This window comes from Apis laboriosa, unplaced genomic scaffold (genome assembly GCF_014066325.1).
Source record: "Apis laboriosa isolate Shangri-la unplaced genomic scaffold, ASM1406632v1 scaffold39_cov144, whole genome shotgun sequence".
In the NCBI taxonomy this organism is placed as follows: domain Eukaryota; kingdom Metazoa; phylum Arthropoda; class Insecta; order Hymenoptera; family Apidae; genus Apis; species Apis laboriosa.
Window position 1 is genome coordinate 505,017 of NW_025223140.1, and position 72,089 is coordinate 577,105.

The 72,089-nt window shown below is 18.9% G+C and overlaps 4 protein-coding genes and 1 long non-coding RNA gene across 10 annotated transcripts in view; 3 read left to right on the forward strand and 2 right to left on the reverse strand.

Annotated features, from left to right (window-relative positions):
- Positions 1-3,689: 3,689 nt before the first annotated feature.
- LOC122715628 lies at positions 3,690-33,847 on the forward strand. Its single transcript, XM_043937949.1, has 2 exons — positions 3,690-3,962; positions 33,555-33,847. Exons 1-2 carry the CDS (start codon positions 3,941-3,943, stop codon positions 33,845-33,847), a joined length of 315 nt encoding a protein of 104 aa, XP_043793884.1. The 5' UTR covers positions 3,690-3,940.
- LOC122715627 (max-like protein X) lies at positions 33,635-35,884 on the reverse strand. Of its 3 annotated transcripts, none has more exons than XR_006346873.1 (6): positions 35,561-35,884; positions 35,215-35,364; positions 34,709-35,088; positions 34,502-34,615; positions 34,309-34,426; positions 33,635-33,764 (listed from the first exon to the last, which is right to left on the reverse strand). XR_006346873.1 is itself a non-coding variant. In XM_043937948.1 (5 exons), the coding sequence occupies exons 1-5, from the start codon at positions 35,595-35,597 to the stop codon at positions 34,370-34,372; spliced, it is 738 nt and encodes a 245-aa protein (XP_043793883.1). In that variant the 5' UTR covers positions 35,598-35,884; the 3' UTR covers positions 34,019-34,369. The 3 variants fall into 3 exon arrangements, 1 of the variants encoding a protein (XP_043793883.1); XR_006346872.1 differs by having other exon boundaries at positions 33,716-33,833; XM_043937948.1 differs by lacking the exon at positions 33,635-33,764 and having other exon boundaries at positions 34,019-34,426.
- Positions 35,885-37,797: 1,913 nt separating this feature from the next.
- On the reverse strand, positions 37,798-43,264 carry LOC122715657 (F-box only protein 28). 3 transcript variants are annotated; one of them, XM_043938004.1, is made up of 7 exons: positions 43,135-43,149; positions 42,491-42,695; positions 40,961-41,237; positions 40,621-40,869; positions 40,341-40,536; positions 39,873-40,246; positions 37,798-39,677 (listed from the first exon to the last, which is right to left on the reverse strand). In XM_043938004.1, the coding sequence occupies exons 3-7, from the start codon at positions 41,198-41,200 to the stop codon at positions 39,261-39,263; spliced, it is 1,476 nt and encodes a 491-aa protein (XP_043793939.1). In that variant the 5' UTR covers positions 41,201-41,237; positions 42,491-42,695; positions 43,135-43,149; the 3' UTR covers positions 37,798-39,260. The 3 variants fall into 3 exon arrangements, with proteins under 3 accessions (XP_043793939.1, XP_043793938.1, XP_043793940.1); XM_043938003.1 differs by having other exon boundaries at positions 42,491-43,264; XM_043938005.1 differs by having other exon boundaries at positions 39,885-40,246; positions 42,491-43,262.
- A 5,199-nt stretch (positions 43,265-48,463) lies between these two features.
- The window catches only part of LOC122715624 (carbonic anhydrase 2-like), a 34,356-nt gene continuing 10,730 nt past the window's right edge, over positions 48,464-72,089 (forward strand). Inside the window, exons 1-3 of one of the 2 annotated variants that reach the window (XM_043937944.1) lie at positions 48,464-48,675; positions 65,798-65,836; positions 68,141-68,302. In XM_043937944.1, coding sequence (XP_043793879.1) covers positions 48,636-48,675; positions 65,798-65,836; positions 68,141-68,302 — 241 coding nt within the window. In that variant the 5' untranslated portion in view covers positions 48,464-48,635. Of the gene's footprint in view, positions 48,676-62,168; positions 62,515-65,797; positions 65,837-68,140; positions 68,303-72,089 lie in introns of those variants that run through there. The other variant, XM_043937945.1, reaches the window with a different exon arrangement.
- Positions 58,973-60,965, forward strand: LOC122715625. Its single transcript, XR_006346871.1, has 3 exons — positions 58,973-59,323; positions 60,800-60,848; positions 60,917-60,965. It is a non-coding gene; the product is annotated as an uncharacterized LOC122715625 (long non-coding RNA).

Consider the following 72,089-nt stretch of genomic DNA (forward strand, 5'->3'; position numbering starts at 1 on the left):
AATATTAAAAATAAAAAAAAAATTATATCTCAAATAATATAATAATATTTATATTTCAAATAATAATAAAAAATAAGAAAGAAAAGAAAGATAAGAAAAAGATAAGAATATAAATTAATATTCCATTTTCTTGATGAGAAACAAAAAAAAAAAAATAATCATAAAATATTTTATTGAAAGGAAATAAAAACGAAATTTATATTTTATATTTTTATATTTACAGTTATTTATAGTTATATTTTTATATTTATATATTTTATATTTATAATTATATATAATTAATTAAAAAATATCTTTTGTTTATATATATATGTATATACATAATTATATATATATAATATATATATTTTATATATATATATACATAATATTTATATGTGTATATTTTTTATACATTATTTTATATTATTTGTTTTAAATAATTTAGATCTAAAAGAATGTATTTACATTACTATACAAAATATTCCAAATATCAATTATCAAAATTCAGAAGTCATTCTTCCAAATTCTTTAGAAGAATTTTTTTTAAATTACTTTTCAAAATTATTATATAATTAATCTTTTTTTCTCTAATCAAATAATTTTTATTTTTTATTTACTATTTGATTTTAATGAAAATAATCAATTTTTTTAATATATAACAAAATGTTTATTTTATTATTGTTTATCTAGTAATTATTATATACTTATAATTATTATTAAAATGTATTGTTTAATGCTTATTTTGAATAATTTAGAAAGAAATTTTCGGCAAATGAAACTGAGTTATTTGAGAAAATAACTAAATTAATTAATTAATTTTTCGAAATATTCATTTTGCCAATTCTTTCAGTTGATCAAATAAAAAATATTCAAAAATATTTAATTAATCAAATAATCTCAATTGAAACATATTATTTATAAAATAATAAATTGTATTATTTGAAATAATTATTTTTAAATTATTATTTGAAATCAATTTCATTCAAATCTAAATAAAATATATGAATATGAATATGAAATATCCATTTTATTTTTTTGTATAGAATTGCAAAATAAAAAAATAAAATAAAGAAGTTCAAAAAATTATGCTATATAAACATAAGAGGATTATGAACTTCTGCAGAATTTTTGATTTTTTTGATTTTTCAAAATCGAATAAATTCGATTCAGAATAATGAGATAGTGTTACTTTTGAAAGAAATAATTTATGAAACTCTATTAAGTTATTATTATTAATAATAGAAAAATTTTATTGATATAGACATAATAGGAAACGTTAATTATAATAAAACAATTATAATTAAATTAACAATTTATTTTGTTTTTCAATAATCGCATATGTAAATTTTTAAATCCTCAATCATAATTCCTGTAATTGACCTTATAGACACTATTTATATATTTATATATAATTTATATATAATTATATATATATATAATTTATTTATATAATTTATTTATAAAATCTTTAGAAAATTTTAATTATACTACGAAAAATTCTAATAATAAAATTAAATATTTCGATTAAATATTTCTATCAATTTCTGTCATTTCTCTTTCATTTATTATATCATAATTAAATACAATTAAATATTTCAAATCTTAATTAATATAATAAAACTACAAAAAAAATTAAAATAAATTTCACTTTAATAAATACTCATAGAAATTTTTCATTATAAACACAAAAGTAATATAAAAATATATGGTCATTAAAAAAAATAATTATCAATGATTGCTATGTGAGAATGCTTTACATAAGATAGTGCTTTATAAAGATGCTTTATAAAGATAGTCATCATAAAATTATCAACACTATATCTATCTCATATCAAAATCTATCTCATATTTTTATTTTATCTCATTCATACTGTCTTATTCATACTGTCAAATCATCTTTTCAGAAATTTTTATTCTACTTATAGTACCAGATCTTTTTTCTATATTCTTGCTTACCAATTTCTTAAATTATTTTTTAAATAATTTTCTCAAAGGTTCATTAATATAACACTAATTTTTTCAATATTTACGTGTCTTGGTCTTTTTTTAATAAATATTTTTCTATAAATTTCTTTTTTTGCAAGTGCATTTTATTCCAAATTTTTTTCATAAAAAAACATTAATGAAATATTTTAATTTGAATTTCCATTCTGTATATCTTAAAAATTTACAGTGGATTCAAAAAGTATTGGCATATTCTTTAAAACATAAGATATAACATTTTTAAAATTAAAATGAACTCAATGTTTTAAATTGTTTTAATAAATTAAATATTAATTTTAATAAATTAAATATTAATTTATTAAATTAAATATTAATTTATTAAATGAAGAAAATGTAATGTAAGAAAAATTTTGAAAAAATTTTGAAAATTTAAAAATCCTAAAAAAATAGCGAATGTTATTTTTTTCAATTTTTTTATTTTAACTTTTATATTTTAGCTTTTAAAATTTTAAAAATATTATATTAGATATACATTTTATTTTATAGAAGCCAATTATATACATATAAACTGAAAATTTCATTGAAAATAATTAACATTATTATGGATTACAATTTATTACATTACAAAGATAATGAAATTTTTTATTTTCGTTTAAAATCTTTTTTTGTAAAAAGATTTTTATATCTTTCGACGTTTGTTGTTTGTTTTTTCATCATTTGATTTCAATAAAATTTTCAGATAAAAATTTAGATTAAAAAAATTATAAAAAATAATATTCGTTATTTTTTTCGCAATTTCACAAACAAATTGCAAATTTTTCGAGATTTTTTTACATTTTATTTAATAAATTAATCTCTGATTTCTCAAAATAATTAAGTCCAATTTTTAAAAAATTACTTTTTTTTATTGTCTTTTTTGAATCATTGTAAGTTTATAATCAACCTTGTAATTACAAAAATGAAACTAAACAAATTTTAATCAAAAGCAATTTGTTTCGAATGATTCGAAGATAGTATGATCTACATTTTGCAAAAATTCTAAATTTATAATCAAACTTGTAATTATAAAATTTTAATCAAAACTAATCTGTTTCGAGTGATTCGACAATGTACTTTTTCCTTTGTTTACAAATATTCTAAGTTTACAATCAAATTTATAATTAAAAACTAAAATCAATCTGCTTCAAATAATTCAACGATAATATTCTTTTCTCTGTACTTATAAAAATCCTAATTATAATTACAAGAACAAAATAAAAAAACTTTAATCAAACTCACTTTCGAAGTAATTCAATGACAATACGCTTTCTTTTATTTTAGTTTGTAAAAATCTTGTTTACAATCAAATTTGTAATCACAAAAATTAAATTAAATAAATTTTAATAAAAATCAATTCGTTTCGACTGATTTGACAGTATTCTTTTTAATTTGCAAAAATCCTAAGTTTATAATGACAAAAAACAAAAATAAAAAAATTTTAATCAAAATTAATCTATTTCGAATGATAATACTTTTTCTTCTATATTTGCAAAAATCTTAAGTACAATAAAAACGTAAAGAAATTTTAATCAAAATCAATCCATTTCGAGTGATTTGACGACACCATCCTTTCCCCTATATTTTGATAATGTCTAATTCACGTTCCAGGTCGCAGAGAGGGTGTCGTAGGCCGCGAGGATGCGCAAAATGAACCAACCGGTCCTAGCCGCAGTCCTCGCGCGACTTTCGTTCCGAATGTATCGTCTATTTGCGTTCCTCTCGAAAAACGCTACGATCTTTGTCTTTCCGTGATTTACCACGGCGAATGTCTCGAGTGACTTTCATTTAACGAGACATATATATTGTATAGAATTATAATAATAACTTTCGATATTGTAATTTTCTTAAATGAGGAAGATGATGAAGAAACTTGATTTACGAAGAATTTTATTCATGGAAATTTTATATGAGGGAGTGAAAAGTGAAGAAAAAGTGCAGGAAGAGTTTAAAATACGCACATGTGATATAAATACGTATGACAGAATCAATTGAACGAGGTAACAGATTAGATAAAGAGTATTATGTTTTCCATTTCAATTATTGGACAATCAATTCTATAAAGACTATTATGTTTTCCATTTCAATTATTGGACAATCAATTCTTAATTTTCTTAAAATTTTGAAAGGAAACGTGAAGTATTTAAATTTAATGAATTTAATCGTGTGATTATAATTTAATAATAATTTAATTTAAAGAAGAATATTTTTGGAATGAAGTTTTTATTTGTCTATATAAATATTTGTTATGAATAAATATCATTGCAAAGAATTGGTCTTTTTTTCCTTAAAATATGCAAAATAATTATTGAGAATATTATTCGAAATTTATTTTACTAAATAATTTATTTATTTTTATTATAGTTGTCTTATATTTGTATATAAAATGAATATGAGATTAATAAAATAAAGATTTCATTGCATTAATTAAATTGCGGCGTTAAAAATAACAACTGCTATAAAATATTAATATTAATAATTATAAAATATTAATTTTTTATTATTATAAAAAATTAGAAATAGATAAATAAAATAATAATTATTGTTGAAATCCGATAAAAATGTTCTTTTATGTCTTAATTAATATTTTTTAAATTTTAATAATATAAAGAAAAAAATATAAAAGAACAATTAATAACAAATTTTTTATAAATTTTTATAAAAATCGTGCAAAAATGCAAAAAAAAAAGTATTCTCAAATTATAAAAAATCTTTCACTAAATTTTTGTTAAATGAATTTACTCTAGATCGTAAAAAAATTCGTATATATATATTTAACAATGTTTAAATGATTTTTCTATCGTAATCAAATTGATATGTTAATATCATTTGATCATTTGATTATTGGATTTTTATGAAAAATAAAATAAAAGTGTGTTCAAAACGAATATGAATTAAATAAAATAGTTCTATTAAAGGAATTGAAAATATAAAAAGTTTTTTGTGTGATATAATTTGTGTACTTTTCTTTTTGTTATAATTCTAGAGTGTTTTTTTTTTAATAAAAATATGAAATTTTTTTTCTTATGAAATATCAAAAATATTGAATGTGAACAAAAGTTATATTTCTTTTTTCTGTATTTACAAAATTGATTAATTATATTATTACATGTAATTATAATATCTAAAAATTTGATAAATTTTTATATATATAATTATAATTTTAGAGGATGAAATCTTTTTTCGAAATAAAATGGTTAATAATAAATAATATGATCTTTTAATAGATAAATGATGAATTATATTTATTAATATAAATTGTCAAAATTTTAAATACAATTTAATTCAAATAATCGTTTATTAAATAATTATCTATTTTTAACGCGTCATTATTAATTATTTATTTGTATCACATTAATTATCTATTTATATATAAGAATGAAAAATAATGTAAATGAAGTATGACTAAAATGAAGTCAATTATTTATCTAATTGTCTATTGTCTATTTTTATTTTATTGTCTAATTGTATATTTATATAATATATTGTATATTTATATAATAATTTGTATATTTAAAAAAGTTTCTGATTAAGAAATAATTGGTTAACAAATTAAAATATAATTAAAATATAAATTTCAACTTTCGTTAAAATAAATCAACTAAAATAATATTTACATATTTAATTTGTAAGAAATGAAATAAATAATCATAATAGTATTAACTAATTTAAAACAATTAATTTAAAGGTAATTTCAATGAATTTTAGAAGGCAACGTGTTTATTTAAATATGAATTCAGAGCTTTTAACAAAATATCGACTTAAATAAATACGTAAAATCTGGAAAAAAATAAGTAAAATCTGGAAAAAAAACTAAAAAGCGGAAAGAGATGTATTTAAAGTACTTAAATTTAAAGAATATTTTAATACAAAAAATATATATACAATAATTAAAAAAATTCTAGATAAATTAATTAGAAATTTATTTAAAAAAATTGTTATTTTTCTTATATATATTTGCATATAATATAAATAATAAAATATATGAGAATATATAAATAATTACTGACGATTTTTGAACGATGATAATATAAAATATGTATAATGATTTCATATTTCGGTAATATAAAAGGAAAAACATTTTCTTTCCTCTAAAAATGGATCAAAATTTTTTTTTCTTCTTTTTTCTATTTTATCAAATCTTAATATATTATGAAATTTTTTAAATTTTAATTTATAATTATTGTTAACATTAACAATAACAACGTTATTTTTTGTTAAAGTTATCAATTTTCAATCTTTTCATGAATGTATATTATTGAAATTAAAATTCAAAAATTTCAATCATATCAAAGTGTCAGATACATAGGAAATATACAGAAATTTAAAATCACAAAAAATCCAATTGCAATTATAAAGAATCACTTTATAAATTTTTGAAATAAAATGAAATTTTTATGCGAATAATAAAAAAATGAAATAAATAATTTGCTTTTATTTTACTAATTAGAAAATTATAAAGAAATTTTTTTTCTATAAGAGTAAAGAAATTTGATAATATTTAGTTATATAAAGCAAGAACAACAATTAATCAATTGTAACTAATATTAAATCCATCATATTTTTTTTCTTTTCACTATAAAATTATTTTAAATAATAAAATCTTTGAAAATACAAAACAAAAAATTAATACTAATAACTATAATAAGTTTTTTATTAAAAAGAAAAAATTTATTAACAAAAGAATTAGAAACTTGCTTCAACTATAAAATATAAATAATAATTAATTAATTGATTAAAAGTATATAGGTATGTAAAATTATTATTTTTCTATTGAAATAATATACTTAGAATAATTTAATATATAGTTAACTGAATATTTTTCCTTTAATAATCTAAAAAAATTTGTACAAAAAATTGATCCCTTGTTATAAAATTTAAAAAAATGTAAAGTAATCAATGAAATTAAAATTATTTTGATTAGTTTTTCAGAAAGCAATTTATAATGCTTCAAGCTACATGATTACTCAGAATTAAAGCTATCATTGAAAATAAATAAAAAAATACTTACTTTTATATAAAATAATTTTTCATTACAATGCATCGCATAAATGATCGCACGTATTATCTAATTACGTTTTGTATACCGTCACTTTTGTTTTAGGCTTATATATATATGTCTACAATAGTGTTTATGGTGGATGGAAGCTTAATTTGATATATATTCATAGAATGCTCTTCGACAAATGGTATAAATGGTATATTTTCTTAACGATAAAGAGTGTATTATAGTGCGGTATGTGTGTTTGTACGAGATCTGGTCTCTCACAATGTCAAGTTATCGTGTCTAACGATCAGAATACAATGTGTAGTTACAAGAAAATTATTTATTTATCGTATCCGGCCGTTAAAGTAGTGGACATATTCATAACGAAATGTTAATTAAATGTAATTTTTCTTAATTTTTGATGAAGAATCGTGCCTTTAGAAATTCTTTCTTCCACGGGAAATTCTTTATCCCATTTTGGATTTTAATGGGAAGGAACGCGAATTTTCAGTTCGAAAATAGTTAATAAGATCGTAGTCAGTCTCTCTACTTGCGATATTTCCAAATTTAAGGAAATTCCTTGAATTAAATTAATATTTATATATATTATATATTTAATATAATAAAATTTATTATTATTAATATCACATAAAGATCCGATGTTAATCAAGAATTTATCGTATATCATAAATCTTCTCGCTCATAGAATGATAATGTAAACTGTCTGGAATATATTACCGTTTGCTTTGGGATTATGTTGCATTCCTGCTAAATTGAGATATCTTAAATTATATATAAGTTCAAATATAATTTTCTCAAAAACAACGTTATTTTAGGCAGCATTATCCTAGAAAGATTTTTGTTTAATTTAATGACCAGTGACCAAAAATAATGGGAGACTTTTCATGGAAGATTTCTCAGAATACCATTTATCGCGAATAATTTCTTTTTATTTTTATTTTTTCTTTGTATAATATTATAATATACTAGCGAAATTAAACAAATGAATCAATAATCAAAATAAGTTTAAAATTTAAAAATTAAATTATTTATATCAATTATGATTTCCCTATTTTTCAAGAATTCAAATAGCATAAAATTTTTAAATTCGAGAAACTTTTTCAATTTTAAAAAATTTCAAAATTTTTAAATATATCTTATATTTAAAATAATTAAATTATATTTTTTTTTCAATTTTATGAAATTTACATTTTTAAATATTTATATTTTTTCAACTTTAAGAATATTTGAATAAAATCTAAAAGAATATTCATCTTAAAAATAAGTTTTTAGATTAAAATAAATAATTTCTTTATTTATTCGACATTTACAATTTTATAAAATATATTTTAAATATTTATTAAATTTTATTTATTTATTAAATTCTTTGATCAAATAATCTAAAAAAACATTTAAAAATATTCTAATAAAATCAAAACATATATTTTAATTTAAATAAAAAAAGAAATAGATCCAAGGAAAGAAAACATGTATTAGAAAGCTGAAATATTTTCTTAAGAAAATACTATTTCATTTAATGTCTAACAATAAGTCACGATAGTATTATTACAAGTATTATTCACAACAGATTTAAGTGAAATTTATTTCAAATAATAATTGAGACAGCAATATCATTCATAAGAAACTATAAACTATAAAAGAAACTATAAGAAACTATAAAAGATATTTCGTGTGTGCCTTATTAATTATAATCATTGGACGAGATATCCCGCGTTCTAGTGAAAAGATATGCAAAATATATTCTTCATAGCATTTTACAAACGATTGTTTGATGATATCATGTTTATAACATCTTGTTTATAACATCTCATAAACGATGTCTTGCTGCGTAAAATATCTTGTCTTTGTAGTAAGGAGGTTAATGGAAAACTCATTCCTAAAATAATTTTCGAAGTATTGAGCAATTTATGTAATAATAATCGTAATAAACGTGTAATAATGTTAGTCAGAAATAATAATAAAATATAAACATTTAATGCTGCATTAAAAAACTAGTTATTTTTTCATCGAAATAAAATAACAAATAATAATAGTAACAAATAATAATAGTAAATTGCAAGTAATTTATCTTATGAAATGAATTATTTAATGGCAATTATTTATTTAGCTTTCGTATGAAATATTTGTGTCATTTAAAAAATAAATTCTTTATTAAATTAAATAAAAATATAAAATTTCAAAAAATTTTTAAAATAATATAATTTAAAAATTCCTTATAACCTGATTCGATATAATCAAATTCAATATCTTCAAAATTCATCAAAGAAACGATAAATGATGGCCGCCGAGATCTCAGCAGCCTTCAGAGCAGCTGTATTTCAATAAATTGACTCGAATACCCTCGCTTAGTCGTGGCTGGTATCGCAATTTCGAGCGCGAGTTTATTCGGTCTCTTCACTGTTTCGCGAGAGGAATTTATATGCAAATGGTCGCGCTTCAGGTCGTCAGAAAGAAGAGAACACTTTTCATCAATATGTATATATATATACATATATTATTATATGTATCCCTGAGCAACCCTGCAATTGACACAAAAATAAAAAATGATAATCGACCGAAGAAAAATTCTTGATTGCGTTGAATCGTTTCAAAGAACGAATTGAGAAACATTGAAAAAGGAATAGAAAGAAGAAATTTAAAAAGGAATATTTTATTTATAAAACTTTGTAAACTGATTGAAAATGGACATCCATGAGAAAAATAAGAACTTTGATAAAAGAATCGATATCGAGAAATGATTGTGTTTGTATTTACAGATAGATTCTTGCGTTATTATCATATATTAATTTATAATATATTATAATTATAATTATAATTATAAATATATATAATTTATTAATAATTATAATTATAAATATATATAATTTATAATTATAATTAATATATTTATAATAATTTATTTATTTATAATAATTATAAATTAATATATTAATTTATAATATATGTAGGGTAAATAAAGAATTAATATTAATTTCAAATAAAATAAAAAATATTTAATAAAAATGACATATACATAAATTCATGGGATACTTTTCTAATGATAAAAATAATACAAAAATTATACAAAAATACCAATAAATTGAGATTAATTTATTAAGTTATAATCAATTTAAGTTTGCATTAAGAAAAATAAGATGAAAATAAAACTATATATTTTATATTCTATTTTCTGTTCAATCTTCTAAATTAATATGCAAAATGTATTTTCAATTGACAAAACAAATCGATTATTTATTCAAATTCAATAAATTACGATATCGTCACAAGACATCTATGATTGATTACTATTTTTTATTAATAAATCGAAACAAAACTTTTGTAAAGTTCCTTGAAATTACTATCTCTTTATAAAATATCATAAAGAATCGCGTTCTTTTGTAATCATTCGAATTCATAATTTTTTTTCATCATTGGCGTTATTTTAAAAAATTTTTTAAAAACAAAAGAACCATTTCTACTTTTTTTTATTATACACATATATTTTTCCATATAATCCATATATTTTTGTCTTTTTTTTTTCTTCATACTTCTTACTCTTTCGTTTTTCTCTCTCTCTTTTTCTTTCATGCTTGTATTTCATTCTTCTATTCATGTATTATTTAACGATTGTTCCCTACTATATTTTGTCATTTTTTCATATATTATAATACAAGTAATATTATAATTCATATTCATATTATATGCATATATAGGATATTAGTATATTCATGAAATACATTTAGAGGGTGATTTTATATGTCTCAAATGCAAACAAATGCAAATTTATGAAATACAAAAATATCGGTTAAGATTTATTAAGTTATAATCGATTTAAATTTGCATTAGATAAAATAAAGAGAAACAATGTGTAAGAGATAGAATTATTTATTTATTCTTAAAAGAATGAATTTGCATGAAAAAATGTATCAAAAATTTAAAATGATACTATTAAATAATTTAAACCAACACAATACTTAATAAATTTAATACTTACAATCTTTTACCTTTATTAAAATCAATTATTGTATCAAAAAATAATTGAACATATAAAACTAATTTAATTATTTTGAAAAGTTAATTACATAAATTTTGAAATATAAATAAATATAAATATAAATAATAATAAATCTAAATAATAATTAATATCGCAGTGAATTTATAAGAATTTTACATAATTCAAACGTAGAAGTCAAACATGAAAAAGATTACTGCGGCATTTAATTGAATTGAATTTAATTTAATTGAAAAAAAAAGTGTGACAAAATAACCAGAAATCATTTAGAAAAAACGAATACTATTTTCTTATAATTTATTCTATAATGTGATTTTTAAAAATTAAACATACGAAGATAAAAAGTTATTCATGCAGAAAATATTTCAAAAAATATTTCATTTAAAATTCAATTTATAAAATTAATTTTAAAATTCAAAAAAAGGATTAATTTTTATATTTTTCAAAAAATTCAATAATATAATATAAATTTTATTAATCATAATGATAATAATATAATTATAAATCACATCATAAAAATCGCGATTCGATATATCATTTCATTAAAATTGAATCTTATTAACGAAAATCCAAAACTAAGAAATATATCTCTGATTAAACGAGATTCTTATCATTTTTAAATTCGTGATCCTATTTCATTTTTAAATTTATATATTTTATTACAATACATTTCTACTTATTATTGGAATATATCCATGTTATTATAATTATAATTTGTGCTATTTTCTACTAGTTTAATTGAAATGTCACCATCAATTGTTATAATGTTGTGAACAAAACATATTCATAGAGAAATTTATTATTTTGATTTATATATGTTTAATTTATATTAAATATTAAGAAATGAATAACGAATATATATTTATATATATTATATAACATAAATATATTAATTTATATTTTATACACGAAACAATTGAAAATTAATATAATTATGATACAATGCATTATCAATTTAACATTGAATGGAGACAGATTGAATTAAAATTACTAGAATCACTGATTTATATTTGATATCAATTTCATATATTATACATATATTATATAAGATTATAAGTTAAAAAATTAGTAATTAAGAAGTTTGAAATTTGAGAATAGTAACAGTTATTGTTATAAAATTATTGAATCAATTTATATAATACCAAAGTAGATATTAATATAATAGATATTAATAAAAGTAGTTATACAAAATAATTATAATTAAATAAAAATTAAAATTTATAAAAACTTTTTTATAAAATAACAAAATTTTTTTCTTATCATTTATTATAACATAAATATAATAAATACATTTGAAAATTCAAATTCTTTTTTTTCTATAATATTCTAAAATTAATTTCTAAAGTTATTTTAACTCAAAAAAAATATAAATTACTATGAACAAATAACAAATAAAGATTTATTAAATTCCAATAACGAAAAGAAAATCAACAATTTATAATAAATAATTAAATATAATTAAATGTATAGTATGTTAATATATAAAAAAAAAGATCGATTATAGAGTAAAGTAAACATAAAAATTAATGCACAAAAATTTATTTATTAAGTTATTGAAATTAAGCAATTGAAATTTTATATTAAACTAAATAAAATCAAATTAGAACGAGATGATTTTATTTTTATTTTGTTTTATTTAATGGCAACAAATTGTTCATAATTTAAACATAATTAATTAAACTAAAATTTCAACTAATATTTTTAATTAATAAATTTAATATTTATTTCAGTTTCTAGAATTGGTTCTCTGTCTCAAATGTATTAATATCGTGTATAGTAGATATTGCTATCAATATCAATATAAAGTTTTTTAAAGCCATTTTATCATTTGTAGTTAATAATTTTTAATACTTATTTGCTACATAATTACAGTGTCACTTTTTAAAAATATAGGATGACTAATTTTAGATATAGAATAATTATTTTAATAATTATTAATTATTCTATTAATATTAATTTAATAATTATTAATTAATTTAATTAATTTAATTAATTTAATAATCTAAAATCTTAATTTTTAAAATTTTATGATTTATTTATTATTATAATCAATATAATGCATATATAGAAAATTTTCCATACGGAGAAAAGAATTGCAAATTACAGTAATGTTTATTTAACTGTCGCACTTTCTATTTAATTATTACTGATTTATCTCTAATAATTTCTAGAACTGAAACTTTTCTTTCAAGCATGTTATTTAGAAACATGAAATGCCTATCTTGAATATTTTTTTCTATTTTATTCGTATACAGATATTTAAACAAATTAAAATTTTTATAAACACAATTACAGTGTTTATAAAAATTTATAAATACATTTTTAAATACAATTAGGAAAATAAAATTAAAATAGATTAAATTTTGTTTCACCTTTTAAATATCATAATATTTTCCTTGGAGTTTTTTTTTTTTTTTTGTATATCATTCTTATAAATTTTCTATATTTAAATCTTTCATAAATACATAATCTTTTATATTTTTTATTTATTTCATAAGAAATATTTTTTGTTATTTTTTAATGGTTTTAAAAAGAAAAAAATTGTCAACAATTCTCAGAATATTTATATTTCCTTAATTTTTGTACAATTCAATTTATCCGATCATGTAAACTGTAAATAGAAAATACTAAAAATGATAATTAAAATATTTTTATTTAATAAGATAATATTTAAATAAAATAATATTTCAAAATTTTATTTCTATAAATTTTACATACAAATACATATAAAATACATATGTATTTTAAAAATTATATATAATTTATTATATGTAAGTTGGAATTATTAATTGAAATAATATATTTACAAGATATATTAATATTTGAAATAAAAATTTTTTGGATATATAAATTTAAGATACTAAACTTCATCAATATATTCTATGAGTCTTTAAATAAGCAAAAATTTATATAAAAAGATTGTTTAAATGGTTTAATACTTTTTAAAAAATTACAAATAAAAATATGAAATTTGAAGAAAATAAATTAAGTTAAGTATTTATTATTACTGATATTTATATATTTTATAATTTTATGTGAACTGTGTTTATAATTTCTAATTATTAAATTAATGTTAATTTTTATTACTTATTTATTATTACTAATTTTTATTACTAATATTTTTATTACTAATTTATTATTACTGTTATTTGTATTTTAATACTAATTATTATTACTGATATTAATTTGAATATTAATGAGCTTCATATTCATATCATTTCATATTATATTTATATCGCAGTAGCCGCATTTGTTATTTTTTCCTTTCAATTTTTGTTTATTATTTGTTTATTGTTTATTGTTTATTATTGTTTATTTAATTCTTTATATTTTTTTAATTTTTTTAAACCTATGTTTATATAATATTTTTCATTTATTTAAATCCATAGAATATATTAACAAACTTTAGCATTTTAAACTTGGAACTTTGGTAAACAATTATTTCAATTAATATTAAAATTAATAATTAAGCTAATATCCAAGAAAAGCAAATATTATTCTCAATCAAAACATATATCTTCAAACGAATATAAATTTAAATAATTCATAATCTTCGTTTAATATTTGTTAATTATTATATATTTGTTAAATGTTATTTTGTCTATTTATATTTATTATATAGCGTATATTATATATATATTATATAACGTATACATTTCAAACAAAAAATAAGTTAATAAATAGACTTAGTTAAAAGTTAAATAATAGACTTCAATGTGGCTTCATAGCAAGTTTTGTGAAACTAAATAATCTCTCCATTAGAACTGATGAAAAATATATATATGTACTATTAACATACTATTTATATTATCAGATTTTTTTCTAATTTTAGTCACGCATTCTTAAGATTTGATTCTTTTTATTACAATATTGTGCATTAAAAAAACGTAATATATAAAATAAAAAGATATGTATAAAAATTTATACAAAATATGCATAAAAATTTTTTCATTGCAGTTGATGTAATCTAAAAATAGTACTCAATCACAGATATTTTTCAATGTATTTTGTATGTAAAATGTCTAATTATTATGTAATATATAAACTCAAATAAATATAACGTTAGCTATTAAAATAAAGGAATCATTATATCGAATATTTTAAATTATATTTATAATTATCTTTTATCTTTAGTATTCTATATATAGCATAAAATCTCATATCATTTTATATTCTCTAAATTTTTTAGAAAATTTACATAAAACCATAAAATTAAGATGTAAATAATTTTATTTATGATTTCAGTGATTGAATACTTGTTAAAAAAGTTAATTGACATTTTACTCTTTTATAGATTAAATCAGAAATAATAAAATTATAGTTTTATATAAATGTTATTGGTTGATAAATCATTCGCTCTTATTATTCATAATATTAGAAATTAAATAATATTAATACCTTTTTAAATACTTTGATATAAATTATTAACAATATTTCCAAATATACCTCTATTTTCATTAATATGAAAATAAATTATTTTAAACCAATATAATATACTTTAAGAAAAATTATTCTTTGGAAATATTTCTATTTTTTGTTTTACATATTATTTTATTCAGAACGAAATTGTGCAGTAGTTAATCGAGCATTATTTTATTTAAATATTACGAAAAGAGATCGCAATTCGAAAAAAGTTGGAAAATACTGTAATAAAATATAATTATATGTAATCAAATAAAATAGATTATATTTTAAAAACTCTCTCATAATCTTCTAATTGATATAACATTAATCATAACATTTATATTTTGTTTCTTTAAAAAAGATTAATTATTAATTTTTATTTTATTATAAGTAAAGTATTAATGTGTTGACGCAAGGAAAAACAATAAAACACAACTGTTGCATTGTTGTGTTCAAAAAATGAAATTCTAAAAGCTCGTTTTTATATCAAAATGCTAAATGGTATTGTAAGTGTGTATCTTTATATATATGTATACATAAAATTCAGCTGAGTTCTTAAGTTTTAAAGTTAAGTTTAAGTTAAAAAGAATAAATTTAACTAGATTTCACTGAAATAAACAAATATTATGAAAAAGAGATCAAACAACATAATAAATAAATACTTATTGATTTTTTTGTGATTAACATTATTTTATAATTATTTATAAAATATTTTCATGAAAATTCATATAAATGATCTTTCTTTAAAATATAACATTTTTATATAATTTTATTATATGTTTTAACAAAATAGTCAATTGCAAACATAATACATATTAATAGATAATAATATATATATTTATTATATATATTAGATTATAATTACACACACACATACACTCTATTTATTATAACATATATTTTGCAATTATTAGATTATTTTTATAATAAATCAATAACAATTATAATAATTATAATAAATAAATATATAGAATATCAATTCTATATTAAAATCATAAAATTATTTAAAAATTATTAACAATATCTAAAAATGTTTTGAAAATTTCAAAAATAACTTGTCACTGATAAGTATAAGTGAATAAATGTAATTGACGCAATATTATCAAAAGCAAAATTTAATACAAACAAATAAATAAAAATAAAAATAAAAATAAAAAAAAATTAAAAATTTTTTTTAATTGTTATTTACACAATAAAAAGTATAATAAATTTGTTTCTATGAAAAAATCTTATAGTATAATGAACCAAAAGATCTAATAAAAAAAAGAAAAAAAAGTATTGACGTTGAATTGACGTTAATGAAAGTGAAACCTTAAACGAATTCTCTGAAACTCAATCAATCCCTTGGAGAAAGAATGAAACATAGTTTATAAAACAGAAAAAAAGATTGGAAAAAAAATTTTTTAATTGAATGAAAGATATTTTAATACATGTAATAAGCATATTTCTAATGAAGGTTTTGAAAAATCTTTAAATTATATTATATTCTAGTATTCATAATATATTCTATATTGGTCCAAAAATTATTTTTTAAATTCTTTAGAAAAATAATTTATCTTTGAAATGACACAAATATTTCATAACAAAAAATAAATAAATGTAATTTGCAATTGAATCGATTATTTATTATTTATAATTATTTTTTTTTTATTTATTATTTGAATTCGATCAAATTAATAGATCTCATGTGCACTATTAAATTTGTATATTTATACTGTGTTTTGTTCATATTATTATTTCTATTTATTTAATTATTACTTATTTATTTATTTTATTTATTATTCAATATTTATTCTGAATATTAATTCATGAAATTTCAAATAAATGTCCTCAAATAATTAAATCTTCAATTTATTATTTTCCCAAATATAATTATCTCATCATAAATTTTCTTAATTGATCAAATAAAAAAAATATTATTTATCAAATAATAATTAATATTATTTGAAATAATTATTTTAAAATAATATTTGAACTAAATTGCTTTGTAGCTTTGAGTAAATCTTTTATACTATAGAATATCAGAATTAAAACTGAGCTTTATTAAAACAAATTTTTTAAATAGTTATTCAAATAAAATCATATTTTATTTTTTATTTGTTGTATTATTTTATTATTATATTATTCTATAAATATATTTATACTATTATATTAATTAATTATTATTATTGTTATATATTAATTATATTAATTGTATATTTTTTATTAATTAATTGTTATGTTAATAATTATATTAATATAATTAATAATATATAATAATAATATATTAATAATATATAAATAATATTATTTAAATAATAATAATTTAAAAGATAAATACTTATTATTTAATTTCAGGAAAAAAATATAAAGATGTTTCTCTACAATGAAATATATATCTTTTTCACATAAAACTTTTATTACCCAAGATTATTTTTCTTTATAATATATATATTTAATCTAGATTAAGATTTAAGTTTCTTTTTCTTCATCTTTGCACTTCTTGATCTGAAATAAAATCTGTGTACTTTATATTATTATATAAAAATATTTATTATTTGTTATTTTTTATCTTCTATTATTATTTGAAATAATCATTTGAATTATAATAATTTATTTGCAAATATTTTTATCTTATATAAATATATTTTTTATTTGAAATAATTATTTATTCTTTTTATTTTAAATAAATTTTTATTATTTCAAATAAAAAATTATATGCAGTCATGTTCAAAGAGATTGATAACTAAAATTGAACACAACTTATTTAAATTTACTTAAAATAAGATATCAAATTAAAACAATTTGAAAATTTATTTTTTTTTACAAATAATATAAAAAAATAATATTATTTCGTGTGAGATGCAAATAAATTATTTTCAAATAATTTTTTATTTTATTTAATCTACTCATATTAAATAACAATTTGATGTATGAGATTTTGAATAAATTAACTTTTGATCATGATAAAAATAAAAATAAAGAATAAAAATTGTAAAAGTTAGAATTCAAAAATTCTTTTTCATTGTAACTATATTTATTTACAAAATTATTAATTATTAATTTTCAAACAATTAATGAGAAAAACATCCATATTGTGATAAATCTATTGTAACAATTGTAAATAAAATTGTTCTACTTTATATATATATATTGACAAATATATATCTGATTGTGAGTTTATATGCATAAAACATTTTAAGAAATTTATATTTCTGGTACATATATTTTTAACAATATTGAGATTTTTAATAAGAAATGATTAAGATTATTTGAGAAATTGAATTCAAGATAAAAATTATTTTATTTCAAAATCAAAACATGACAAAATAATTTAGAAAAAAATTTGTTGTTGTGCATACATAAATATTACTTATTTATTTAAATAAAATAATACCTAATTATTTTAAATAACATTTTATCAAATAAAATAATATATTAATATATATATTAATAATAATATATAAAATAATAATATATTATTTCAAATAATAAATAATATATTCCAAAAAATTTTTTCATTATTTGCGCATTTTATTTTTAAGGTTTTAAAATAAAAATTTGAAAAATTATTGATTTATTTTTAATTCTCATTCACATATATAGTTTTTTTTTTAAGTTTTATAAGATTTTTTCACAATTTATTATTTAATTTACAAATTTAAAAATTATAATTGTACTATTATATGTTTAATAAAATAATCAACTTGACTTGATAATTCTTCATAAAAAAATTGATTTAAATTATATTATATTAAAACATATCTTTTTATTTTATAAAAATTTATATATAAAAAAATAAAAAAGATTTTAAAAAGATAAAATAAAGAATGGGAATGAAATTCTGATTAGATCACTCCATATGTAAAGCGTATAAAATCTTATAAATATTATTGAAATATATTAATAAAATTTGAATCGCTTTGATCATTAATGTGGGAAAATAAAATCATAAAACTTTTATAAAAATGTAAACTTTTATAAAGAAGGTACATGTGATAAAAGACAAAAAGAGCTTTTGATACTACTCAATCTTAATTTTAAATATTATTTCCCATATTAATATTTATTTGAATTATCATTCTAAAATCAAAACTAAGAGAAATTTTTCAACTTTTAAATTATGTCTATTTAAGCTGCAAAAATGTTTTATACACACAAATAAAATTGGAAGAATAAACAGAGAGAAAATGAAAAGATTCATAAAGAGATGAAAAATGTTTACATGCGTTATTATATTGCATTACATGATACATTTTCTGCATTATCATTACGTGTTACTACCTTTCCTGTATTATCCTTTAGTTTTTTCTACTATGGAATATTACGATGTGAAATATTACACGTCGAGTTCTCAGTTTCTTTTTTTACAATACTTTTCATCAATACCTTTCTAATTTTTTTTTCTATGTAATGATTTCTTTGAAAATTGAATGAATGCAAAATTTTATGAAAAATTAAAAAAACGATGAAAAAAATCGATAAAATATTTCTTATATAGTATAATATTTATATAAATATAAAATATAATAAATATTTCTTACATAATAAAAAAAATAATCGTATTCATAAATGGAATATATTAGACTATATAAAATATATTCGTTGTATTTTATATGTACTTTGTGAAAATAATGGAAACAAATTATGATGTTCGTGAGATAAAATAAAATATTCTATTTACGTGAATAAATTTATTGAGTCAAATAATTTGTTATATTTTATTTTAATAAGAAAGGATGTGATATTACTAATTTAATAAAAATTAATAGTTAATTGAAATAATTTATTTTAGAATTAAAACAGTTATTTAAAACATTTATAATAATTTCTTTAGTTGACAAAATTGATATAAAATCTATTTTTAGGGAAATGTGAAGAAAATATATTTATTATAAATTTGTTTTTAAATAATGAATATTTAAAAAATATTTAAAGAAAAGCATTTTTTATGCTTGAACTTAAGTAAGAAAATAATTTTTCACTAAAAATATTTATCACACATAATGATAATAAGAAAATTATATTAAATCTTCTTCTTAAATCCCTATTCATATTCCTAAATCCAATCTATTTAAAGAATATAGCATATTCTTATTATAATTTTTGGCTCTTATAAAACTTTATCAATAAAAAATTAAATATCTTAAAGGTTTTTGGAAATTACTGAAGAAATTCATTATCAGATTATGAATAAAAATTTAAAAATTTGTAATAAATGTTAAATCGTACATTTTAAGAAATCTCATAATAGATCTCAAAAAATAAATAAAAAAGAAATAGTACTTTAAAATAAAATAATAATTTTATAAAAATAAATTATATTTATCTTTATATGTACTTTTATTTATATGTATAAAATATAATGAATTTAAACTTTTCTTAAATTTTTTTCAATTTTAATTTTTTTTTTTATTAATTTTTTGAAAATAAATTTAACATTTCATTCTACCAATATCTGTAATTAAAGATTAAATTTAAAATAAAAATTATACATTTTTATTATTACAGAAAAATGACAGCCGCAGAATGATGAATTTCAAATGTTTGTGATACAGTTACAATGCAATGTTTCAAGACTTATTTAATAAGTACCAGGATTTCAAACAAGATCGCATTTCTAGATAGCAACAAAACAAGAACATTTGTGAATCGAACATTTGTTATTCGATACTTTAATAAAAATAATTTGAAATAATTTGAAACAAAATACTAAAAATTTAAATATTTCTATAATATTTGAAAAAAATTATTTGTAAATTATTTTATTTCATGTGGTTTAATGTTTAAATTTAACAAACTATGTTGCATTGCAACAATAAAAGAATCGTAAAATTATCAATTTTAATAATTAAAGTCTTTCAATTTTTTTAAATATTAAATTTCTTAATTTTTTTATGATGGACTATAATTCCTATAGGAATAAGTAATAGTTGGCATAACATATTTCTTGTTCACTATTATATTAACATGCTTTTTCGAAATCCAACATGATTTCTGATTTTATTGTTTGCAAATCCTTTTCATCGCATGTGTCATTCTAGATCGTCTAAGGATAATTGAGGGAGAATCATCTTTTATTTCTTTTTATCAATTTTAAATCTTCTTTCGCCATTTCTCTCAATCGAATTTTAAATCAAATTTTTTTACCATTTTTGTATCAATCCACATGCCACTCTGAACAACATTTCCTTCAAGTTTTAATAGAAATCTTCTGACGAAAAAGAATTAGTCATCAGACAATCATCAACAACAAGTGAAAATAAAAATTTTTTAAAATTAATTTTCAATTTCAGTACACGAGTGAATTATAATATTCACATTTTAATTGAGTCATAAATGGTTAATTTAAAATGTGACTCAATATATCATATACTATTTATCAAATATTATCGAAAGTGGGATAACAGAAAAATAATTGAAAAATCTTATATTTCATTTACATACATTTAGATTAATTTTTTAATATATATACTAATATACAATAGTGTGATTTGAACTCCTTCACGTCAATAGATGAAATATCTCGTAATGTCTATCATGATACATTTTGGACAAGATATCTTGTAACGCAATATCCTTCATATGATGTGTACAAAATATCTCATAACGCAAAATCATTACCGATATATAACCGATATATTTCATCTTCTAATAAAAAGGCATATTTTGTTTAGCAATTCATAAAATTATTTTTATAAAAAAAATTTCATTTATGAATGTGAAAGAGATTAGAAATGCCTTGCATTTTTCAATTCATTTTTTCATTAATAGAATGATTATTGCTAAACTCATACCTATATTACTATTACTAATAGTAATATAGATTACTATTTCATTGTTACTAATAATGTAATTTTTAAAGATTAAAATACAATATAAATACAAATATAAATTGTCATAACATAATATTAAAATTCATGCAATACTTGAGAAAGAACGTATTATGCACTATCATCGCCAAAAATGATTGATAAGTGACATTTAGACAATAATATAAACATTGAAAAATGGGATGAGATATTTCATTCAAGCAAAATATATTATGATTGATGACGAGATATTTCGTTCATTGATATAAAAAAATTAATATATTATGTTATACTATAAAATATTAAATTTATTTCATATTCGAAATATTATTATTTAAATTTCTTATGTTTTATTAAAATAATATTTATATAAATTGGTACCAATATATACATTGTATATTTAGGGATAATATTTTTATGTATAAATACTATCAAAGAAAAGCTTATTCGCAAAATCTTATATCGAAAAAATAAAAATATTTATTTCTATATTTATTCTATATAACTAAATATTCTATAATATTCTATATATATTCTATATTTATCAATATTAGAAATATATATTTCAGCTCTGCATATTAAGTGAAAAAAATATGCGCAATTGATACACAGTAAAAAAAAAAAAATTTCATACACTTTCTTATTTTATAAAAAGAAATTCAATTAATCCAAAAATTTTGATTTTAATGAAGTTTATATTGAACATGAAAGATTATATTTGAAGCAATTTTTTTTTAAATTAACTTCCAAAGTTTTAGTACCTTTTCATGTTTTTAAAATTCTAAATTCTAAACGAAATTTTGTAATTTAAAATTTTATTTTTTCTTATACTATTATTATACATTATTATGTTTGAAAAATAATATTAGGATTAAAAAAAAGGATTAAACTTTGATTTTTATTGGTTTCATTTTCTTCAAATAGTATTCCACATAAAAAAAATTTCATCATATACAAGATATTAATATATTGTTACTCGAGATATCTTTCGATTTTAGGCTTTAAAGAAAACACAAAAATTAATACATAAAAAATGAATAAAATTGAAATTTTATTAATTAAATTATAAACATTTTAATTTTTCTTAAATGAAGCAAGACAAATTCAGAATATAATGTCAATATGATGAAGATAAAACTATTTTATTTTATCTACATAAATTTAAATTTGCTCAACCAAGCATTATTTATTTTTGTATAAATTTTTATGTTTGTTTAGTTTCTAAAATTAATCCTTTCGAAATATACACAAATATATATTTATTTCTACGTAACTCTAAATTTGCTCAACCAAGCATTATTTATTTTTGTATAAATTTTTATGTTTGCTTGGTTTTTAAAATTCTACTTTCGAAATATTTCAATATGAAAATATTTCACAAATATATAATTATTTCTATATTTAAGATTATATAATAAATATAAATTTACATTCAATATATAAAAATATATAAGAAATCTTTTCATTCTTAAATAAAAAAATTCGTTCATCAACTTTTTCATACATTTACATTACAATTCTTTTCACTTCAATTTTATTCAATTCATTTTCCATATAAACCATTTGTAAAAAAAAAAATATTAACTACGGTTAAGATTAGCTAACTTAAGATAGCTTTTTGTATATTATTAAACAAAGGATACACATATAAAATTTAAATACGTGCAATATTTTCGAGAAAAAGTGTCCTATTCTGTTTTTAACTCTGTGTGTGTGTGTGTGTATGTGTGTGTGCGCGTGCATGCTTGTGCGTGCGTGTGTACATATCTTATAATTAATTTTTAATTTATCTTTCTACTACACACACTTTATATAACGTAATTATATAGATTCACAATTCCATCCAATGATATTAAATTAATTTAAACGTAAAATAATAAAGTTAATACAAATCATATTGAGACAAAAATTCGATTAAAATTCAACAAGTATTCCATTCCATCATTAAATCTCTAGTTTTTTCTTTTCTATTTTCTTTTTCATTTTTTTTCTTTCACTCTCTTCTTGTCAATTCGTTTCTTCGAAAATTTGTGCAATAAGTACAATTGGCATCAGACAACAATTTCGGATCTAATCTTCCAAGTATCTAACTAGCAATTTCACCAGCGAATGATTCTGAGTAAACCCTTTGTGAACTGCAACGATACTTTATTGGGATATGGCAGTAATTGTACAGACTAAATTTCCTATCTGCTATCTGAACGCAAACTGCCACTGTAATCTTCTTTAATTAATTGCACGAAATGATATTTAATGTCAATAAGAATATAAAATTAATTTAAAAGCGATTGAATTTATCAAAGAAAGTTGGATGATTGATGAGAGTTGAGATATTAAATACGAAGAATTTAAATTTTTAACATGAAATTTCTTGCTTTTTATTGGATTTCATCCTTCATGCATGGAATGTTTTATTTTTATTTTCTATCTGAAATACAGGTATGATATTAATGATTATATTTGTTCGTAATTAATTAAGAAGAAGTTTAATATTAATTGATTTATAATATAACATTAATTAAGAGGAAATAAATTTAATTAGCACACAACAAGAATGTATATTTGACATTAAAATAATTTCTTAATTAAATGATTTTTAAATAGATAGTTATTATTTATTATATCATATTATATTATCGTATTATATTGTTCATTACATTTATTATATTATATTATTATATTATATATTTATTAAATATTTATTATATATTTATTATGTATTTATTATATTATTATAATTTTATTATTTATTTATTTATTAATTATTTAATTATTTTGTTTATAATTTTATTAATTTAGATATTCAAAATTATCTATATATGTACATAATAGAATGGATTGAAACATAAAACCAAAATTCTGATTTATTTATAATTTTTAATAACGAACGAGAATTGTTTTCTATATTAATATTTAAATTATTAAAATTAAAATCAACAAATATTTTCAAATATTATAAATCATTTAAAAACTATTATTTTGTTTATTTTAATTTAATTTTTATTTTCAATGAATAATGTAAAAGTAATTTTGAATGAAGAAAATCAAATTTGGAATTAAAAAAAAATTTATTCCAAAAATTAGTTCTTAAGAATTTTTAATTCATATATTCATTTTCTGAATATCATTTTATATATTTCTTTCAAAATATTAATAAATTTATAATATTAAAGAAAAAATATTAGGAGTATAATTTATGATACAATGAAAATAACAATTTAAAAAATACTTTTAAAGTTTTAAAAAAAAGAAAAAATTGTAATTTCATAATCCTTGTGAATTCTAAAAAATTAATTTTAAAAAAATGATTCACAATTTTTAGCATTATATGTATATCAAATATTAAATCTTGAAAAAGAGTCTATTTTATTTAAATTTTATACAATTTGTAATATTTTCATTTATTTTTATTTTAAAATATTTAAAAATTTTACAATAAAATTAATTTAAGTTATTATAATTGCATAATCAATTTCTAAAACAATATATTCTATTTAGAATTATTTTTAATAGATATTAAATGCTCCAAAAGCAAATAGTATTAAATTAATTGCTATTGTATAAATATTCAAATAATAATTTTAGCTTAGCATAATTTATCATTTATCAAATAATATATTTTAGAAAATTTTAAATTTTATTTTTCATCAAATTTAATTCAAATAAAAAAAAAGTCTATTCCACTTCTAATATATTAGATATTCTGTAAAATTTAATATTCTGTATTTATTTTTCGTAATATAAATATTATTTTATTTTATTTATCTTTAATTATATAATATTATTTTTCGTAATGTAAATATTATTTGATTTTATTTATTTTATTATTATTATTTATTTTTATTATTAATTATATAATATTTTTCTGGTAATCTTATCCATTTGTTTATAATAAATAATGTAAAGATATAATAATTAAATCTCTCATATTTTTTTCTTATATTTATAAGCTTTTCTTTTAAAGATAAAGTCAATTCGCGATAATGATTTTGAAATATATATAATGACTTACAAAAATTTTCAAATACTCATTGTAAATATAATAACAATAAAATATATTACATTTAAATTCTGAATATTTTGAAATTTGTAATTATTATAAAACACAAATATCAGAATTATATGTACGAATTTCTTTTTAACAGAATCTAATTGAAAAAAAATATTATTCAATTGATGATAAAATTTCATAAATTTTTTTATAATCGAAAATACGAAAATAATAAATAAAAAATGTTATTAAAAGATTTAACTTTTAAATTTGTAATAATCCAAAATATAAAAAAACTATAAAAAACAGCAAAATATCCATTATTCGAATTCTATTCAAACATTCTATTATTCAAACTATGCACTATTTATATTTGCAACAATGTAAATAGACGCAATGGAAATAAAATTTAATTTGAAATTGACATTGGATACGTTCACATGGTATACATAGTGATCAAAACATAATATAAGATCAAAACATAAATATAATTTAACTTTTGAAACAAAATTGGAAATATGAAATTAAAAAACAACAAAAGAACTATAAAATTTGGAAATATAATACTAAAAAATTCATAACAAAACACAAAACAATTAAAAAACAAAAGAATAGAAGAAAAAAATTATTTATAAAGTTTTCTTACAAACAATGCATTCCTTAAAATTATCTTTCAATAAATATTTAAAAATGCCAAAAAAATATCGATACTAGTATGAGACAATGATTTGTAGAGAAAAGTCAAGTTTATTGTAAACAAATGTATTATTTTTCTCAAAATATAAAATAATTTATCTATGTTGCATTATTGAAAATTAATAAAAATTCTCTTATTTGAATTATTTTGTCTTCGTATTAGTTCAGATAATAAATGTTCCATTGTATGTTTGGTTTTCTATTATCCTATTAAAAAATATTTAATAGAGTAATAGAATACATCAAATAGTATTCAAAATATGAATGTTGAAACATTAAGAACGATTTTCATTTTTTCAAAGAGATTTTCAAAAAAAAAGTTGCATCTATCCATTATATTTTATATATGTGTAAATTTGTATAAAGTCTGGATTTTCAAGTTACATAAATTTCTCTATAAGATAATGTTTGAATAGTTTCATAAACTACTGTAAATCATCTAATTGAAATTTCTGTTGCAATAAAATTGGAATGTAAATCGATATCATGATGAACAAGCTGACTAAACTAGCAAAATATCTGATATAGTGTATTTAACTCGATAAATTATTTTCAAAGGCCAAAGATGAAGATGCAAAACACAGAAATTATATACATGATATACATAAATACATGACCTTATTATTTTAACGAAGTAATATCTCGTATCCATAAGATTCTTATCGAAAAATAATGATCATAAATAAAAATATCTTAATATTTTAATTAATGTATAATTTTGTAAGATTTATCTGATGATATTATTTATTTTAAAAAATAAATCTTTGAGTTATTAATTTATAATATTATTTTATAATAGATATTAATTTATAATAGATATCTTAATTCTATTTATTGAATGTTATTTAAAATTAATAATAATATTAATAATTTGATATTAAAAAAAATATATGAATGCTATCGATTTGTTTACTTTACTTTTTGATGATCTTAAAAAAATTTAATAATAATATATAATAATAATAATTTAATAATAACTTAACATAATAATTTAATAAATATAATAAACAATAATAATAATATAATAAACAATAATAATTATTACATAAATCATATTTGTTCTAATTCTATTCATCACTTTATGGATTGCAAGCTTTTGATACATGTTTATAACTATAAAGAAAATTAATAAATAAGATTTCTTTCTGTCAAAACAAAAAACAGTAAAGTAAATAGATTTTTGAAATAGATAAATAAAAATAAATATTTTTCAAATGATAAATTTTACGAATGAAATTTTCTTTGAAATAATAAATAATATTTTAAATTTATTATAAATTTATTATATACTATTATATATTTATATTCTTAAATCACAGTGTGAACAAAAGTATAATTTTTATGATATTAAAATATATATAATTAGAATTATTCATATAAATAAATAATATTACATAAATTTATTATGTATGCATTTATGTAAACAAAAAACTTTATTTCAAATCATGTAAATCTGAAGAGAACAGCAAAATTAATCTATATATATATATATAGATATATAATATAAATATAAACCTATTTCTATATTATAAACTAATTTCTGTATTATATATATATATATTATATATTCTGTATTCTGAACAATATAATATGAAATTTGTATCTTCCATTTTCGATAAATTCAATAAGTGGCAAATAATATTTGATTCAAAATAATATTTTCAAATAGTATTTGCTTATAAAAATATTATTTCGATTCTTATTTAGAATTTATAATATTTTTTCTTTTGTCTTAAATTATTTCAAATTTTTCCTGTTTTATAATTAAACATATTTAATATTAAAATTGATATTGCGGAAAACGACTATCGTTTAATCGATATCTTCAATATTAATGACAACCAATATTGTCATTTCCTGTGCCGCGGTTCGCAATGACCATGATGTTCCATATTAGCATCGTAACAATATAATAATGTATATTGATTGTTGATTAAAAAATAAGATAATCTATAATAATCTATAATAGTTTGACAAGAGACTAAAACGATTTTCATTGAAGATTATATTAACCATTATCGACAAAAGTATATTAAATCTATGTAATTACTGAACACAAACAATACATTCTCTTGTATATGAATTTTTAGATGAATACATTGCGATCAATTAATTTCCGACATAATCATATTCATAATAGCAGAAATGTCAAAATAGTTGTCTCATTAAATATACTTTCTAATATATGATGAATTTGAATGAAATTAAATACTTTTTCTTGAGTAACTTTTTCATTGAGTCTTCCAATTATAATTTATATCAATTCAGATCTATGTTTTCTTTATTTTAGAATCTTAATCTTTTAAAACACTCGAAGTACATCTTCATTATCAGAATTAATAAAGATAAATTTAAAGAAAAAATTTTTAATAATGGAATAAAGTTTTTTAAAAAAAATTATTTTATATTTTGAAAAAAATAATATGTTTATTTAGGTACAGTGAAACTTTTATTATTCGTTCTAATATAGACTTTTTACTATTCTAATATTTTATTATTCAAACATTATATTTTACTATTTCACTATATTAATACTAATTTAAATTGTTATATTAAATAAAAAGATTGCAATAAAAAAAAATAAATTATGAAGATATTCATATTTAAAAATTTTTATTAGAAAAAGTATTAATATATTTTGAGAAACAAATAGATTATAATCAATATTCAATATATTAAAAAGTTTATATGATTTAGTAGTAAAGGAGAAATGGAACTCATAAATAATTAAAAAAAGATTCATTATAATTTTTTTATACGAAACTTCCAAAGAATCATGTCTCTCTATTAGTTTGGATATTATTAGATTTCAGTATACTTCAAATTAAGATCTCTCTATTTATTCAATTTATAATTAAAATCTCTTTACTGTGGTGACACAATAATGTTTATATTTTACAGCTTTAATTTTATTCTATTTTCTGATGTGCATTTCATAAATAATTTTCAATTTTCTCTCTTGTTTTTTTCAAGCTAGAGATAATGAATTTCCTAATATTATATTATATATTTGCCAATTTTATAACGTTGTCTTCTAATTTCTTAAATATTATTGATTTTGTTTTAGTAATTAATATTATTTATTCACAATCTTATCACATTATATGTGTATCGTATGAACATTGTCTAATATTAATTTCAAATTAAATTGTCATTTTCATTGCTAGTAATGAAAAACATTTGTTTATATTATGCTATATATTATGCTTACATAATAATAAAGATAATTCAGAACCGAACATGTAGAATGTAGAAAGTAAAGTAGAATTTTTAAATAAGGCAATAATAGAAGTTCTATTGTATATTTGTTATATGATCAAAAGTTTTAAAATTAATATACAAATAAATTCTGTGTATTAGATAATATTATTGTTGTATTTAGAATCTTAATATAAGTTTAATAAAATTTTTTCATAAAGATGGAATGTATATATATTTATATATATTTATATATACATTATAATTTTATTATACGAAAAGAAATGCATTATGCATTTTATATTTTGATACATATAAAAAAAATTATCGATATTATTGAAATTTCTAAAAAATAAAAAATTTTTTTAAAAATATTTTCTAACAATATTATTAACAATTTATAATATTTAGAATAGCATTTTTTATATTAAAATATATTTATTTCAGACATTTATTTCAAAATATTATTTGTATAAATAACTATAAAAATATATATTCAAAATACTATTTTTTTTATTTAAATATTATTTTAAATAAAATTTATTTGCAAAAATCCTTAATTAATATTACTTCTTTGATTTTCAATTAAATCCTACAAAATTAATTGACGAAAATTGGCATTAGATTACAACAAGAAGAGAATGAGAAATGAAATAGATAAATATTTTTATTCTTTTAAATGATAGTGCTTTCAAATAGTATTTGATTTAATTATGAAATGAATTAATATTTTTATATTATTTAACTTAAATTAGAAATATGATATTTTTAAATACTATTCATTTATGAAAATATTTCAGCTTTTAATATTTACTCTTAAATTATTTCAAATTTTATCAATTTTAAAATGCAGATTTGATTGATTGATAGCGTAACTAACATGATTAAATTTATATTTAAAAATACATAAATTTAAAATATTATAATTTAAAATATTAAATTATAAATAAAACGCGTAATTTGCTCCTAAATAAATTCTACTAAATAATCAATTTTGAAACGAATACTAAAATATAATGTTTTAGTTATTTTGAATGATGTATTAGCTGCTCGTATTAAAGTTTATCCAAAGTTTCAATGATAAAGTTTTCTTCAGTATTAAATTAAGAAATTTTGTAAAAAAGTCGATAGAAAGTCGACAAAAACTTTAAAACGAAATAAAATTAACTTTCACGATGAAATTTCGAAATAATAGAATGAAAAAGATTGATTAACATATGATTAATATTTAAACTATAAAAATGAATGTAAAATATTTCATTCTTAATATTAAAGATATTTAAGAAATTTTTATTTGATTTAAAATTCAATCAAAAGATCAAACCTAATAAAAAAATTTGAAATAAATAGAAATAAATATTTTTATTTCTTTAAATATGTGTGTGATACAGAATTTTATAAATAAATTTTCTAACATTTATATAGAGACATTTCTAACATTTATAAGATATAAAATAACATTTATATAAGAACATAGTATTTAAAATATATATTATATATTTTAATACTATTAAATATAATAAAAACAATTCATAAAGATTGACTAAATATTTTATTGAAGTCTAAAAAAATAGGTATTTCAAATATTTTAATAGTATAGTTTGTAATAATAAAGTTTGAAATAAACAGTTTTTTTACATTTAATATTTTATAATACGATATTGAAGTCACACTATTGCATATAATTTATATACGAATTAAACATTTTTAATATCTATATTGAAATTTCTATCTTTCATTTTCGATTCATTATTTTTTATTTTCGAATTATAAATAGTATTTGATCTAAGTATAAAATAAAATAATATTTTTAAATTATATTCAATTATAATAGTATTTTTAAATTTGATTAAATAGAATTTTCAAATAGTATTTGTTTAAGGAAATATTTTAATTGTTAGTATTTTATCTCAAATTATTATAAATTTTGTGTAGATTTTCGTTAAATTAAATATAAAGAACAAATATAAACTTATATATAATATAAAATAGGCGTGATCTATTTTTCTTAAATAAATAACATAAATCATTTATTAATAATATAACAAAAAAAAAATAAAAATAAAAAAATTCAATACAAAAGCAAAATATTATTCTCTAAGAAATTGTGCTGAAATAAAGATAAAACATATATTTTAATTTCTGCAAAATAATTTCACAAATTGCAAAAATTAATCATTAATTATTATAATATTAATTATAATATTATTGACTTTATGAGAGACAAATTAAATCAATTTATTGTAATATATCGAATATATCCTGAATATAGAAATATTATATATACAAGTGTTATAATTATTCAATCTATATGAATTTCTATATTTAAACAAAAATAGAATTTTGTAAACATAAAATATCATTCTCATAAAAGTTAACTTATCATAAAGAATGATATATAATTCATTTAAAATTATTTGTTGTTTTAAAATCAAAAACTAATTTTTAAATAAAAAAAAATAATTTTGCTTCAATCCAATAACTAAGAAAGTTTCTATAGAGAAGAGTTGATTAAAAAGTTTTAAAATTAGCAACATTACGATATTAAAGATTTCTATTATATAAATTCATTGCTATATCTTTTATTCTTTTATAAAAGTAACAAATTTTTAATAACAATAACATAACATTGAAAATTAATAGTAACAAAAGTTTTGTTATAAAATTGTTGCTTTAGAAAAAATTAGAATTAGAAAATAACAAAAGCTTTTTAAGAATATAGTATATACTGATTGTCTTTCGATTGATTTTGTTTCATAAGAAAGACACTCAGATCAAGAAGAAATTTCTTCAATTTTTCGCATATAGATGACTACCAAGGAATAAATTGAATTAAAGAATGAGTGAATCCTTTGATCCTTTTGTTTCATGTCTAAAAACGTTTAAGAATAGTAGAATTTTTTAAAATAAGAATAAAATCACTTCTATATCAATTTCGTATTTATAATTATTCGTTACTTTATTCTTTCTTTCTGAAAAAGAAGAATAGAATGAGAATAGAATTTATTTTTCTCTTATAACTCAAAATTTAAAATAGTTCAAAAATTTGAATTCTGTTTTTTTAAATAAATTTTAAATTAATAATTAAAGATATAAAATAATTATATAAAATAATTAAGAAATACATCACTAATTATTATATTGTATACAAAATAATATATTTTAATAAAATTTCAATTTTTTCTGAAAGAATTAAATTCTAAATTGAACAATAATAAAAATTATTAGAGAATAAAAAGTAATTATTCTATTCAAGTGTATATTTTCTCCAAAAAATATGTGTTTAAAATTTAAAATATTTTATTTTCATTGAAAATTAATAATAAATTCTTAATAAGGATTTAAATTATTAAATTTTTAACTTATTTATTCAAATATATACAAATTAAAAATTAAATAAGTATAAATAAATTTTAAATTTACATATGCTTTTTTCAAATAATTATTATTAAATTTAAAATTAAGTTTCTTCTTTCGTAAAAATTAATTGATTTGAATAAATTTTTGTTACAGATGATGTGAACATTAATAAACAAAACCATCAAAAATATAACATGGGGGACGAAATATCAATATTTTTAGTAGTGTTCCTTGCAATTGGTGGTATAATAATGATGAGCGCATTGTTGGCCTGCTACGCCTGTATCTTCCGTGATCTGTGTTGTAGAGAGGATAGATCAAAAAGAAGACGACCTCAAAGTCCTCACCATGAACCCGATGATCCTAACAGACCCAGATTGGATGCAATACTTTTAAACGATATTACACAAGGAGAAAGTATGCCTACTGAATCTGAGAAAGTTTAATAAATAAAAAACAAAATGAAATTAATATCAAAAACCAAAAATTTTAAACATGATATGGTAATATTAGGAATTAATTAAACATGAATTAAGAAACATTAAAGAAAGTCTTTCATTATTAATGATTGTAAATATAAAGTATAAAGATTTTTATTTCAAATTACTATGTTACGGATTAATGTATTATGTACATATTTAAATACATTCATATATGTATATACATACATTATATATTATATATATGCAGTAAATTTCATATAATAAAAAATCTCTGTTAAAAATATTTAACATTGTTTGGTCACCAAAAAACGACATGCCATATTATATGGCTGTATCTATAACATTAGTATATAAAATAAATTTCTATTTATATTTCTTGTACAATCATTATGTCATCCATATTGCATATAACACACATACTCCCATCCTTTTTGGTAACTCTACTTAATAATTGGTCTAAGTACCTGCGAATAGATTTTATAAATGTATTATTGTGCAATCACAATCGTCTAGTAATATATTTGACTAGCTGATTTGGCTATTAAGTTGCTGTAGTACTGACAATACTACTTCACGTAAAGTCTGCAATATTTAAAATATATTTATTTAATTCTATATTTGATTTTGAAGATATATTTTAAAAAATAATTTAGTTACTTGAGGTTTACAATGTTCTTCCAACCAACTAAATACACATCCTGATAATTCTGCAAAATTTGCTACTGAAATATTATTAAATGTTTGGAACAAACGATCCATAATTGTCTGAAACTATAATAATAAATATTTTATTAAATATTTTCAAAATTCATTATTTTAAAATATTAATTTTTTAAAATAATTATACAACACACTTTATCTTACCACTTGAAATTTGGTTTCATCAGATACACGCATTTCTGCATGTCCTGGTTGAGTTTGGTGAGCTTTCACAATCTGCTCATAATTAGCTTGCATAATGCGTAAAGCAACAACTTCTTTTCTTAATGCATTACGTTCTTCTTCTTGTTTTTTCTTTTGTTGCAATAAAAATTGAATATAATCAATAGATTTTTGAAGTACAGTAGCCTTAGAAAGTTTATAACCTGAAGAGTCAGTATGTTGACAAGTAGGAACCAAATCTTGTAAAGAATCATATCCCTTTTTGATAGCATCTCTTCGTTTTTGTTCTGCTTGAGTATGAGCCTCTCTCCTACGTTCTTTATAACTTATAGTTGAATTTTTATTATCACTATCTTCATCCTCTATAATCAATTTTACAAATTTAATTTGTAAATATTATTATTATTATTGTGTTACATATTATTATTATTATTTCAAGCTTAATATAATTACAAAATACATTTACTGTATTTATTAAAATTTCTTACCAGTATTATGAGCAGATGAAGATGGTGTATTTACCGAGCCAGTACTACTACAGCGAGAAAATGTATATTTTTCTGTTGGACTAGATGGTTCAAGTTTCATATCATTATCTCCTCCTATATTACCACCTCCACTACGCATTGCTAAATTTGCTATTTTTATAAAATACATAAAATATAATTTGCAATACTCTAATATTTTATATACAGTATAAATAATAAAAATGAGTTATTTTCATTTCAAGTTATAAAACATTAAATACATAAATTATAATATAAGAAAAAGAGATAAGATCATAAAAATATAAATTTATAAAGCTAAAAATATAAAATTCAATTCTTCACTCACATATCTCATATCCATCTTTATGTAATGTATCTGCCATCGTATCAATTTATTTGTCGAAAAAGAAAAAATAAAATATAATTAAAACGTGCACGTGGGAAGGTTACAACACAGTTGCAACAAGTTAGATGCACTAAAAATATATCGTAACTGATCACGGATATCCATAAAGATTTTATCAATTAATTATCACGTTAATAAATACACACTTCGAAATACTTTATAAATCTATAAAAAACACGATTGTAATGCCATAAATATTCCAAAATTATTTCGTAACATTAATATCTATGGACACTGCCATCTTTAACGGAAATGCAACTGTTGAGAGAATGGTCGATGATGGAAAAACAGGGTCGCCATCTATCGAAACAAAGAATATATAATCTGTCAAACGAGACCACGTGTTCGCCCAGCAGACGAAAGTGAAAGTCAAGGTTACATTAGACTGATTGAATAGTTTAATATGTACTTTCAATAAAATTAAATTTAGTATTTAATTATATTTAGTATTCCTTTTTTCTTAAATATAATATAGAAAACATTCAACAGTATTTTTTATGTTAAATTACGTTTATTATAAGGTGTATCTAATATATATATTTACAATCGCTTTAATACACGTAAAACCATTTAAGATAATTCATATTTTATTCGGCGGTACGACGTTTCGGGCCGTAACGCTGGCAATTGTATTCCTATGCAGTTTTTTCTCCTATATATAAATTTCAAAGTACACGTATGGTATCTCCTTCATAATTGCTTATTGTGTACTTGATCCGGAGACCATTTTACTTGCTAATACATAGATACTGCAAACGAACATGGTCCTTGGATTTATAATCATCATTGAAAATTGAAAATTATCATTCCTGTGCTCATATTGTTAAAAATGCACAGTACTACTAATTAAGAAATTATTCTACTTCTAATTGTGTATTCATTGTTATATTTTCAATTGTATATTCTTAATAGATTCTTAGTAGATTCATATATGTAGTACACAATGCTACATTTGTATTTTTCGGGGACGGATAATGTCGGAAAGCCGATGAGTGTAAACTATTTTAAGACAATAAACTGGCAATGTGTATCATCGGAAGTGTAAATATTTCAATGGGAATACATTTAGTTATTGATTGATAAATACAATTTTCTGAAGATTGTATACAGGATGCTGTTACATTCAGGGTCCTAAATATATTTATGTAAAATTGAATCTTGTTACACAGTTTTTTCCATATTTTCATTCGTTCATTCGTTTCATTCGTTTTTTTTTATATTTTTTTTTTTTTATTTTTTTCATTTCTTATTGTTTAATCCGTCAGAATTATTCGCAATATAAGCATACAATGCAAGCATTTCGAAATTTCCGACATGACGCTAAATTACGCCCGCCCCCGCAATCCTATTGAACATAACATTAAGTAAAATTCACATATTTTTTTATTTTTATTTCATTTCTCATTTTTAATCATTTGTTTTGTAGCCAGAAACGCCCCACATGTATTTTACTTGAATAAAGGTCACTTTCCCGCAGTTAAATCGATAAAGCATCACATCATAAATTCTCATTAAGTTTGAATTTAGTATTTTTAATATATATATATCACGCGCGCGCTTTATTACTCTCGTTCAATTTCTCACATACATGCGTGCTCATGACGTACTTATTTCCGTCCGCTCGCTAAGTTCATTTTTTTCTTTTTTTCTCCTAATTAATTTTTGACATCGATAAAAAATTATATATATTTCGATAATTATTTCATCATTAATTAATTATTATATCTTATTGTTCCATTAAAGTTTAAACTAAACTGCTTTGTGTGGTATGCATATCGTGGCAAGTACCGCACTCATATATATAATATATATATATTTAGTAATAAAGTATTATTTACTTATTATCTTTCGCTCTCTCTCACTCTTTCTCCGTATCTTTTACATTTATTACTAGAATCATGAATGATAATTAACTCACAATATTTCAAACTACATTTCTTTGAGATTAATTAGATGGTTGGTGCAAATAATGTTAATTAATTGAATCTACGCAGACCGATCATCAAGCATCGCGCAGGGTAATCCGTCCGATCTTAAAAGAAATTGTGTGAACACGAAATTTGTATTGATTGTATATTATGATTAAATTATGATTAAATAATCATTAATTTTTTATATATATATATTTTTTACTTTTTTTTTAAGAATGGCGCGGAATTTGTAATTTCTTTTTTTAATCAATATGATTGATAAATTAAAAAATTAATATTTCGAAAATATTTAAAAACAATCTAATAATAATTTTCCTATAAATAATTGATCCTATAAATTATTTTCTATCGCTATTAATATTGCAATATACACCATCTCATGAAGAAAATCATTCGAAGGATGGCGTGTCAAAAAAAAATAACTTCCATTAAGGTATTTCAGCATATTTTCATTTCCTCCCCAACTTCGTATTTTTTAAGGCTCACAAACTTTATATTATTATAATTGTTTTGATTTCATATAGGTGAGCTGCTCTATTAAATTAATTTCTTTAATTATAAATTCATTTATTAATAACCTGAAAAAAATAAATCAATATATCACATATCATTATGCAAAAGCAATTCAATTTTTCAAGCCTTTGACTTTCACTATTCATTTTGTATAACATAACATGAATGGTATGCACAAACCGTTTTTATAGAAAAATTGTTATCTCTTTTCTTTTTTTTTTTTTTTTGTTTTGTTTTTTCTTTCTTTAATTGAGCAGACTTAGATAAATTAAGAAAGTGATATGAATATTGATGAACTTGGAGTACCTGCGCGAACTAATCCCACTCAGTCCTCTCAGGTACTTATTCATTGATATTGCAAAATAAAATTTGCTACAACCATGTCTAATGTCCACTCGAAATTTTATATAAAAATCTCTAGCAAGAAACAATTCTTGTCTAATTCATCAAATTTAATCATGTTTATCTAATTCAAAGCTATAATAAACAATAAAATATAAAATATGAAACAAGAATTTTTGCAATTTAAATAGAGAAAATATTTTTCATTTGATTAAATTTTCTGTATTTGTTCTTGCATATTGTCTAATAGATATTAAATTAAGCTATTAAAAATAAAATGTTTAGAGCAAAATATTACGACAAAAAAATGTTACACACATTAGCAAAGTAAATAATGAATAAGTGCATCTATTGTGACAAGGAATACAGAAGGTGAATTATTGCTTTGTTAGTCAAACATCACCATATGATGTTTATTTGTTCTATTAACACGATATTGTTGTAAAATAAACATTTTATATAAAATTCAATCCTTCTGTTCTCCTTGTATACTATTATGAAAATAATAATTAAAAAAGGTTTGAAAAAAGTAGTTCTTTTGTTGCTTTACGAACGACACGAATGATCAGCTATCATTTAGAATATTTGTAGACGCCACTATGTGTGACAAATCCGTCCGTAATAAAATAGGAAAATCAATCGCGTCAATTCCTTTCGCGCGATAACCATGGCTAGAATTTTTCAAAATGAGGTTCGTTGCGCGAAATGTAGGACGTTCAAGAAAGAATTTTGTACTTTTCTAAGATCATTCGTTCGCTGGCGTAAAGAAACACGTTATTTCAAATAGAAAACCTTCTTTCAAGAACCTAGTAAAGATGTTACACAGATATTTTTGTACCATGATCAGAATCGAATTATATCTTCGAGCGTTTAACCTGACGTGACTTGGCAGCACGACGAGGTTTCTTTCCAGCGTCGCTCGGTGCTTCCTCCATAGTAGATTTCCGTTTTGAAAGTAATGAAGGCATAGGTGCCTTTGGAGGTGCCATTTCCACTGTTGGTGCTGGTGGTTGTGGTGGTGGTAGTGGTGGTGGCGATGAAGGTTGTTGTGTAATTGTGGATTGAGGTGCCACTTCAGTAAGACTTTGTGCATCCGCTATAGGAATGAAGTCTAATCCTTCATCAAGTGTTTCCGGTAATACGCCTTGATTCGTTAAAGCTTGCAGATCCTCTGTTGGTACTAATACAGATTGACCACAGACTACACACACTGGTATTGCCGGAGATTTAGATCGCCAATACTGAAGTTCTGTTTTACACTTGTTCAATTCCTATACAATATATAATCATAACATAAAAAAATATAATATAAAAAATATATAAATTGTTAAAAATTTAATCTTTCTAATTTTAAATTTATTTTAATTTTGAAATCTTTACATGTTAAATTTATATTTCTACAATATTTGATATATCTTATTTATATTTTTTCTATCATACATTACTTTTACAAGTACTAAGTGTACCTTAGTAAATACCTGTAGGAGTGTGCTAAATTTACGAGAAGTTTCTTCATTCTTCTTATCGTTTTCATCAAGACGTGTAGCATATTCAATAATCTGTTTTTGTTGTTCTGCTATCTTTGCTTTGCAACTCCTCAAATCTCTACGCATTAATGTTAACTGACTATTATATCGCTTCATGCCTTGTTTAATTTTACGGATTCGTTTTCGTAACACCATATTTGATTGTGGAGGTGATACATTAGATTCTAAAAGACCAGGATCATCTGAAGAGTGTGGAGGAGTTCCTTCTTCTCCACTATTGTTTCCTGATTTACCAGTTCCAGTTAAAGGTGTAGAATCCAGGCACATAAATGGCTTGCTCACATTACTAGAAGCTATAATATTTTAATAAATTATACTCAAAAATTATATTATAAAATAATAAATTAATATTTTTAAAAATAATTAAAACTTTAATTTTTTGCTCACAGGAAAATGTCCCAGCAAGATCTAAAAAATCAGCTCCAAAATAAGGGATTTCTGGTAATGTTGGTTCAATGCGTTCTTTAAAATATTCCATAGCCATAGTACTTAAATCAAATAACTCATCTGTAACTTTATATGGTCTAGCTAATTTTGGAGTAACTTTTATGTAATGTAAAATACGATAAACTTCATCTAAAATCTGAAATATAATTAGAAATTGTAATTCATATATATTTATATAACATATATTTTTAACTTTATAGAGCAGATAAGAAATACTTACCTCTCCAGGAAAAAAACAACAATGTTTACGTTCAATATGTTTGCCAAAACTCATCTGGAGTAAAGTAAGACGCATATGAAGAGTTTCAATAATATCTGATTCACAAGCTAATGGATGATTACGACGTGCAGATTCACGTCTTGGCATTTGTGCTTTAATTGCCTGAAAACGACTCAACATTTGTGCTTGAAGTTTTTGAAATGTAGAATTCAAAATTGATCCACAAACACGATCCATCTGATGACAAACCTACAAAAAAAAATAAACAAACAGAAATATATTTTCTCTTATAAATGTAAAATAAGAATATAAATGTTTCATTTCTATAATTTTGACTTACTGGACGTAAATGGGCCACTGTATTATAATCCAAATAGCTGAAAATTTTTTCAAGAATTTCAACTGGTAAGTCAAGAAGATTTAAATTACTATAAGGTGGTGGCTCTGAAACAGATGCTCCGTTGTAAGAGTTAGTCATTGCTACAGATTGATGTCTTCTAGAATTCACATCTGTAACATCGGCAGCTGGCCCACCACCATTGCTTCCACTCATACTACTTGACTGGCGAGTTGACACCATAATTTTGGTACTATTAAATAATTAACTTTACCAAAACCTAAAAACACAATCCACTATAAATAAAAAATATGATAATTATAATATGCTGTATAAAGAAAATATTGTATAAATAAATACATAATTATGAAAGATAAAAAAAAATTTATTAATTAAATTTAGTTGAAAATAGTTTATCCATAATATATAATATATAATATATAATATATAATTAATAATATTATAAGCTATACAAGTATACAAGTAAGCTATATTTATTTAAAAAATTAAACTGCATCTATAAGATCAAATTTAAAACAAATCATAAAATTAGAAAAATTATTCATTACTTAAAATTTCATTATTTAATTTTATTTAAAATAATGATATATACACATAAATTCTTCAAACATATTGCATATAGTTATTATTGGAAAATTATTAAAGAAAAATTAGAATTTATTCTTATATAAAATTTTTTAAGTTTATTAAAAAATTATTAGTTGGAATTATATTAAAGAAAATGTAATAAAAGAAAAAAGAAATTTTATTTCAATAATATAACGAAATTTTTCACAATTTCATATTTTTCCAAAATATGAAATATATATTTTAAAAAACAAGAAATTAATTCATTAAGAAAAATTGTATAAAAGAAACTCGCAAAATTTCATTATGATGAAATATCGATAGAATAGCAACAAAAAGATTTGTACTGTACATCTACGAGGATGTTCAATGTCTCAGTTATGTTTCATCGATTCTCAAAGGACGAAAAACAACGAATATTAACAATATTGCAAGCAAAAAATCAGCAAAAAAGTTGGAGCAAAACGGGAACTAAAATTTCCGACATTTCAGACTGGAAATTTCTCTGAGAGAAATTAAATTAACAAATTTAAAAAGAAATACCTTAACGACAATTAACGACTAATTTAGTAACGACGAATACCTAGTGCATCGGCGTTATTAGTACGATCGCCAAATATCTTGGTCGATTATATATAGTGACCAAGAAATGAAAAATATAAGAAATATAAGTAGATAAGCATAAATATGAAATATCTTTGCCCACTACTGTAACGAGATGGCCGTTGCGTATTATGCACACAGTCACGACAAAGTTGTACAAAGCCCGATGGAAACAAACAGAGAGAAACCGGGTGACCGTGCGCAATCGATGCACCTATGACTTTCTTGTCTTTCAATGAAAGAATCGAAGAAACTGTGTACATTTCTGGACGTAAAATAATGAAAAAGATCACAGTAAAAATGTCAAAAAAAAATTGATGAAAATCGAAAAAGATCACATACCCCCTATTAAATGACGAAAAGCAATCACTCTATCCGCGTTGGTGTTTTCAGCGACATTTTGACGGAGATTCCTTCCTTCTCCTCACTCACCCTGCTTAACGCTCTCGTTCTCACTCCGTTTCACTATCGAAGCTTTCTCGTTTCCTTTGAACTAGTCCTATCACTCTCGTTTGTAGCTGATTTTCTATGTCGTTCTCTCTTCCTCCTATATACAATATATAAGATATCTATGGCGCACTCACACGCATATAAATTGTACACCCGGAAAAAAGCCCGCGCGTGCAGCAACGAAGAAATGTGTCTTTTTCGTTACCTATTTCAAATTGTTTCTTTCACATTCAGAAAATGTTGAATGCATCAATTTCGAATCTATAAATACCAGAATAAAGGATAACGATGTCACTATCTAATGAAGCTATTTTGTTTTTAAATAAGGTTCGGTTACGAGAGAAATTTATTTTTTACTTTATTTTTTGTATGTATGCTTTATTTCTATCGGCAAATCAGTTTGCTTTCAATTCGCTACAATCGAGATCGGCACACAATCAACGCCGACGTCGACGATGACGACTATCGCGACGAAATATACATGTGTATGTATCGTCACTTCGTTCAACGGTTGCTCACATTCCGTGGAAACGTACCCACCGACTCACAAACAGTTCTCGATTGGTTGACTCGTAAGCTAGTTCGCAACGCGCGCTATTCCGATAACATTTTAATGGCTATTCCACAATCTGTGTAGGTAGAGAATCATCTCTGAGCGGTAAAGATGACGGTCCATTACCACAGTAGCATCATGTACAGGAGAGAAACTCGTAAAAATTTTGATGTTCAAGTCTATACTAGCGACATCTATAGATTACGTTAATCAATCGGAATAGCATGAATTTAAATTCAAAAATAATGTAAAAGCTTTACATGTTTGCTTACTTGAAATAACGTTAAGAATTTAATTGTATATTAAATACATATCATTCAATCTAAATTCAAATAAATAATAAATCATTAATCATAATTCCTTTTTATTTTCTTTTATAAATATACATATGATTATTATATTCTAAACTCTATATTATGTTATTATATTAAATTATATTTAAATATTGTAGTATAAATAATACCAAAAAAATAAAAGTGAAAAATTTTTGTTAATAATTATTTGTAAAAATTTATCCATAAAATTTTTCATTTTTAATATTCATAGAAATAATTTGAAATAATCAAACAAAATTATTTCATAAATTAATTATTTTATTATTAGAAATTTTATAGAAAAATAGTATTTTTGCTAATTAATATTTTTATAATATTAAAAAATTAATTTATTATTCGGAAATATATATTAAATAATTAACTTTTGTTTATATGTAGCATTTATATTTAAAACATTATAATCTTATTATTACATTTTAAAATATAAAATTATATAAATTATATAAAAATTCTTATATATATGTTATATATAAATATGAAATTATATAATAGAAAATTACATATAATGTTTCATTATTTTTTTTTTAAACTTATATTTGAAAAATAGAAAAGAAAGTAAATAAATATATATAGAAAGAAAGAAAATAAATAACTATAATATATATAATACATAATTAATATTATAATTAATTGTATAAATAATATATATTAATTATATATATTATATGTTATATAATTATATATTAATAATAATAATTGTTAATAAAAATATGTAATTATATATAAAATTATTAATAAAATTTATTAAAAATTTGACTTTCAACATTAAAATTTTTAATTATATTTTGCAACATAAATTTTTTTTATTAATTTATTTTGATACTTGTTAAAATTAAAATTGTAAAAAATTGTAAAAATTAATATCAATAAATAATATAAAAATTTATTAAATATTAAATTAAGCAAATAATTCGATAAAAATTAACAAAAAAAATATTCTAAATACTGTCAATTTTACTGTCAATTTTATTGTAAATAAACTATTTACAATAATTTATATTATAAAATATGTTAAAAATTTGAAATAAAAACAGTTGAATTTTATAAAAATTGCATTTTCTAATAATAATACACAATATCACAAAAATATTTTATAAAAATTATATTTTTAAATTGTAATATTAAATAATATTTTTTAAATTGTTTGAATATATGATATTACTATATATTTTTTCATTAAAAAGAATACAATACAAAAACATTTAAAATATTAATGCAAATTTAAAATCTTAATCAACAATCTTTCTATAATATAAATTTTTAATAATAAGTTTCTAATAAACGTTAATTTTTTTTTAAAGAATGAAATATTTAATCAAATCTTATTGCATTATGCTAAATTGCGATTGTGAGATAAAATAATCAATTATGATAACAATATATTTATTTTAATTTATTTTTACTCATATCTATCATGAAAAATGATATATATAAAAAAGGATAAAAATTAAGTATACATAATCTATCATGAAAAGTGATTATGTATACTTAATTTTTATTCTTTTTTGATACATTCTTTTGTAATATTTTATTCGTAATTTCAATTTGTTCAAAAAATGAAATAAAAACGAATCAATACTTAAATAAGAATAACTTTCCACGAAATGAATGGAAATTTTTATTTTTTTTTTTTATATTTTCATTTCTACATCTTTTATTTAAACTTAAATATTATCATGTGTTTATTATCGTTTTACGAAAAATTCTTTTGCCAAACATTATTCCAGACAGTAGATTTTGTGATAAAATTTAAAAATTATCAAAATGTTTTAAAATCATATGTTCTATATCTATATTGCATCATACATATTTCTATTATTTAGGAATGATCATTTCGTTAATCATGAAGAAATTCGTCTTTGCTTTGTAATTCTTTTAAACGAATATCCGAAAAAAATATTATTTCCATGCAATATAAAGTTATTTTTATATGTATCTGTTGCATAATGCTTGTGAAATCGGGTCTACGCATCTAACAATTGTTTTGTTGAAACTTTTATTCCGAAACATACAAACAAGGCGACCTTCATCAAATATTTCGAAGGCTCGTTGAAGCACCTGTGGTTATTGTCGATATTTCATATTGTTAACAAATAAGGTTCAACGAATGTAAATATCTAATAAAATTGCAATATTATCTATCTAAACTTTTTATTAATATATATATATATGATTTATGCAGGTGACTAGTATTTAAAATAAAAAATAAAAATATTTGTATAAAAATATTTCATTGACCCGTATTGTGAAAAATTTAAAATAATAATTTTTAAAATAAATAAAATACTATTTAAAATATTTATTTGATTTTATAAATAAAAAAGATTCCTTACATAATTTTTAATTTTGAAATAATTATTAATTTGAATGAATATTTTTTTTATTTTATGCAGAATGAATATTATTTTCATGAAATTCTATTCATCAAATAAAAAAATTATATTTTAAAATTTATATTATATATCATAAATGATAGATTAATATTCGTTTAAACTCATTTATCAATTAAAAAATATAAGCAGTTTATAACTCGAAAATAATAATAATAATAATAATAATAATAATAATAATAATAATAATAATAATAATAATAATAATAATAATAAATAATGATAATAATAAATATGTTTTTGTTTTTTTATTTTATAATTTTCTACAATTTCTTCTCTTCTTTTTTATTTTCCTTATTAAATAATAATCATAAAAATAATATTTGAAATAATGTAAGTTTTTAAGTATATAAAATATGTATCTATATACATTTCAAATAAATACCTTTTATAGAAATATTTATTACTATGATGCAAAATAAATATTCGAATATTTCAGCAAAATTATTTTAATAAATATTTCGAATATTTTTTCTTTAAGATATATATTATTTATAATTGAAGAAGTAATACATAATTAGAATGTAAAACAATTTTTTAAATGTAATATTGAAAATGAAAATTTATTACATATTTTAATTTTATAATTTATAATTTTATAATTTATTTTGTATAATGATTGAAAAATAATGATAAAATTTCAGAAAAAGAACTTGAAAATCTTTTGATAATATTCTCGATATACATGATATTTGAAGAAAGTAAGTGATCCAAAGTAAGTGATACCAAACGGAAGCTAACACATTCAAATATAATAATAATGGATTTTTATTATTATATATCTCTTCAATATAATAATAGATTCTTATGGATATTAAAGTACCGCAAGCCGAGATTTATTTCATACTAGACATCTTCAATAGAATTGTTCTTTTCTTTTGATCAAACACAAGCAAAATTAATTATTTTTACATTTTAGTCCGAAGTTTCTTCTGCCAAATATGATAGCATATATTATGAATAAAAATAAAAATATAATATATTATATTAAATATATTATATAATATATTATATATTATATAAAAAAAATATAATATATTATATATATTATATAATATATTATATATAATAAAATAGTTTTTCCTATGATTAACATTTCATTTAAAATTTATAACAATAATAAATTTAAAAATTAAATTCTAAGTTAAATTTTTCTTTCGATATAGCATTAGAATAAATTGATGAAAATTAATAATTAAAAATTAATAATAAATTTTACAAATTTAATTCCAATAAATATAATTTGTGTAAATAAATTAAATAAATGTCATCAATATATTTTCACAAACACGTGCATATATTTTTTTGAATAAAACAAGAATATTATAAAGTAATAGTTTTTAAATATAATATATATTTATACAATTTTAAATATTTTTTCTATTTATATAAGTATAATTATATAATATAAATATTATATAAGTATTATAATTTAAATTATTATAACATATTATAATTATATAAGTATAATGAAAAATCAAAATAAATTTTTTTAATAATTACAAATTTATAATAATTTATAATAATTTATAATATAATATAATATAATAATTCAAAATTATTATTATTTACGATAATATTATCTTTATTTTTTTTTTTTTTTTGGATAATAAAGGAAGTAAAACATCAGTAATGCACGAACAATGTTACATATATATAATAATATTATATATAATTATACTTATATAAATAGAAAAAATATTTATTCAACTTAAATAAATATTAATATCAAACATACTTATTATATATGAAATGTGATATGATATTTTATAAGATTTACTGTGTAAAAAAAAAAAGGAGAAAAAAATAAAACATATTTTTTATTTTATTTTAAACATAAAATATAATAATATATATGCAATATAAAAAATTGAATTATAAAGAAATAAATATTTTTCACAATAACATATCTATATTAAACTTCTTAATCAAACATATATGTTGATCACATAAAATGAGTATAAAAATATGTAAATATATAAATATATAAAATGAGTATTTTGCATATATTTACTACTCTTTTTTTTAATGAAATATTTTTGTTTCCATTAACATAATATTATATTAATGAAAAAAAATTATATGTAATTATGGTATAATTAAATTACTATGTAATATTCTCTATTCAAATTAAAAAAAAATTACAAAAAATATAATAATATGTTATACATTATATANACTACCTATATGTAGAATGACAATAAATTTCTAGTTAACAAACTAGTATTATATATAACTTCAATATAAACTATCATAATTCATTTTATAAACTATATATTTATAAACTATATATTTCATTAATTTAAAACAAAGGAAGTAATATATATAGTAAACAATGAAGTTATCAAACATGTAAGAAAGGATGATATAAATTTTCATAAAGTATATCCGTATCAAATTTTGGAACTGGGAATTATCGAGTTAAAGCTAATAAATCATCGGAAATCACTTTTTATTCTCTTCTTAACTTTCACGTTATCGCATTTACTAGGCTATCTGTAATATTAAATTGTTTTTTTTTTAATATGAGATATATAAATCTTCGAAAACCTGAGGGAGGGCCTCATAGTGTGAGAGTCGATAGGCTACCGCGAAATAAAATATGTAGTCTCTTATTTAACATAGTCGACAAGTCGGCAGTTGCTCAGTCGACCACCGTCCGTAACAGAGTAATCGTATTTCGAAGTTAATATATCGGTGAACCGGTAGAACTTGGACAGTCTTTGGGAACTTGTGAAAAGTGACAGTTGGCTTTTGTCATGGCTTTCTTAGTCTTCACACTGGTACTATTGTCGTCGAGTGAGTTCCTTTTTTTCTTTTCTTTGTCTTTTTGGGCCGGTGATTCACGAAAAGGTTAGGCATTCGTGATTCACAATGAAACTTGAATCTCACTTAGAAAGATACGAAAAATATTTTAGTAACTTAAACATTAAAGAATTTTTATAGAAAACTATACTATACTATATTGAGAATATTAATAATAATTGATATTTTTAATTCAAAATTTTTTGGAAATTTAAAGTCGCTAAAATTAAATTTTTCAATGAAAATTCTTGTAAATGCTGAAGAATTTTTATAGAAAAATTTTTATTTTAAATTATTGCAATAGTTCAATTTGAATTTTCTTTTTTAAGAAAATATTTATAATGTAATATAAATATTGACAAATTTTTATAGAAAAATTTTAGTTTGAAATTTAACAATAGCTATAATAAGAAATTTAAGATAAGATTTTTTTAAAATTTTAAGATTCTTAAGATTTCGATTAATGAAAATAGTGTGACATAAACTTCCTAAAATTTTGATTAATATGTCAATATTTTTTTTTAATTTTTTATATTATTATTTAACATTACTTATAATAATCTACATAAGATGCAATATTGTTGTCATTATAATTTTATTTATAAAAGACAATAAAGGATAGATATTAAATAGAATACCTAAAGATATGATATTATACTTTATCCGATAACGATATCAATAATTAAAGTTGAAACTTAATACACATTAAGATATGATGAACCAATAGTGATTGTCTACTTACAAACATGTTTAGAATGTTATTGAAAATACAACAATTTACTTGTTTCTAAACTTTCTTTATCTAATGTTCGTCAAATAAATTTTTAAATAATGTCAATTTTAATGTTATAACATCATAATATAGAAAAAAATTAATCTTATAAAATTTAATATCACCAATTCATTTTCAAAACCAAGGATAAAGAATAAAAAAAATTAGAAATATAATAAAAAGCAATTATGATTATATTTTAATTATATGTTATCATACATTTTCACTGCTATATAATAATAATTATTAATATCACGAAACTATTTAAAATTCATAAGGAGACCCGTAATAACCGATTGCTTATTCAATTCGGTCAAATCCGTTGCATCGTGGTGTAGCACTGTATGCAAATGACAATTAGAATATACATTAAAGATTCACACCTGAACGAGATATATTTGCATGAATCAGAAGTAAAAGCGTTATATAAAATTCACAAAAAAGGAAAGCTAAACACCAACGAAAATAGTTCTAGAATTCATAAGCAAATAAACAAAATCGTGAATACCTTCATTTACGCCACTGCTGTTCCTCAACGTTTATTTTGATTAAAATACTATTATACTAAACTTACATTCCAATAGATTTTATAGTTTTGTTTTATTTGTATTTTTGTCATTGTTCTTTGATAGCAATCGGATATAAAATTTATCTTATATACCGAAAAATACAGAAATTCTTTTTTTCGATTTAAAAATAGAATTATTATCATGAAATGAGAAATATATTAGCGAAATATGAATTTTAACCTATTTTCGATAATTTATTTTTTTTACTTTTACTCAGATTTTATATAATTTATTTATTTATTTAAAGATAAAATATAAAGTATGTAGTATATTATTATCATAAAGTTATACAAAAAAAATAAATTTTAATCAATTTTTTATAACTTTTATCTAACTATATCTATTTTTTATAACTATTATCTTACTAATATCTTATATACCGTCTCAAGATAAAATACAATGTTACAGTAAAATTGTAAAAATATAAGAAAAATATAAATTAATCTTGCTAAAATCTTATATTATTTTTATATTATTAAATCTTATATTTATTTTTTATTATTAAAAAATTAAAATAAAGTAATAGTAAAGATATATAATAATATAAAAAAGATTTAAGTTGATTTAATCAATTTTTGATAATCTATCTTTTTTAATCTGCTGTGATCTTATATAATAATTTCTATATGTGTGAATGTTAACGTTTGTTACATGTTAATGTAAACGTTTCGAGTATCATTCTGATATGATTAACAAATGTTATCAGAATTAAGACAAATTTGTCATTTCGAACAATGTAAATAGTTTCAATTTCAAATGTTGTGCTCCGAATTTTTACCATTATTTGGAAGAACATACCAATCGTAGGCAGTTTTATAATTAGAATAAGATGAGTTAATTTGATGTTTCTTGAGCGAGCTTAAGGTTAATCAGCGCAATTTATCATTTAAGAAATCGAAATTATCATCTGTCCTGTTTATTAAATCTAACATTAGTCGAATCTTTGAAATGTAATTTCTTAAACTTTATATAATTTATCAATATTTAATTGTAACTTTCTTAATGAAATAAATATTTCCAAACAAACATAAACAGAAAATTTTAAATAACAATTTAAAAATGATTATTTTAATTCATTAATGCTAATTATTATTTAATAAATAATATATTTCAATTAATATTATATTTTTTATTTGATCAATTCAAAAAATGCGAGACAAGGCAATATTTGAGAAAATAAGAAATTGGAAAATTAATTATTTGAGGAAATAACATTTATTGAAAATTTATTCCTGAATTAGTATTAAGAACAAGTATTGAACATTAAATATAATAATAATAGAAGTAAATATAATAGAATTTTAAGAAATCAATTACTTTTTTTTAATCAAATAAGAAATAACAACAGCAAATAACAAATAATCTATTTTATGAAATGATAAATCATTTAATTACAAGAAAATAAAATGTTAAATAAAATCTGCTTTCTCGTATCGCATCTTTCTCGTATGAAGAATCGATGTGTTAATATAAATGTTTGCAAAATCGAGGATAAAAAAAACAATATATTTGCCACTATAATGTCTAGGACGCAATAGCCCGCAATAATTTCGATTGAATGACTTTAATCGTAGATAGTGGAACAATTGAGTGACGCAGAAAATTGCAGACGCATTAAAAAAATGTTTTAAAAAAATTTCAAATTACATTATTTTAAAATTACTTTTTAAAATTATTTGAAAAATAATTTATTTTCGAAATAAAATAATATATTTTTGAAATATTTCATAAAATATTTGATTATATGAAAAGTAAATAAATGTATTTACAATTTTTAAATGATATAATTTTATTTAATTTTTAAATAATTTATTATTAACAAAATCATTTTATTGATGTGAAATCAATTATTTGGTTATTTTTTATGTTGTTTGTTATTTATTTTGAATGAAAATAGTAGTTTTTTAATATACGGAATCAAATTATATTTAATTAATTTATTAATTTATATTTAATAAATTGTATTATTACCTTCGCAATATTAATATAGTAACACTATTACATATTTATAATTATTATATTTATTATTAGTACTCTCTCATTTATAGTTAGTATTCTATAGTTATTTTAGAACTTCCTATTAGAAAATAAATATTATTTTCTCAAATAATAACTTTTCAATTTTTATTTTTTCAAATGTCTTATTTCAAATTTTTTCAATTAAACAAATAACATAATTTCATTTAAGATATATTATTTATCAAATAACAATAACAATAACAATAACAATAACAATAACAATAACAATAACAATAACAATAACAATAACAATAACAATAACAATAACAATAACAATAACAATAACAATAACAATAACAATAACAATAACAATAACAATAACAATAACAATAACAACAACAACAATAATAATAATAATAATAGCATTGTTTAAAATAATTATTTTTAAATTATTATTTGAAAATAAATAAATTTTGCTAAGTCTGCCAAAAAATCGCAAAAAAGACTTTATTCGATCTTTTGATAAAAAGTATCTCTATTATTAAAATATAAGCTGACTTTCTTTCAAAGTGACATATTTATTCTAAAGAAAAAAGATATCGATAAAATTACTTTCTATAAAATGAAACGATGAAGATGTTAATTTAGAACATCTCATCGCATCATACATTAATTCACGAAGTCTTTCGCTTGATTTGTATATTAGAAATACACTTTTTATTGATGTGAAATATAAAAATAATCGCTCGTGGCACAAATGTATATATTTAAAAATTTTTTCATAGTCTGTATTTCTTTTTTAAGATCACAATGTTTTACAAATTTTTTAGATATTACATAACATTCTTAAAAGAAAAATAAGATATATTGAACTCCCTTCCAAACGTATCTTTTAGCATTTTTTCTAATTTTTTTCTTCTTTTAACAACAACGAAAACAATTAATACATTTAATTGGATCAGCAGTTCCCAATTTTTATATTTTTTTATATCTTTTTGTATACAATTCATCATATTTGTTTATAATTATATTAATCTATGATCCAAATTATATGAAGATTGTAGTTTTAACACATTTATATTCTTGATCTTTTCATCAATGCATATTAAAATAAAAATTCAAAAATTCTAATATCATTAAACTGTCTCGTATATGTATAAAAATTTAAAATATAAGAAGTTTATCTTTTTTTCCTCTACAATTTCTTTAAAAAATTTATTACATGTTATAAGTAAAATTTTTTTTAATAATTAATTTTTCGATTATTTATGGTTAATTTTTACCCATGCATTTTTAATTTATAGAAAAACAATCTACAGACAATAAAAATTTGAAAATTTATTTTTTCAAAATATAATATTTTAAATACAAAAAAGTTTTAAATTAATTACATTTCTTTCTTAGTATATATATATATATATATATATATATAAATGTTAAATATAATATTAAATATCAATTGATATGTTTAATCAATTTCAGTTTTGTTCCTATTAAAATATTAAAGAAGTTATTAGCGGATATCTGTTATTATAATATCGAATAATAATAAATCTGGTCAAATAACTGATTAATTGATTTCGGATATAATTAGTCTGATATCTTTAACTAAAAAAATGTTATTATACTGTAATACAAAGTTTTGTTTCGATTGATTTAGGAATTTTCATGTTTTATCATTAAAAAATGGTATAATATTGAAATGCATCTATAAATTGAGAAACACTGCGATGTATTAGACTTCCGTGTAATCATATACTGATAAGATTTAATAATATATAATAGTAAATGACATAACATTATAGAAATGCATTTTTTAAAAAAAATAATGATATTTTTTATTTAAAATTTTTTTGCTGATTTCAATGATAAAAGATTTTACTCTGTATAATTTAATTTTTGATACAGCAATCTAAAAATTATATTGAGTTCATATCTTGTACATATTGAATTGGTATTTTCTGAATCAAGGTATTATAAATGATTTTTTCATAGGGTTCATAGGTTGAGAAACGCTGTATTAGATAACATACGTTATATACCTATTTTAAAGGAAATTAACTTCCAACAAGCAATAAAGGAAGTAATTGAAATGGAAAATAAAAAATACTGAAATAAACTACCTAATTAGCAATTATTAATTCGTTAAAAAAAAGAAAGAATGTTATTCTAACGTTTGTATAATAATCTCTGTAACGTTATGTACAATTTTCCGGAAGAATATATGTGCGATGAACGAAACTATGGAATCGTTGTATTCGATTTCTATTTCTATTATCGCAAAAATTATACATATATATGTGTACATATATTATCTAGAAAAATATATATATATAATGTATATAAACGATATCATCGGGATATTTTTGTAGATTTGTTATATACTATATATTGTGCAATTTTCATCAAAAAGGAAGAGAAAAATTGCCGGAAAAATCATGGTGCATGTATGTATTACGATGGGAGTGGTTAATTAGATCTAATTATTGAATTGGTAGTACATCAAATGTGTATTCTCAAAAATTTAAAATCCAAGTATTTAAAAAATAGAATTTACAATGCTATTATATCGTCAAAAGTTTCATCATTTTATTCATCAAAAATCTATCAAATTAAGTGAAATTTGATGAATATTGATTCATTGATATTTGGAATATTAATTTCATGTTATATTAATAACAAAATTAAAAGAAAGATTCGATAAAAAAAAAAAAGAAAAAAAATAATTCCAAATTTTTAACCAATAATACATATTTTTCATGATATAAATATTTTAATATTTTCTTAATCAAATTTAATAATATTTTTTGGTAAAGATTTTTTGTAATTATATTAAAGATTAATTTATATTAAATATTATATTATATAAAAAATTTAAATCTATGAAAAAATTTTGAAAATATAAAAAATTTTAATACATGTTAATTATTCAAATGATCTACTATAAATAATAACTATTAAATACTATTAAATATATATAATTAAAAATAAATATTTTCTAAATGCAAATAAAATAAAAAAAAAATATATTAAAAATGTGAAGATAAAAAAGTTTAAAGTTGTTTGTGATTATTGAATACATAATTATTGAAAATATTATCATTAAATTAAAACGAGAAAAAATATTTATTTTCTTTTTATAAATATATAAATTATAATAAAATTTCAATATAACTGATATAGTCAATATAATTAGTAAATAAAATCTATAATAATCTATAATAAATCTATGATAATATAATTATTTATTTTTAATTCTTCACTTAGAAATGTTTATTGCTCTTGCTAATAAGAATAAGAGTAAAAGTAAAAACAAACTACGATAGAAAATAAAATCTATTACTATGCAAACTGATAACAAAATTCTATTGCAATAAGAATAAATTCAATTTTTTATATAATTGTTACTAAAGTACAGATTTTTATGCAAATACATATTTTTTATATTATATATATTTTGCATATTTTACAATATAATATTTTACAAATAACATAAATGAATATATTTTTCTTGTGATAATAATATAATTTTTCATTTGTATGATAATTGAATATTATAAACAAATTTAATCATATATTAAAGTATAAATATTAAAGTATAAGTAAAATTTTTACTTACGATAATATCGGAAATTGGAAAAATTTTAAATAGTTTATTTGTAGAAAGAATAGAAGAATGTATTACTTGATATCTTGTAAGTCGTTTTTTCAATTTAAATTGTAAAAATTTTGTATAATTAAATTTATATAAAAAAAAATTATTAACATTTAATAATACTATATATTGAGAATAATTTGTATATTAGAAATAATTTTTATTAATTAAATATTATTGCACAAAAATATCAATCTAATTATAATTTTCGATCTGTTGAATTCAATAAGTTAATGATTATATATGTATATGTAATTATATATTTATTAACATTATATTTCAAAGTGCTGATTGTTCTGAGAAACAATAAGAGTGCAAAGTAATATGTAAATAGAAAGTTAAATTCATTACTTTGTATATATAGTAATGCATGTTTAACTTTTGCAACCCAAGCCTTATCGTGAACATTATTCAGAGAGGTAGAATTCCAGAGAATATATTTTCTTTCTTTAACTTACTCGATGGATTTCTGAATGGATTAAAAAATAGAATGAAAGACATTGATTGATGAGAAGTAACTATTCAAAAGTCCTATCAAGCGATTAAATTCAGTTTATTTTTCCTTACTATGTAAGATTTAAGACAAAAAAATGATATGGATAAAATCTATCTATTAATAAATATTAATGCAATTTCTATTTTTTTTTTCATTTTTTTTTCAAAATACAAAATATCTCACAAAATATAAATTAAAGAATGATTCAACATGCAACAATGAATTGAAAAAAAAAAAAAAAATTTTTTTCATTTTTATTTGAGATTTTGTTATTGAATGAATCAAGTTCGAAAATTTGAGTGCAAATAAAATTGATTAATTTTTGATATAAATGAACTATAGGATTATCTTCATGTGAAAATAAACAAAATCTATAGAATTAATTTTTTTATTTAAAAATTAGTTATAAAAAGAAATTTGAAAATTCAAGAATTAGATTTTCTTAATTGTATATGTATAATCTCGATTTTCTTAAAAAAAAGAATAAAATTTCATTTTACATATTTTTGCTTATTTTCACGCGTAATCTTAATTATTTGATTAGAAATTAATCAATTTAATTTTATTTGTAAAAATTTTTTATTTGAAAAATTTTCAAATTTAATTTCTTTCTTTTCGATTTGATTATTACATGTAGAATAATCTCTTAGTCTATAATTTAGAAGATAATCTGTATATGTATAAAATTTATATTTTTAATTATATTTATTTAAAGAAAATATTTAAAAATACATGAAATTTTTTACACAAATTTTATATCTCTTAATAATATTTTAACTATTATATCGATATTCTTTAAAAGATTAATTTATTAGAATTGGACGAGATATTTACATCAAAGCATATGTAAGAAAGCACGTTCAATAATGTATATGTACATACATATAATATTTCGATATTGTCAGGGTCTCGCGATAGCATCCACTCATCTATAACCATTCAACATTAACGAATATTATAGACATATCGATTTTAGAGTTGTATAATAAACTTTTAAATAAGAAGGCGAACTTTGATATATAATAATCAATATTCATTTAAAAAGTACCTTTACTCGGTATTGGCATCAGTACATGCGATATGAAAAAATGTAATACGATATCTTCCATTATAAACGACAAATGAAATTCTAGATTGAAACAACTGATTGAAATCGAATATAGATACAATGTATTTAATAATCTTCTAATTCTGTTTTTGTTTGATTGAAGTTAATGCATAATTTGAATAACAAAGTAAATTTGAAAATTTTTAATGATTTTTTAAACAATTAAAATAATTGTGAATATTGAAAATATTATCAATTTCATATATAAATACAAATTATAAACGTTATAATTATAAAATATAAACATTTTATAAATGTATATTAAATTCTACGATAACAATGCATTAAAATGTTATATTTATCTAATCTATTTCGCCTTATAATTAAAAAAGATAAAAAAATAAAAAATTTTTAGATAAGGAAAACATATATTACATTTATCAAAATTAAATAAAATAGATTTGTCCAATATGAATCTTTCAGTTCAAATCGATGTTTCAGTGGATTTATTTTTACATTGTTAAAATTGAAAAAATATGATTAAGAAAAAACTTATTTATCTTACAATTAGTTTATCTTAAATATCTAAAATAAGATAGAATAAAATATTATATTTAATATAATAGCAAGTATTTAAAATATCTTAAAATTATTTATTTATTCTATAATATATACATTCTATTTTATTTTAAATAATTAGAAAGATATTTTATTTTATATTTTATATTTGATAATTTATATTAATCACAACTCAAGTTATAATATTAACTCGATATATTCATACTTAATAATTTTTTAAGAATAAATTAATTTTTTATAAGCTGATATTTTTTATCTTTCTTAATCATATAAAAGATTAAATTTTAAAATATTATATAAATAATATAATATAAAATTGTAAATAATATAATATAATAATAAAATATAAATGATAAATATATATATATATATATATATATAGTATTTAAATAATATTAAAAAAATAATTTTTAATTATGTTAATTTTCATTTAGATTTTTTTTAGCATGTAAAGTCATAATAATTGATTTGCAAAAAAAATATTTTTTTTTTTATTAAAAATTTTCTTCAATTTTTATAAATTCATTCATATTGAATTATATTTTCTATACTTGATACATTATATGTAGTAAACCAAATACAAGATCATATATTAAATAGTTTAATTTTATATATGCTTAATATCTATATAAATTATAAATGTACATATATATTTCTCATAAATGTATATCTCATAATAATTTATATTATAATATATATATATTATGTACGAATATGAATATTTTTAAATCATGTTCATGATTATTTCAGAAATCTTATGGTTAGGAAACAAACTTATTAATCTTTCGATAACCTTTCGATTTAACCTTTATAATAAATTTAATATGCATATAAAATGTATATTTACATATGATAGAATATTCTACGATAATTTTAAAAAAACAAAAAAATACAAATATATATAATTATTTCTTAATGATTAACTAGAAATATTCTTATTACCAACTACATTTTTTATTAAACATATCAATCATTTTATACAACTTTTTCTTATTTTTATTCCCCATTCAGAAATTGCTAACGCAATGTTTAATCAGTCAATATAGTAATATACTGCGCAATGATATCATCAATGCAAGGTCTTCCTTTTTTATTCGTGTAAAAAAAAAAACAAAATTTCTTGCCATAAAACACAAGATTGCTTCAAGATTGTGATACACTCTTGTTTTCATAGTGTGGTCCTTGTACATTGCTTAGATTTTATGAGTAACAATTGTGCGCATGTGCAATAAGTATTTCGCATATTAGGACAGTTGTCTGGTGCAACTCATCAGAGATCTTTAATGGTGATGCTCGATTAAATTTATAATTTATAGATATAGTTTATAGTTCTTGAACGTCAACAAAAGAATTTCCTACATAGCTTGATCATACGGTTGGAAAATTCCAATGGAAATAATGTCAATCCTGGACAAATTGTCATATATTAGTCGTGTTCGTCGTTTGACGCACGTGTCAAGCATATGTGTAGGATTTGGAAGTACAAGATACACATATTATGTATACATATATACAGGATTTATCTATCATACAGACTGACTCATTAACCTGTAATCGAGAAGCCGTAAGTTTGCCTTATGTAAGGAAAGGGCTTATTTTGTTTAAATTTATTGTTAAAATCATGAATAATCCATATTATCCCATTATTAAAAAATATAGTTTTTCTGATATATAAAAATGTTCATGAATATATATATTATTTTTTTTATTTTGTTTTTTTACTTATATAACATATTGTTTATTTTTATTCCTTTATTATTATTATTTTTTTTTAAGATAAAAGAATAAATTTCGAAATAAAATATAAAGTTTTAGTTTCAGATATTTATTAATTTCCAAGATATTAATAAAAGATTTTTACTATTATACATTAGATTATTATACATTTTATCTATATATGACAATATAATACAATATATATTATATATACAATATGTACAATATAATTGTTTTTTCTGTTTCAAAAATCAACTGTTTAATATAATTGACCCGATATTTGTAAAATGTCTCATAAAACTTTTAATTATAAAAAATTGCAAAATTGGCGGTTTTCTTAAAGAGGTCAGCTTTAAATTCTAAATTTAACTTAATACTTAAATGAGACCTCTTTTCATTCGAAACATGTCTAAAATAACAGCAATTGTTATATTTATTGTTATGTCAAATTTTAATTACATCGAATCCTTTTGCTATTTATTTATTCTTATTCGTACATAAATTGTTGTACTTGGCATTTGATAAAATGTGTTCAATTTTTTAAGAATGATCAGATTTTTGAGTTATAAATACATCCTATAGATATAAAATTGATATGATTAGACGTCATTGGATATTCGATCGATAAGCGACGCCTATTGTAATGAAAATTATTATATTAGTAATAAAAAAATCGCAGCTTTTCCTGTATCATCTTTCCAAATTTTGCATCGATTAATAACCATATTATATTAAATATAATGAACTATAGATAAATTATTAAAATTATATTTTATTATAGAACGTTCAATTTTTTAAGAAGAATATTTTTAATATTTATATATAATTAATGAGATTTTCCGATATTTTTTTTTAATTTTAGATTTAAAATAAGATTTGATATTTCAAGTTTAAAAAATACATTTTATAATTATCTTATTTCTAGAAGTGGTTTACATGTATTTGCTTTTCGGAATTTCAAAATTATCATGAGTATCTAGATATTATATATATATATCTTTTTGATAACATATAATTTTATAAGAATTTGTGAAGAAATAAACATTATATGAATATATAATGAATGTTATATAATATATAATATATATATTTTTTCTTATTTTACATCATATTCTTTATTTTTATTTCTTTTTATTCTATTATTTTTTTATAATTTTTTAATTTTTAATTTTTAATTTTTTAATATTATAATTATACACATAACTAATAAATAACAAATAATATTAATGATGAAGTAAGATGAATTATTATTAAAAATTAGAAGAATGCTTTTAATATTTATATATATATATACTATTTATATATATTTATACTATATTTTCAGATTACGACATTTTCAGACAAGGTTTCTTTAATTTTAAATTTAAAACGAGGTTTGTGATATTTTGAGCATTTTAAAGCAATATACTTTATGATTGTTTTTCTTTCCTTTTTTGTTTAGAGAAGAATAAATTTTGAGAAGTAAATTGTTATTTAATTAATTAATCGGAGAAGGTGAGTTATCTTATTATTTGATTTTTTAATAATATTTTAAGTCAATAATATGAAAGATAATTAATTGTAATTTAATTAGTGATCTACTTTTTAATAATTAGATAATTTATTATATATTAGTACTAAAATTTGCTATTTATTTACTTCTAATAAATAATTTATAAATTTATTTTATGCCAATTTTATACAAGTTTTAATATATAAAAATTATATTAATATATAAATTTTAATATATAAAAATTTAAATAAAATTAACAAATTTAAAATAAATTTTATCGGATAATAAAAGCTTTATTCTTATTTTTCTCATTATTATTTTTTTAAATCATTGATTTAATTTATTTTTTATTTTTTATTTTTACATTTATAATCATATTTTATAAAATATAATTCAATTGTTTCATATAATATAATAAATATGATAGATATAATTAATCCATAATTAATGATTTGAACTGATATTTTCTTTTTTCTATTTGCTTTATCTATTATGTATTTTGTTATAATAGTAATAAAAAGAATACATTGCAATTATTATTATTCTTCAATTAAAAATTTAATTATTTCTTATTTTATTTTCTTCTCAATTCTTATTTTTTATTTTTTTTATTATTTCTTTGAAGATTTATATATTTTTGTTTATTTTTTTTCTCAATTTTATCTTATATAATAATGTATCAATTTTATCTTATACAATAATAACATAAATATTAGATAACATAATTATTAAATATAAAATATTCGAAATTTCAAAATTTTTTGAAAATGAAAAATTTTTGATATTTCGAACTTCGAAAACATAAAAATTTATTCTTTACAAACTAAAAAGATTATCAATTATTTATTTATAATATTCATTAATATGAAAAATTCTAAAAATCAAAATTTGCCAAAATTTTAATCAACAAAAATAGATATATTAAAAAAAAAAGAAAGATGTATTTTGAGTTAATACATATAATAAAAATTTCGAGATTATAATGTTTCGAATTCGAATTTTGTGAGTTTTAAAAATAAATAAATATTATATATATTATTATTAGTTATTATTATATTAATGATAGATTAATATCTTCAATTTTTTTTCGGTCTCATTTCATCATTGTAATAACATAAATATCGGAAATTAATTTTCCAAATGATTTACAGATCTTTGTTGGATAATAATAGTAATTAAAAAAGTAGACAGCAAGAAAAAAAAAGAATGAAAAAGTTATGTGAAATTATCATATATAACATATAATAAGTTTTCATAGATAAAAAAATGCAATGTCCTTGTTGCGTCCGTTAAACAAGTTTATTATTCAGCAACATGTCAGCCAGACATATATCAGAAGTTTTTGATGTCGCGTGTAACGGTATAATCATTGCAATCAAATTCGTAGGAGGAAATCGATACTCGTTGTTGAATCGTAAAAGAACTAGTATCCTAATCGTGAAGGAAAGGATTAATTCATCTGTGACGAATCTAATGCAAGAAGGAAACCAACTTGTAAATCTTTCGTAAATCGACTTTCACTAGAGTGTCAAGAAGTTCCCATAAAGGTGCAAAACAGATCTGACTAACCTAGATTCTTCTAAGAAGTCTCTATATATAGGGTGCTAATATATTTGTGAAACAATACTTTAGAAGATCGATTTTAGAAATATAAATAAACACAAAAGTTTTATATATATAAAATTTATATTTATTTATTAAATTAGTATATTATATATTATAAAGCAATTTAAATTTTGGTTAGCAAGATGGAAATATGAGATGAAGCAGTCTCATTTTATATCCGTTTCGCTTCGTTTAATGTAAACTTAAATTGCTTACTTAATAAATAAGTTTCATTAATTGATATTTTTATATATTAACTTTTACTTTGTTTTGACCTTTCAGAATTTTCAAAAGATAACAATAATATAAATAAGAATAGTTTTTCTTATATTTATACATATATAAAAGATAATAAGAATTTTTATATTTTGGATATGTAAATATATATATACACATTTTAGTTCTTTATTATATAAAGAAACAAAAATGAAATATTTTATATTTTAATTATTAAGAAAGAGAGAAAGAATTTTTTATGCGTTCATTGCTGTATATCATGAATATATTAATATGTAATATATATATATATAATATATATATAAGTTAAAATATAAGAATATAAAAATATATAAAAATAATATATAAGAATATATTAAGTTGTCTAGAATATTATAAATTTTAATAATTTCAACATTATATTACACAACATTATATTCATATATTTGATGCTTTGTATATTACAAATCTTAAATTAATTTTTATTGTATAAGAGATTCAATTAGAATGTGATATAAATATATTTTTTAAAAATGAGATAAATAAAATAATACAAATGATAAATTATCTCAAAAATATTTTTTTATTAAAATTTTAAATTAATAAATTTTATATTTATTATTAAATCTTTAGTTATTATTATTAGTAAATAATAATAAAATATTAATTCTTGAAATAAAAAATGTCAATTTGAATAATACAATTGAATATAAATTCCTTATGAAAAAATTAATAAATCGAGAATAACAATTAAATAGCAATTTTTTATTTATTTTTTTTCATTTTTTGAAAATTCTTTAAATGCAAATAAAATTGGCTTTTATTTTTGATGGAATATAATGAATTATTGATATGAAAGTATTGATATGATATAAAAATAACTGAAAAATATAAAATAAGATTTTATTGTTTATTCCTTATTATCAAGAAAAATCGAATTTGAAAATTCATCGATTACAAAATTTCTTATTTGTATATATAAACTCGTTTTTCTTAAAAACAGAATTTAAACAATAAAATTTTATTTTATATTTCTTGTTGTATATTATTTTCAGATGTAAAATGACCTCCTTTCATTAATTCATTTGTGTTTAATCAAGAATTAGCAAGTTTTATTTATATTTGTACAATTATGAAACTTAATTTTTTTAAAAAACAAGGTTCAAAAAACAAACAAAAAATCATTATTTTATATTTTCAATTTATTTCTTTATAAGAAATTCACCTATTCATCTGGTTATACTATTTGAATTTTATTATTTTTTTTTTTAGTTTTTATTTATAATCAATCAAAGTTATATAAATGTTTTATTAAAATTTAAATTTATTTTTGAATTTATTCAAAATTTTCTCAATTTCTATTAAAACTTTTAATTAATTTTAAAAATTTAATATTTACAAATTCGATAACATATAGATAAAAAGTATTTATACATTAATGTATTTATTATAATAATAATCAATTAAGTTTAAGCATATTTCATATCATTATTTTAAAATAATTTAAAATAATTTGAGATAAAATATTTAAAACTAAAATTTTTATATTATTACAAATAACAAATAAATCTTAATCACTTAAATCAAATATTATTTCATTTTATGCTGGAACCAAATTATTAATTTGAAAATATATTTAATGCTTAAATTATGAAGTATTATTTATTATTTACGGAATATTATTAAATTAGAAAATAAAATAAAGTAGAAAATATATATTTCAATATAAAAATTAAAAATCTCATGTTCATATATTTTTAATTCGTTCTAATAAAAATTCAAAAAATTTTTAATTTGCTATAATTGAATAGAAAATCTATATTATGATTCTATTTTTATATTATTTTTATTTTATAAATCTACCAAAAAAATATAATAATTGATTAATATTAATAATAATAATACTTAATAAAGTAAAATAATGTTATTAAGTTTATTAAGTTATATTTAATATTTTTAAAAATGTAAATTTTTTGAGGATTTTTTTTCTAAAATTTATATTTTGAGTTTCACGATATGTAAAGATTATGTTTTATATCTTATTATACATATAATACATATAATACATATAATACATATAATAATGTGACTTTAAAACATTATACATGTAATACGTATCGTATAAAATAAAATTTAAATTGGAAATTTTTTATTCGAGATAATTTTCTTATAATTTAATAAAATAGTTATTTCAGAATTGTATTTCTATGAGTTTTTTTATTGCTATTAAAATATATATTTAAAATACTATTTATTTAAATTCTGTTTTAAAGAAAATTTTATTCATAAAATGCATCATTTGAAGAAATAAATATATTTATTTCTATTTATCTATTTCAAAAATTTAAAATTATCTATTTCAAAAAATTTCAAATAAAATTTCCTCCATAAAAATTTGTTTTCATATGATTATATAAAAAAATATTAAAAATAAGATACTACGAAAATAAAATAGATATAATAAAGAAACATTTTTTATTAATAATTTATATTATTATTATTTATTATATATTATATATTATATATTATTATTATATTATATTATTATATTATTATATTATATTATATTATTATTATATTATATATATTATTTATTATATATAGTATTAAAATATATAATATTAATATATTATATTTTCTATAACCATTGTGCAATTTATTATTACAAATATTTCCATTCTACATTTTCTATAATTTTTTTACAATTCAGATGATGCTTAGATGAACAAATAAGAGCACCATCAATAGTTCGTGGAAATTTTTTTTTCGTATTCGTGTCGTGATATAAGATAGACTACTAGAAAATGACGATTCAAGTTGCATTAACATAATGAGATTCTTATTATTGTTGTTTAATTATAGCTTAAGTTATAATTAGAATGAATAATATTATAATTAGAAATGAAATTCGTTCAAACATAGTCATTTATTGATGTATAATGATTAATAAATAATATGTAAATGGAATATGTTTGTGTTTTCTCAAATTGTTGTTTGTTTTTATTTCAGAGTTGGTTGTCGGCAATTTCAGCTACGATGGAAATAGTGGTAAGTTAATTGTGAAATCTCTGAAATCACAGAAAAAAAAATCATAATTACTAGAGATTTATTTATGATTTATAATTTAAAGATATAAAAACCTCTAAATGCTTGTTACTGTTTCAATGCGATCAATTTATTTTTTTCACATGTCAACATATGTCAAATACCACATTCTTAACGTCATTGCATTCACAACGTTTTAATTTTAACGCTATCTCATTTACAATTTAGACAAAAATATTTATGTAATGAATACGAAGTATTCTTTTTCTTTCCAATAATTTATTAATTAAATAAATTAATTTAATGTTATTAATTTTTTAAATTTTATTTAATGTAACGAATTATTAAAATAAGTCAAATTGATTTTTTATTCTTGTAATTATTAAAAATGCATAAATTCTCTCGATATTAATTTTTCATTTTGTATATATATATTTTTTATTATATTTAAAATCAATATTAATTTTTATTTAAAAATATTATTTATATATTTATTTAAAGACTTTATTTTATTCAAATAAAGATTATTAAATATGTACATATACTATTACTATGTCCGGTTTAATTGGAAACAATCGATACGAATAATACGAAAAAATTTCAAAATTATTTATATAATATAATATAATAATGTATGTGTATATAATACATTATGCAATATTAATATTTTTGTATGTTATATTAATTTTTAAACGGAATTGTATCATTTTTAATATGTATTAATTGTTATTTTCTACAAAAAAGTATTAAATAAGTAAAAGTATTAAAAAGTATTATATTATTATATTTATGTATATAAATATAAATATAAATATATATATGTATATAAATATAATAACATAAATTTATATAAAATATAATATTTAAAATATGTAAAATAAAATATTTAAATATATTATATATTAAAATAAAATTATATTATATATTAATTATATATTAAAATAAAATTATTAATTTAAAAGATATTATAATTTGAAATTTATAAAACTTATGAAAGACAATGAACATGCGAATACTTCGATATTACTCATGCTCTCCTTTTTCATAGTATAAGTTTCATAAACTTCAAATTATAATATATATAAATTATAATATATATATTATAATATATAACATAAACATATTACAATATATATAAAACACATACATATACATTATGTTATATATATATATATATATAACATAAACAGCAGTCTAATTATAGCTTAGTTATAAATTTTATGATATAAATATTTTAGTATAATTATAATTTACAAATTTTATGATATAAATAACTAATATTTTCCTATAGAAATTTTTCTATAGAAAATAATAAATAACATCAATTGATATATTAAAAATTAGATAATTCTATTTACAAAATTATGATGTATGATGTTCACGCCTATTTATAGAAAAATTAACTACTTAATGTATTTATCTATATAATTTTTGTTTTTGAAATATATTTTTATATCATATTATATTTTTATTATATTTTTCCAAATTTTTAAATATTTTCAGTTAAATCGAATATAGTTATTTTTATGTACTTTAGTTATCTATATAATAATCCCAGATTTGAAATTCAATTGAAATAATAAAATTTTTGAAAATAATTATTTATTATATTATATTATAAACATGTATTATATTATTAACATTAAATATTAATATTAATAAATTGTATATTTTATGTTTTTACATTATTTTTATTTGATCATTGAATAATAATAATAGATCATTGAAGAATTTATTTGAGAAAATAATTTTTTTAATTGAAATTTTATTTAGTAATAATATTATTTAAAATAAATATAGAAAATATAATAAATATATAATGAATATAACAATAATAAATATGTAATAATAATATTTAATGATATTAAAAAACCAATCATTTTCATCAAATTCAAATAATAAATAATCATATCAAATAATAATTTATTTAAAGTGATAAATATAAGTTATATAATTGAAAATACATTAATTTATTTTTTATGTAAATAATTTTATATAATAAAAAATAAAATATTTTTCAAATAACTATAAAAAATAATTTTAAAATAATGAGATTCATAAATTTTTTCGTAATATGTCCAAGTGTACAATATATATATATTTAGATTCATATTATAGTTGATAATTTTAATATTAATTTATTATTTTTATTTATAACTTTTCAATTTTCTTATTTTTTTGTAACATAATACAATCAATAAAATTTTTAATGTAGATAATTTAATGTAAGATAATTTTTTTATTTTACTAAATTTATATTAAATATGTTTTAATTATTGCAAAAACGTATAAAAATTCTTTTTACAGGACCATTGCATTGGGGCGATGAATACAAACAATGCGTAGGAAAATTCCAGTCACCCATTGATATAGAAGAAAAGGATGTCACAAACATGACTTTTCCAAAACTCCAATTTTCTGATACAGAGAATTCCCACGTAGCTTACATGATTAATAATGGCCATACAGGTATAAATGTTATAGCAATGTTAAAATATTAACTTTGTAAATAAACATTCGAAAATAACTATTGTCTAACATCGTTAAAGTGCTGTTCAAGTAAATTCAATTTTATTTCAATGAAAAATAATTATACATATATACAAATGATTATTGAAAAACGTCTATGAATTATATACAGTGTGACGGGTTTATCTCGAAACGCGTTCGAAAAATATGAATTATATGAAGAAATGTTTTAAACAGAAATTATTTGATATAAAAAAATATATTATGTAATATTAATAATTTTTTTATAAATTGAATTTTTCAGAAATCATATGAAGATCAACTTTATTTTCTTTTTAATATAATTATATAATTTTTATTATACAATTCATTATTTTTTTATTTTTTTAAAATAAAGTACTAAGCTCTTTATGCCAAAAAATTTTTAATTTGGAAGTTTTAACTTGAAGAACTATAACTTGAAGCTCTTAACTTATCATATGAAAGATAAAAAGACTGTGAAAAATATTGTAGAATATCGCTTCATATATTTCTTTTCTTTTATATTTATAATAAGTATTCAAGATAAATAAGATATTGTACATTTCTATATTTATAAGACACTAAAATATATATAAGTATAGAAATGTACAGAATGAATATAAAATTGAATAAATATTCATAGCTATTAATGATAGATAACAATTGAAAACTAAACTTACAATAGACAATAATCGTAATAATTATAATTATAATAATATTATAGACTTTCATCTTTTCTTATAATGCATATAATACTTTTCTCTTTGTTAATTAATAATGTATAAAATTTGATAATATTGTCGATTAATATTACTAAAATATTAATAATCATAATATTTAAATTATTAAAATAAAAATATCAATTTTATTAATAAATTGCTGATTAAAAGTTTAATTTCTTAAAAATTAAATTCGATATATATAGTCTCTTTTATCGAAACCAAAATTTTTAAGAAATCAATTTTTTTTTTCAATCATCAATTATTTTTTTTATCAATATTATCAACCTCGATTTTAAAAAAATTATTGTATCAAGCAATTTCATGAGAGAAAATTTAACAAAGAGAAATGTGAACAATAAATCTTGTTGATCAAAATAATAATTCGAACCGTATTCAGAACAAAGAACATTATATCAACAAATATGCATCAGATAAGTATAAACTTGATTTAAATGGATATCCATTTTATGATATTGGAATTCCATGTCTCTAACCATGATTGCACATACTGATGATTTAATAATCAATAATTCCATATACATATCTGTTCTTATTTTTATGCATACTAAAAGATATTGCATCGTTTAATTCAAAAATATATATATTCATTTTCTTTCATTTTCTTTTCATTTTCTTTTCTAATGTTTAATTTTAAACATCCTGAATATTATTTTCATTCTTGGTAATACATATACATATACATATAAATTTTTTATATTCATTTGCATTACTGAAAGACATTGTTTAACTAGAATATAAATTTGTTTGTCTCTTATTTTTTTTTAAATTTTAAATCCATTTTCATTATTATTGGTTTTTATTATTATTTACATATAGAATGTCTGTTTTATCTAATTCTAAATGATGAACAATGAAATATCTTTTAAGGAAAAAATGTTATAAAAAAATGTTTTAACAAAAGTTGTTTGATAAAAGAAATACATTATGCTTTGATAAAAGAAATACTAATAGATTTTTTTTTTAAGTATCTAGATAGAATAGAAAATAACCTTTGTATTTTAATGCTATTTAATGATATACTCATCATGAAACTCTTTTAATAACAAGTATATTCGTCATGCAATAAAATAAAATATCTTTTATTATTTTATTAATTGAAATTTTTATAAAAAAAAGGTATTTTTTTTTTAATTAGAATATAGAAATAAAAATGGATAATAACTTTTTGCATTTTTATGAAAATATTTTTATATTTGACGCAAATGAATTAATATTTTACAAAATTAGAGTCATTTTTTATGAAAATTGCATTTACTCAATCTATTTATTTTTTCGTTTTATAAATAACGTGTTTGTTATTGTACAATCTTAAGACAATTAAAATTGAACAGTAGTACAATTTGAACAGTATAAAATATAAATCTCAATCAATAATATATATTGTACATATTATTGTATTAATAACATTGTAATAATATTTATTAATGAATTTAATTAATGAATTTTTGAATAATTATTAATTTTTTAAATATCCTAACTTGTAATAATTATCATTGCTTAATTTTAATTTAAATTAATTTTAATTACAAACAATTAAATATATACTTTCAAAGAAAAATTCCATTAGAAGATAGAATTAAATGGAATTGTATGATTTTTAATGCACTAATTACTAATAATAAACAGTTTGTTATTTTCTGTTTAAAAGAGCATTATGTTATTTATACATATGTTATTTATATATATCAAAAATTGATTCATTTTTTTAACTTATCATTTGTAAATACAAAGAGCATTAAAGTATCGCTTCATATGTTCCTTTTCTTTCATATTTCTCTATAAATTTTAAATATAATTTCCATATAATTTTACATATAACTCCAACTACAATACTTTTTAAATGATTTTTCGATATATATATATTTTAATATTTTTTTATAGAAAATAATAAATGTTGTCAATACAATAAAAATTATATAATTTTATTCAAAAAAAAAAAAAATCAAAGTCATTTTCAAGTTTTTTTAAACTTTTTTTTAAACGATATTTCATTAAAATTATATAAAAAGAAACTTATATTTTTCTATTTATATTTTTCTATTTGTTTACATAACAAATTTTACATAATTAGAATATAATTTGTTTGTTATTCTTTCTGTTTAGTTTTCAATTGCATTGCTTTTATTGTTAGTATTATTTATATGTCATTTGAAAGTATTGTAAATTATAAAATTATTATCATTATTATCAAATATAAATTATTATCATTATAAAATTAAAATACAGAACTGCAAGAAAAATTTTTTAAATAAATAAATTCTTTTTCGAGTGATATAAAATTTTATAAATAAACTTTTCTTTCAAATAATAATTATATATTATATTATATAGTATATAATATTTCAAATATATATTTTAATATCAATTTATATTATTATTATTAATTTAGAATTTTATTCAAATGTAAGAAAATATTATTTTATATGAAAATACTTCCCATAAGAAATTTTTAATTATAATATTATTGTTGTAAGATATATTATCATGCTATTCTATATTAGTTCATCCCCTAAGTAATATGGTTTTAAAAACATATTACTAATTTAACACATTAATTACATAATTTAACATTAATTTCAATATAAAAAAAAATAATACGGTAATTATACAGAGAAAAGGAGCGCTGATGATCCACACTGTTTCTATCTCAATTTTATTGAATCATAATAATAATAATATTAAATAATGTTACTTGATCTATATTAAAATTAATTATAGAGGAAAGTATGTATAAGAATATATGATTAAATATATGATTAGACTGGTTTCAGATATATTTTAAATTTTATTGACTAAGTATTAAGTATTACTAAGTTTTAATTGGATTTATAAATGAAAATATTTCCGCTATTATATTAAAAAATTCGAAAAAAGTACGGATTTCAATTCCACCATATGGAAATCGAATTTAGTGCTATGATAGTTAGAGAAATTTATTTCGTCGCAAATATGATTTTGATAGTCGAATACTAGCATTTTTTAAATTATATAATTTTTTAATATAATTTTTAGTCAATAATATA

Bases quoted from the DNA above. Each gene is read 5' to 3' on its own strand.
- LOC122715627 (XM_043937948.1), bottom strand. From the start codon at position 35,597: ATGGCAGATACATTACATAAAGATGGATATGAGATAT. The intron at 35,089-35,214 runs GTAAGAAATTTT...AATTGATTATAG, and splicing joins TTCATCTGCTCATAATACTG to AGGATGAAGATAGTGATAAT. The intron at 34,427-34,501 runs GTAACTAAATTA...TAAATATTGCAG, and splicing joins AAGAACATTGTAAACCTCAA to ACTTTACGTGAAGTAGTATT.
- LOC122715628 (XM_043937949.1), top strand. From the start codon at position 3,941: ATGACAGAATCAATTGAACGAG. The intron at 3,963-33,554 runs GTAACAGATTAG...TTTTTGTTACAG, and splicing joins GACAGAATCAATTGAACGAG to ATGATGTGAACATTAATAAA.
- LOC122715657 (XM_043938003.1), bottom strand. From the start codon at position 41,200: ATGGTGTCAACTCGCCAGTCAAGTAGTATGAGTGGAAGCAATGGTGGT. The intron at 40,870-40,960 runs GTAAGTCAAAAT...TTTTTTTTGTAG, and splicing joins CAGTGGCCCATTTACGTCCA to GTTTGTCATCAGATGGATCG. The intron at 40,537-40,620 runs GTAAGTATTTCT...ATTATATTTCAG, and splicing joins GTTGTTTTTTTCCTGGAGAG to ATTTTAGATGAAGTTTATCG.